Source organism: Miscanthus floridulus, chromosome 4, assembly GCF_019320115.1.
Source record: "Miscanthus floridulus cultivar M001 chromosome 4, ASM1932011v1, whole genome shotgun sequence".
In the NCBI taxonomy this organism is placed as follows: Eukaryota; Viridiplantae; Streptophyta; class Magnoliopsida; order Poales; family Poaceae; genus Miscanthus; species Miscanthus floridulus.
The window spans coordinates 39927555-39999643 of NC_089583.1; the positions used below are offsets into that span (position 1 = coordinate 39927555).

The window sequence follows — 72089 nt, forward strand, 5'->3', positions numbered from 1 at the left end:
GTATTAATTTATGAAAGTCTCGCTACAATGTAGACAATCCCAACTACCATTAAAAAACTAAAGCTAAAATGCACTTCAGTAGCATAAGGATTTCACTGACCAATCCCAACTAAAATAGATAGATCATGCGTTTGTTCAACATCTATGGGCTTCTTCCACAGGATCACTACCTCATCAGCCGCCGTAGCTGCCTATGCAAAAGAGTTTTGCACGTGTTCAACATACTCTTCCTCCCAGTACTAGCCTGAACATCCAGTGCCATCCCATTGAAATTAAAACAAAAAAATAGAACTTTAATCACAATCATCATGAAAATAAGTATAAATTAACCATAATCATCAAATGCGACAAAATAACTCGCATTGCGATCCGGACACTTGTAGAAGATACGGCCCTTGTTGGGACACTCCTTCCTCACCCGGTACTCCATCACAATCTTCTCCTCACACTTACCGCATGCAATGAGAGGGAGGTCCGGCCTCAGTCGCTTTGGAACCCAATGAGAGGCCGAGGACCCAGAAGTAGTTGTCATCTACTCTCTATACTCATTTTTAATATAATACAAATTTCTCATTTTATAAAAAAATAAAATTAAAAAACTCTAAAATTCTCTATATCTCTAAACCATGAAGTGTGCGCTATGCATGCTAGAAATGAAAGCTGAATACTAGTTTTGAATAACTACTTTAACCTTCCTTCATCCAAATATGCAAACTTTAAAGTGATTTTGAGCTTAAATGGCTTACAAATAAAAAAATCCACCATAAAAAACCACATATATCTAGTCCACAAAATGAGATATGCTACTGATGAAACATGAGAGTATAAAGTTGGTAACCTTTAGAACCGAAGAATCGATGGAGGAATCAAAGAAATCTTGTGATTACCGGCGATGAGGAAGAAGAGAGGCCGGCGATGAAGCAAGAACACTAAGGTCAAAGGGGCTCGGGCTCGGGGAGGAAGAAAGGGTATATAGGAGAGGGCCTTTAGTCCTGGTTGGAGACACCAACCGAGACTAAAGGTCCCTTTCTAGTCCTGGTCGGAGCCTCCAGCCAGGAGTAGACTTTTACTCCTGGTTGGAGGGACCAACCGGGAGTAAAAGTTAACCTTTAGTCCCGGTTGGTAGCTCCAACCGGGACTAAAGGTCCCCTATAGCAAAAGCCTGCTGCAGTAGCCGTTGGGCAGGGACCTTTAGTCCCGGTTGGAGCTACAAACTAGGGACTAAAGGTCTCTCTAGTCCCTGGGTGTGAAAAATACCAGGACTAAAGCCAAATTTTGAAGTGGATCAAAAGTCGTTTCTCTACTAGTGTATCTGTCAATGGTGTGACAAAGAGATCAATCATTGATTTTTTTTCAGGGAATAAAGGCCTACCAATCAAAATCTTTGCAAAAATGCAACCAATGCTCTACATATAAAATTATAGCAGGCAGCGATACCCAGCTCAAATTGCATATATTATATTGTTTAAAACTGAAAATTGGATACATTAGAGAATAGAGGATGTATAGGCGCTGCAAAAACTGAGATTGCACATATTACATTGTTTAAAACTAAAAACTTGATAAAAGATTTAAAACTGAAACTTGAAAATTCAGACTGCAAGATGACCAGGAGATAAATAGCACAACACTAAGAAAATAATGACGGTCTGAAGTTTCATGGACACAGATAAGAAAAACAGAGAATGTTTAATTCTGCACATTCAACATTGTAACTGATTTTTTAACTCAACATTGTAACTGAATTGAAGCCACATACTTGATAATAATGCATTGCTTCTTATGTGTTCAGTTTTGAAACAAAATCAACATGTGCTATATTGCAAACTGACTGTAAGCTTATATGTTTCTATCCAAAACCAACACAGATTGGGGTTGAAAATCTATAACTTCCAGCTAAGAAGGAAATCAAGAAAATTAGCACACAAGTGGACGAGCAGAACTTGAACATATGTATACTTTGCATAAGTACACCTTAATAAATTTCACATGGTTACCAATAATAACTCAGTAGACTAAACATTTCATAATCCTAAGCTTAGGTTAGCATCTAATACCTTCAATTTTGACACACACTGCTTTTAGTATGGACACTGGACCATAGATAAACATAGAAATTTTATTATGATTATAAGAAAGGAGCATGACCAGTTTATCTCTTGGCCATTTCTAAGAGCAAATTCATATGGGCCACCGCTGTCATAGCTAGAATAAAAAACCGATCCATCAGTGAGTGACCCCTGCAGCATATCAAGCCTTTTAGCTAAATGAGAGAGAAGATAAAAGAGGAAAGCGATGCTACAGGTGAAGTATCAAGTAGTGCTTTAATCAGACATGAAAAGTCAAACAAGATACTGAATCTACAAAGATCGTAATGCCAAGCAGCTAGCACACTTTTTCTGCATAGCTATCTTAATTGATTTCGAGTTAAGGCATATCTGTATATATGTAGCACCCATGAGAAAAACCCTTTCAAGCTACATCACTGAAAAATCAATGTGTAAAATACAGTAAGGCTAAAAATATATAGATCATATACAACCACCTGGCCAATGAAGTCCAAAAAGAAGATCAGGACCTAAGAAATAATGTTAAATGAAAGAAAATTCAAGTATCCATGGTCTGTTTCAACAAATTAACATTCAGGAATTGTAGACAGGTATATATATCCATTCAGTTGACCTAAGTTAAAAGAATAATTTTCTATACGCCCTTGTTCCAGATCCCTAAAATGCCACTGACAAATGCATGCTCATATCATGCTCTACCCCCTTAATCAACTGATTATTGTCATGTAAGCTGGGTCAGTTTGATAAATACTACTAAAAATTGCCGGTGACACTTACAGAGCAAGAACAACACACAATAATATTTGCCCCGTTATGAATTCCATTTCAGTTAACTACAGTAGAACTTTCAAAAATTAAACACACAAAATTGTGCATGCTTACAGTAGCACCACTGCACATTACAGAGGCAAAATTCAGTACAACAAATTGGAAGTGACATGTGAGCATCCTTTAAAATAGATATACTTATGTAATAGTATCATGTCAATACAATGTCAATGCATAGACTGCTGGATACAAAAATCATTAGAGCTCAAAGAATACTTCTGAATGAATATTCACCATCACAAACTGAGCCTAAAAATAATCTAATTTGCTAGGGACTGAACCACATGCATGTCAAAGCTAAATTTCCAGTGACTAAACAATGCGCATACAAGTAAATTCTTCAGGACGCCCCATTCGTTCCTAAGCTGAAAGCAAGGGTAGTACTGATTTTTTGACTGGACAATGCGCATAGAAGTAAATTCTTCAGGAAGCCCCATTCATTCCTAAGCTAAGAGCAGGGGCAATACAAGTAAATTCTTGGTGCAGTGGCAGTGTGCCACCAAGGATAGCCAATGGGGACATGAAGTGGTTGTCCACTAAGCGATCTAAACTTGATAGTTTGATTTTGGAGAAAAAGGGTTAACTTCTATCTAACATATTATTATCTATAAAATATTTGTCCAATGGAACTTACAGAAATGTCATGGACAGAGTGCTGGTTTTGGTGGCTTTGCCGCTGCTATGTCCAAGCTTCCAGTTTGGGTAATGAATGCTGTTCCTGCAAATCACAAAAAAAAGAATGTTGTTCCTGCAAATACAATAGAAAATAGTGAAATGTCATCTATAGTGTGGTTTGATTGGAACATACACTTAATGGCAATGTTAATGAAACCTTTTTTTTCTAGAAATAAATTGATACTTCGTAACTATACAGTCAGATATACAAAATAACTCTACATGTTGCTTCTTAATATAGTTTCAGGTGCCTTCTCTACTTATCTACGAACATAACATCTGATACATGGTAATGGAATCTTCAGCATGCATTGCAGTAGCCACCGAGAAAGATTTGGGATCCAAGGAACACGTCAGTGAACTGACACCAGGGGACGAGACTAGGGATCCACGGGACAGAAGGGATCCCGGCTCCGTGGTGAGCGATCCGCGAGAAGGAGAGAAGGAACGCAGAGATCTCGGCGAGGGAGCGGGGTTACCTAATCTGGATAGCGAATTTATAAATACTTACAAATCGGTGACATTGAGGTCGTCCTTAATTAATTTCCAAAGCGTTGTATCAAAATTAGATATGTCAGCGAGCTTAACTGTAATTGAGATGCATTAATGTTAGCCATTTGCACTAAATAGAGAAGAATCAGATAAGGGCATGAGAGTTCCTAAAATAACGACTAAGTAAAACTGGGACAGGAAAACTGATTCTTCAAATAGCTAGCAATTAGTCATCCATACAGTGAGAGAGCAAGACTTTGTTTCGAAGCCTAAATGACATAACGCAAGAGCTCAGTCCAACCAACCATACCAAGTGACACGAATGAGCTAAGTTTAGTGATGGATTTGGGTAACAATGAAAAAATATACAGGAGACTGACACATACGATTTGATATTTCCATACAAAAACAGTAGGGTTAGATGATAGAGATGAAGCAAACAGCTACAATGCAAAATCAATGTAAACTTGGTAACATGTTTGTCAATCTGTGGCGCTTTTGTTTCTTCTACATACCCCTCACCAGCCTTATGTGGAATCGACACATCTAGACAAACCCTGCTGAACTAAACATATCCACAATCTCGTTCTCTGTAACCTGCAATTCACATACACAAAATTGGCTTATTTGCTCTGGAGAAAGAAAAACAAATTGGAACAGTGACCACTTAACCAAGCACTCTCTATACTATATATATCTAAACTCAGAAACTCTGTAGCTTCTCATGTTGCACCTCTGAAACGAATTTTCGGAAACTATTAAAATTAATGCCCTGTATATTTAGAAAGTATTTTTGGATTTTAGATTGTTGTTACCACTGACATTACAAAATGTAGAAGGAATAACCAGAATACAAAGCAAAATTTTCCAAAGGTGCAATAATGTGAATGTCTGAACATTGAACCAAATCAAACAAGAGTTGAATGACTGTCATTGACTATCCCTTTTTGCTAACTGAAGCTGAGAACTTGTTCAATGACTATTGTCGTGTGCATAATTCTGAACACGGATCATCAACCAAAACCAAATTAAATTGCACAAATTTGTACAAACAAAATCCCTATTATTTGCTATGATGGTAAGAACACGGCACTGCAGTCCACGATATTTTTTTCTCCAAGTAATTGTATGTGAGTTCATTAGAGTACATCTCTCTACTGAGATGGGTTTCATGTTGGCAAAAAAAGAAATAAAATAACGTTCAGATTCAGATATTTATCCACTCATGACTATTGCACAGCTCCAGTCAGCCTCTGGTTGGCCTAGAACAAAGATCACAGCTTTTCCATGCCTAGCTATGGGATGCAAGAACACTAACCCTGATGAAGACGTGTATTTTCCATGTCACAGAGAGACCCGTTAATGCTATTGACCTCTCTCCTACACATGATACAATATGTTCCTCTTCACAAACTCATTTATACACGTCTTTTCTATCCACTTTCCCTTGCCACATGGCAAATGTGAAAAGCATAAAGTGCATGTCAGCCTGTGTAATATTGACACATTGTCATGTGCTTTGTTTCCATTCTGCGTGAAGTAGCATGGGGTCTATCTAGATGCCCAGGTTTTGTCCGCACTGCTGAGCTAATTGTTTATTTAGGTGAGTTCTCTTGGCCTTTTATCAGGATGCAACTGTGTGCCTAAACATTTAGTCTAGACTTGCAAAGTTGCAAGTATGTCACCTTCATTAGTTTATTTCATATAAAAATATCTGAGAGCTGGTAGTAGATTTTGCTAAAAAACATGTATAATCACCAAGCCTCTTCATCCTAATAGCTATAACTCAATAACCTATTCTTTTTATCTTTTTTCAGGATGCAACTATGTCTATGCATTTAGTTGAGATTTGCTTTGGATAGCAGGTCCATCTCGAAATACTTTCCTTTTTTTATAGAAGAGTATGGATGATGCTCCGATTGCTAAACTTATTGATTGTAAATAACCTTTTAAATTATCAAAGGCACCAGATAAGGAATGATACTTTTTCCTTTTAGTATCCATGTACTTTCCTGTCATTTAAACACTAGGCATTAGGCTTCTGCTTTGTGATTGTTGAGGCCGACTATTGCAAAGAAATGATAGCATAGGGTCTTTCCTGTCAAGTTCGTTGCACGGTGGTTATGCTATACTGCTATTTCTTATACAGTCGAAGGAGTACTTGGTGGACACAACAATATTTTTAGTTGTATAATTTGTCAATTACTTATGCCTAATGTTTCATATCAATAAGGCAATTTTGCTTGTGCAGAGTGTAAAAACTATAAGGCATGTGATTGAAGGAGACAAGTAACAAAATAAATGGCAGCAGGAAGGGGTTGGCACACCTGGTGGCAGCAGCGAGCGATGGTGTAGGAGGCGTTGAAGAAGCTAGGGTCCACTGCGATGGAGTCCTCGGAGCAGTTGCAGATCGCGAGGGCATGCAGGATGTGTGAGGCCTCATCCACCTGCTTCCTCTAGTTCTTGTTGCTTCCTCTTCTGCGAGCAGGATGTGCTTCCTCTAGTTTTGCTCAACAGGATGCGGCGTCGTGGCTAGAACAAATAATCACAAACTTCTTTGTAACAGATAAGATCATAAATACCCGACCAAAGCTTCAGGAACAGCAACTTCTACCCTCATCAGGTGCTTTATTCAGTCCAAGCATGAGTCATATGTTGAAAAAGTCATAGGATGTTTCAATTGCACAGTATACAAAATTTCTACATTCCAGATAGAAATGCTGACACTTTTTAAGGAGGGGTATTTGGATGAGCTTCTCATTCATTAAACAACATCTTTGACAAAGCAGTATGCTGCTACTTTGCTAGTCATGTCACAAGCGTTGCAAGCTAGTTAGGAGGTATATAGAATATAGACGAAATCAGAAATCTGCAGCCTCGATTTCCTATGGTTAACCCTCAGGTTCAGTCGCAAAACATCCAGGAAAGATGGAGATGGAGACATAGGAGGGAGACAAAGTGGTGAGGGGATTCAAGTACCTGGTGGTTACGCTCTAGCGACCCAGATCCGAGAGAAGCTTGACCTTGCGCCTCAGATCCATGGTCGCCGACTTCCGACGAGGTGAACGGGGCAGAAGCAGATGGGGCACAACACGGGGATGAAGGATGCTGCGCCAATGCGGGGAGGGAGGAGCCATGCCGCGGGGCGCGCTGCAGGGAGGGATGGAGCGCGGGGTGCCTGGAGGGGTGGAGCTCGTTGCGGAGGCGAACCGGAGAGGGCGGGCACGGCCACCTACGGGCGGGAGAGGGCGCAGGGCGGGGGCGTGCGGCGGCGGCGCGGCCACCTGTGGGCTGGCACTGGCGGCGTCGGCACGGCCACCTACGGGCGGGCGCGGGCGGCGTCGCAGCCAGCTTCAGGCGGGCACAGGGGGCGTCGGCGCGGCCAGCTGCGTGAGGGCGACGATTGGGGGTCGGCGCAGGCGGGCGGATAAATCGCGGGATCGAGGCTGAATCACGGGAGTGCTTTCCTTTTAGCTATTTCAGCGAGGCCACGGGGGAACGCAGCAGGCAGGATGACGGACCACGTGAGAATGTCGCACCAAAACGATTTCCACTTTTTAGTCTTTTTAGTTGTGAGAGATTAGGCATTAGGTATAGGTATATAATAGATATAGATACAGATATAGGCTGGTTTATTGTTGGCAGATAAGTCTAGTATGGTGGGAAAAGTTAAACAAACTAATAAACAATATATATTGAGAAGATACATATAATTCCTAATAACATGGTAATAATAATGCACGTACCACTCCCTTTTTATTATATCTTTTATAAGATTCCTATATAATAGAATAAAAAGATAAATTTCCCCATTTTTTATATGTAAGTTAGACCATATGCCCTTTTCATGTCTTTCATATGTTTCCATGACCACACCATACATTCGGTACCATACATTTAGTACCCAAATATTTTTTGTTCAGGTGCATTTTTATAATTAAATATCTTTAGTTATTTTATACTACTTAAATAGCTGTAGATGCATTTAATATCAGTACATCAAACAAATATCCATCCTGTAGTAATAGTAATTTATGGCATGTTTGGTTGGGTGCCTAACCCCCAACCAGGCTCTAGGAAGCCAACTTTGAGTTGTTTGGTTGCCTGTAAATAGATCTAAGCTAGGCCCAACAAAGCCACTTTGGAGGCCCCAGCCTGGCTCCCGAAAAACAAGATTGAGATTTGTTTTTTCGCTGGCTAGGCTTGGCCAAGCCCTCACATGCATTCTCATCACCGCCCATCACCTCCCTGCTCGTGGTCTCGCGCCGCTCCTCCGCTCGTGGTCTTGCGCCCTACTCCTCCGCTGTCCGCTCCCCTTCTCTGGCCGCCACGCTTGTGAATCCAGGGCCGTCGGACTTCACGCTCTGCTCCTCCCTTCGTCTGCTTCCCTACGGCGGTGCCGGCGGGTTGGCCGAAGAGTAGCTGTAGGCACTCCTGTCAGCCGCCGTTGCGAGCAACAAGCCGGTGCAGCAGCAGTACCACTGCGCAGCAGGCATGGCCAGCACCACAAGATCGACCTGACCTGCAATGGCAGCGGCGGCGTGGTGGCGTCGCGGAAGGGCGGCAGGGACGACCTCAAGCCACAGTACCAAGGCGTGCACGGCGGACGCGCTGTTGGCCGTGGTGGTGTCCACCAGCGGGCGCCCGTTGTCCACGGTGGACGCGCTGTTGGCGGCGGAGCTGTGCCAGCAAGGTGGGGAGGTGGACGCGCTAGTGCTCGCCGGGTGCGAGTGCCTCCGCGTGGGGCTAGAGTGGGCGACGACAGCGGTAGTGCGAGGTGCCGGCGCGCGTCGCCGCGGCGGGCGCCTCACTTGTGCTGCAGGAGAAGGAGCGTGAGCTGGAGGCGGCCATGGCGGAAATGTGTCAACGGGGTAAACTTACCAGTCTTAGGATATGGTGATTCTATGCAAGCCAAAGCAAACAACCAAACAAAACGAAACTTAGCCAGGCTTCAGCAATCGTTCCAACCAAACAAGTGGTTGTTGGCTTGTGCCAACCTGGCTAAGTCTAGCCTGGCTCAAAAAGCTAGCCAGGCTTGGAATTGAACATGAACCAAACATGTCAAATAGTGAGTATCAAATAATTGAAGCGCCAACCAATGTTAAGTATGCAAAACCATATTTGGGGAATTACAGAAGGATGTATGCTTTGGAATAGTTGATGATGATCATCGTCAACTAAAGATTTGGACGCTGAATGAATCATGCGGACAGATGGAGTGGGTTCTGAAGTATGAAGTTGAGGTTGGGTACTATGCTCATTATGTAGCATCACTCCCTTATGATCACAATGCTAGGCAGCCAGATGGATCTTGGACTGTAGAAAAAGATAAGACTAGTATCCAGGAGAGTTGCGAGTGGGACTCAGACAATGATGATACATTCACTGTTAATCACCTTGAAGGCCAAGAATCACTCCCTTATGATCACAATGCTAGGCAGCCGGATGGATCTTTGACTGTAGAAGAAGATAAGACTAGTACGCAGGAGAGTTGCGAGTGGGACTCTGACAATGATGATACATTCACTGTTAATCACCTTGAAGGCCAAGAATACTGTTACCAGGGTCTTGACATTATTGGGTTCCATCCTTTCAATGAAGTTGTATATTATGGCTCGGTGGTTTGGAGTGGTTGCCTATCATGTGAATGCCTCCAAAATTCAATACTTGGGCTTCTCTCGCCCAAAATGTTACTATCGTAACCATACAAATGGTATATATGAATCATTCCTTTACACTCCATGCTCCTCTGATGAAGATTAGTGGTTTAAGTGCAATGTGGACAGTTGAGCAAATGATCTAGCAATTATAACGGTGTGCTAATGCTTTCATCATAGGTCAATTATGTTCACCGTGAGTCCTATTCACCATATTGTATGCCCGTTTGTGTTTCACTAGTCAAGATTTTCTTTGTTTATTTGGATGTTCTATGTCCCATCATCATTTTTATTATGTCAAGTATTTGCTGAACCTGAATCTGCAACTATGTAGTTGACATGATTTTTCTTTCAAATGTTCTCTACACACACTAGAATGTTCAACTATATATGTTACCTTGCACTACGACAGGGAGGCACTGCAGGGGCGGTTACCCAGCTGTTGCTACAAATCAATGATTTATAGGGATGGGGCGGTTGGCCAAATCGGTTTGTAGGGGTGGCTAAGTATTTGTAGGGACAGCTGAAAAACGAGCCGCCCTGATAAATCTGTTTTTCAGAAATCACAAATCTAGGTAAAAAATAGCAATTTTTTAATCTGAGTCAAAAAATAGCAAAAGAAAAATCACAAATCCTACATTTTGGCAATGTTCACTTGCAGCCTTCTGACGTTTTTGTAGAGTTTTAGCGTTAGCTACAAGTCCCTTTCTTCATGGAAATCATCATACTTCTCTATTGAAAGTGTTTGGATAGTTCACAATGATCTACTAATCTTCAGAAATGGGTAGCGTATTCAGGATCTAGCTAAAGGTGTTTTCGTCAAAGAATTTGCCATGGCTATTCATAGAGCAAAGGCAAAATACTTCCCGTAGATAGGACTATATGGCTACAAGATTTGCTGTAATTTTGTCATTTTTTTTTTGCTCCTGTAACCTATGTCTGTCTTAATAAATTTTATCAGGAGGGACGTGCCCGCTCTTGTTCATCTAAAAAAAATTGATCCGAGAACCATTTGTAAACCAACCAAGACAGCTCAAGGGTCAAAATTAAACAGTTTTATAGTTAAGGTGATAAAGTTAAACAAAGGCAAGAGTCGAGGGGTCAAAAATAGACTTAATAAAATACTTTAGTTTCTTTTATATATTTACAAAAAAATTATATATTTAATTTAATTTACTTATTGATAAATATTTATATATACTAAAATATTTATCTACACTTTTATTGGATTTTTATATGTTATTATTTAGAAAAAAACTATTGGCACATAAATCTACATGTTATTTTTTAAAATCAAGTAGATATCTGAATACAAATCCAAATTTGAGATATGTACTAACCTTAAATTACCGGCATCAAATGGATTCGTCAAAAATTCAGATGCCTTCATGAAGAATTCTATGAGGAACTCTAAAATGGATAAAGAACAAGCATGAGAATCAATGACAATATAACTAATAAAACATGCTATAAATTCAAAGGATTGTTAGTTACCCAGCTTAAACCAAGATCTCGTTAATCCTTCAAAAACCAATCCCCTCCATGAATAATTTGGTGAAAATGGCTACAACAATGGAGAGAGAGATGGGGAAAAAGACGCCCCCTTGGATGGGTGTGCTCGGGTTGGACGGGAGGAGTGGTTTGGGGTTTTCTGGGTCAAACAAAAAAGTAACAGTGATATTGTTATGTCGATACTAGGCCAAACCACGACCTGACATTTCAATACCACTGCAAGTTCTTGTCTTCGACCGGCAATGTTATGTCACTACTAGTGCTAGTGCATGGTTTGAGCTGACAGTGATGCTAGTTCGTACTAGTATGTTGCAAGCTACATATTGAAATGCCCGTTTAAGAATCAATATGGATATCTGTATCCTTATCTGATTTTTAATATGGATGTTAAATGGATGTATTTGAATCCATTTTTATGATTCTCTTTATCCTATTCAGATCCGTATTCAATAATGATATGCATCGTCTAAACTATTTAAAAGTTATCTATATGGTTAACTATATTTATGGCTAATCATAAAGGCTAAGTTTAATTTAGGATTAAATTCATTTTTGGCCCTTGAAGTCTTGCCAAAGTTAGACGGTTTTGTAGTTGGCATCAAAATTAAAAAAGGTAGATTTGAGGGACCAAAAATGGACTTAACCGTATAAATTAATGTTGACAATAACATGCAATGCACTATTAAATCATATCGAATTAAATTACAACTTTGATATATTTTTCCCGCTGCAAAGCACGAAAATATTTGCTCATAAATATATCATAAGTTTAATTTTATAACTATCCTTGTATTGGTAGAGTTAAATATCAAGTTTTGTGATTTTATAATCTCAGTTTTGATCCATGTTTTTAATAAAAATAAGTTTTGTTTCTAATCAAAATTACCTCAACAACTTGGTGGTGAAAAAGTCAATGGTTCAAAGGTCCATAATATTGTATTTATTATTTACTTTTAATGTTTATGAGAAAAAACAATAAATCATAGGAGCAGAGAAAACAAACTAAGCCGGAACGCTCATTGGACCGAGTGGAGAAAAAAAGAAACAATGTCACAACTCACAGCAAAAAAGAAACAGGGTCAGAAAAAAAGCATGATCGTCCAGGAAAAAGAAATTGGATCACCTAGACACGTATGGAACGGAGCTGGACACGGAAACAGAAACAGAAACAAAGTAGAAAAACAATGTGGGAGGGGATGGAAACATGAAAAAAAATTCAATAAGGATGGTCCCATAAAATAATCATAGGCACCATCGTGGATTTGCGACACATGTCTATGCGCATGCATTCAATGTATAAGAAAATCATAGATTTTTTCTAACCATTCCTCTTAAATTAAAGCAATAGCCCCATGTGTTGGATGCATATGTATAGACATGTGTCACAAATCTATGGTGGATACGATGCTTAACGATAGCTCCATGAGAACTGTCCTCACTATTTTTTTCAAGAAACAGAAATGGAGGTGAAAAAGAATGCAGGCTCTTTAAGGTAGCGTTTGTTTCAGAGCTATGGACATGGACATCCCAACTGGGATATCCCACCTAAGGGTGGTGTTTGGTTCAGGCACAAGCATGGTCAAGGACATCCCATCAGGGAATATGCTCCTAAGATTCGGGGCGACCTTGCCCTTGAAAAACGAGCGGACGGGGACACCCCACCTAGGACAGCATCGCGCGCGTGTAGAAGGGCGAGGAAGAAGAAGAAGGCAGCAACAACCGATGGTGTGGGGCGGTGTACGATGGGCGGTCTGCGACCCTGACAGCCGTGTCCGACAGCGCAAGGCGGCCTGCGACCCAGATGGTCGCGTCTGGCAGCGCGGGCCTACATGCGACAGCGGCGGTGACGCGAGGGTCCGAGCATGGGCTCCGTCGGGACCAAAGGAGGAGGCGCGCGACCGGCCTTGTCGGGGAAGGAGCCGCAGTGCCTGAGCCTCTGTTGGGCGGTGGATAGGGACGAGGAGGTAAAGGAGAGAGGAAGAAAAAGATAAAGATAAAAAAAACTAATAAATAGGCCCCACTTGTCAGTGGCTAATCCCACTTTTGATGTCTCTAGATAAAAAAATGGGTTGGTCCCATCCTTCCTCAACCAAATAGAAAATGAAGTCGTCTCATCCCATAAACCAGGAACCATCCCACTCCACCTTGTTTCTCGACCAAATGCTACCTAAACCAGAGTTGCTAGAGCCCAGATGTCCGATCTGGGCGCTTAGCGTCGATCGGTGCAAATTCCCGCTGAAACATTAGTATGCGACTAAAAATTCCCACACCTCAACATACTTATTTGTACACCCCGTCCGCACGCCTAACACGCCTGCCCCAACGCCAGATCCGCCCCCATCCCCATCCATTCGCCCCACCCCCACAAGCACATCCCCGCCCCCGTCGTGCCCCCGATCGCCGGCCCCCCGCGCACCATGTCTGTCGGCCACCGGCTCACCACACCCCATTCCCCGGCGCCCCCCTGACTCTCCGAACAGCATGAAACACATGCAACATGAAATACTTGAATGCAACATACGTTTAAAACAGATGAAACATCTGGAACATATACTTGCAACATATGTGTGAAATATATATGCAAATCCAGGTAGAACACTTGCAACTTGCAACATGAAAATACTTGCTACAACAGAAGACTGAAACAGATAAAATATTTTGGAACATATTGTTGCAACATGTGTGAAAATATATGCAACATCCAAATCAAAACGCTTGCAACATACATATGGAAACAGATAAAATATTTTTACCAAATGCTTGCAACATGCCTCTAAAACACTTGCAACATATGCAACATCTGCTTTTGCAACATCCATGTGAAACAATCGCAACATATATCTGAAATGTCTGAAACACTTGAAACATGCATATGCAACATAGGGGAGGAGAAGGCTGGGCCGGTCGATTTCGATCATCGGGGTCGAAGACGGCGGCGAGCGGCTATATGCGAGCACCACCACCACCCAGCGCCACTAGTACCGGGCTTGGCTTGACGACGACGGTGGGGGTGGGGGGCGAGGAGCGCCATGGGCTCCGGGGTGGCGTGAGGTCGATGGCCGGGGTGAGAGAGGACATCGCCGGGGGTGGGGAGAGCGCCATGGTAGGGTGGAGGAGAGCTGCCCACTACCTTGCAATACCGCCGCACCACCTTCATGGATCTCGCCGAGGTGGCGGAGAGGCAGTGGCGAATGTAGGATTTTAGATTAGGGTATGCCATAAAAATATTTTATATACAAATCGGTAAAATCATTTGACAATTTAGTAACAATTATAAATTTTGCAATGTAATTCGGCATATATACAGTAAATAACACGATAAGTTTTAAATTTTGAAGATTAAGTTGAAAAACATCCACATATTACAATATGAATAGTTCAAGCATCTTACTGATAGTTCCAAATATATGCATAAAAGAGAGTAAAAGACTTACAATACTACTTATCTGACTTTTTTTTAACTTATGCTTATGTATTGATTATATCACATTCATCCAACCAATTGTTAAAAAGCGATGCAATATCTTCATCTCTCTTCTTTTTTTTAGAATTACATCGTACGACGCAACGTACGCAATAATTATTAACAACACAATACCAAACAATTAAAAAATTACAAGTGCACGGATTGAATCCTCAATCCTCATATGTGATGACACAAACACTCACATGATACTAAATTGTTGATCAATCTTGCTAATCTGTGGACGATGAACACCAGCTAAGGATTTTTTAGAAAGAACCAAAGATTATTGATGCAGGTGCAATATGCAAACGACAAATCTATTCATAGTTTAATCTGACCTGGACCCCATGGCCACATGCATCCCCCTCCAGGCTCAGCGGCGCGCCGCAGCTGCAACCGCTAATCGACCTAGCTGCTACGCTTGGCCTTGGGGGCCGAGGCTGAGGCTTGGCGTATGGGTTTTGCCCATCTTTCTATATCGAGGCGTGGGTGACCGTGTGCGAGGCAGGCAGGTGAATTTCACTCGTGCGGGCGGCGGCGCCGTAGCGGTTTCATGCCTGCGTACACTTCCTATTACGACGCACGACAGGATCGCAAGGTATGTCGTGGCATATATATACGGCATACCCTGTAGATCCGCCACTAGGGAGAGGGACACTAGATCTGCTGCATTGAGGGCTCCCGGTGGGTGAGGACGCCGGATGGGGAGGGCGCGCCGGGGTGGGCAAGCGAGAGAGAGAGCACGAGAGAGAGGAACTCGTTAGACAAGCGCCAGGTGCGGAGCGAGACGAGGTGTTTATTTTGTTTATTTATTTATATATTAGGCAAGCGGCGCGTGCGACGGTGAGGTACTTCCGAAGAAGAGTGCTGTGTCGAACGTACTGTTTGTAGTGTTACGGTACATAAAAACAGCAGCCGTAACCTTGACCACCCATCCAATCCAAGTGGCATCACCGTGGGGCGGCCCACTTGGGACTTGGGCGCAACAACTTGCCGCTGCGTTCTTTGGGCTTTCGCTTCCCTTTCGTCCGTCGCTCCGGTCTCCTCGGTGCCAATTGTGGACGCCGAGACGGAACCCGCATCCGATCATTCCCCGCCCGTCAACCCATCCCTCGCGCCCAGCCCACTGCGCCTGCGCTCACTGCCACCGGGCCCCATCTCCCCGCCTACGCCAACCGGCCCACGCTGCGTCCTATGGACCCGGCCCACCCACTGCCCCGCCCCCAAGTTGACAGAATCATTTCCCATCTGCGCAACAAATCGCTCGCCTACACGTTCCCTCATCTACCCCCTCCCACGGCAGCCGCGGGCCCGGTCGAGATGGGCCCCGCGTGTCGGTGAAGCTCGACGCTCGCGTGCGGAGTGAGCGCGGCGGTTCACCACGCGAAAGGCCGCCTCCAGTTCTCCTCCCCCTCGCCTCACATCTCATCCCCCCTCTCGCTCGACGGCTCGAGCTCTGTTGGAGGCAAGCAGGAGGGCAGGCCAAGCCAGGCCAGGCGAGGGGGTTCGGTTCACGAGCTCTTCCTCTTTCTCGACACCGCCGATCCCGCCACGCGCTGCCCGCAGCGGAGGTGAGGCCAGCCCTCTCCCGCCCTCGGTTTAATCCCAGCTGATTCGACCTCTCTTTCGCCTCTGCGCTCAGTTAGGGTCATGATTCGATCCTATTTCGTTTGGGTTCCGTTTCGCTTGGGGTCCTTGTGGTTCGATTGGCGCGGAAGGCAAATTCTGTATTGAGGTTAGTGAGTTGGCGCGCCTTAAGGACCTAATGATTGCCTTAGGTTCAGATTGGTGGATGAACTCGTACAAAGTGCGAAATTATCCTAGATATGTCAGCTAGGCTCGTGGGCGAGTGGAATTTATTATCCCAGGTATGTCAGCTAGGCTCGTGGGCGAGTTGAATTTGGGTTGTTCTCGGTTTGGTGGTGCTTTGGCTAGCGATTTATTCGTTGATTTCTTATATCTAATGTCTTTAAGATCCTTTGTCCAGGGAGAATTTACACGGAGTGCGTTTATTCCTGATAGTAGAGACACTTACAGGCTAGTTGTAGTGCCATGATCAGAGAATCAAAATTGTTGTCGAGTTAACAGCTTATTTCACCATATAAAAGGTCTGGCTCTGTTGCCATGTTCTTCCTGCTACCGTGGAAGGACCTCGAACTGCTGTCTTTCTGCAGCTGAGATCGATTCAGACTGTGTGATGTGTTCACTCATTTTTATTCGATAGGTCTGTTGCCCAAATGGCCCTGTAGTCCAATTAAAATCGGCTATGTAGTCTGACTCATTGGTTAAGAAAAGGCTGACTTCCGGTTTAGTGTGTACTTTCTACGAAAACGCTTCATAGTTGGATTAATGAAATTGGATTCATCTGTTTCTTGGCAAGTATATCATTCAATTTATGTTGTCAAAGATTTCTCGTTGTGACAAACGTGAATGCCTTTTCTCTAATTGCAGACACAATAATCCTAATCAAGATAGAAAGGGCATTGAACACTGGAGGAACATTTTGTTGGTGGTAACTGAGGTTTGTGCTTGTTTGTAGATGGAGAGATTAAGCACCAACCAGCTCTACAAATCTGGAGTTCCTGTAACCATACCAACATCTCTGCCTTCTATACCAGCCTCTCTGGATGAGAGCTTCCCGAGGCTTCCAGATGCACAGAGTGTTTTGATAGAGAGAGAATTGAGGAGCACTCCACTACCACCTCACCAGACCACTATTGCTCCTATCCGTGGTCAGTTTCACTCCAATACTGGATCTGTTGGACCTCTGTGCTCACCTCCGTCTGTAAGGTTCTCTTCGCATTCAAATCCTGATCAATACTCGATCCACAATCCATACAATTCTCAAGCACCAAGCACTGCAACTTCTTCAACGCTGAATTATGGGTCACAATATGGAGGCTTTGAACCTTCCATAACCGATTTCCCAAGAGACGTTGAACCAACCTGGTGCCCTGATCCAATTGAGAGCATTCTTGGATACTCTGGTGATGTCCCTGCTGGGAATAATGTGACTGGGACCACTTCTATTGGCGCTTCAGATGATCTTACTAAGCAAACTGAATGGTGGACAGAGTTTATGAATGAGGATTGGAAGGACATGGTTGATATCCCAACTTCCACCGAAACTCAACAGGTACGCTAGTTAATTCTGTCATTTTGGTGGGTGGACTTTTTGTCCTCCTGTTTGTGCTAGTATTCCCTAACTGTACGGTTGGTCCATTCTGGGTCCTTGTCAGCTAGTTGATGACGAATCCACAAATCTGTGATCATATTGTTGATGCCCTACAGGCTACAAGTCCCATTTTTTTTTCCAAAACAAATGTTTTGTAAGTTTATTTTTTGTTATATCTTGTTTATATCTATATTATACATCAAATCTACACTTGGAAATCTTAAAAAGTTCAACTTTTCACTGTTCATTACACATCCAGGATAGTAGTGACCACTGTATGTTGTATACTTTACATCATACATCTCATTCTTTTTCGAAGTGACCTGTGGGTCAAAAAGTTTCTGCATTTTTTACTACTCCATTCCAAATTATAGATCGTTTTGGCTTTTCTAATAGATACACAACTTTTATTATGTATCTAGACATATCTTATATATCTATGTGCATAGCAAAAGCTAGTACCTAGAAAAAGCCAAAACGAAAAATGACCTATAATTTGGGACAGAGGGTGGTACTTTACTAGACCAAGACTAAAAATTATCCACTTTGGATCCTCAGACCCAGCTGTTGTTTGACATAGACTGTATTCTAACGCTAGACTATGCCAGTATGCATTGCAAGATGAAAGGATGTGTCAGGAGCTACCTGATATTTTTCTTCATTGCAATAAATGAGCATGATGACTAAGCTGCGTGTAGGGTGTTCAGTGTTGCCTCAAGTGACTCCAGTCAGATTTGACTTGGCTCGCGATGCACTATCGGCTTTAGCTTGACTCTGTAGTCTGTACAAGTTCACATGTAGGAGTTTCACATGAGGAAAGATTTAGCAGGGTCCAGGAGGTTTGCTGTGTTTGCAAATGGCAAGACCAAATACCGCAAAGTTGCTTGCTCTTAGTTGCCTTGGGGATCATTTTTAATGAAGCAACATATATAATTTAGGAACTTGCCAAATCACTTGTTTGAGTTCAGCAATTTTATGAAATGGGTTTTGAAGTTGAAAATCAGGCATGCATTTGCTCATCTTTTGCAACATTCAATTTCAGCTATGGTAGTAATCAATCTTGTATTGGCTAGGTCACTTTTCTTTGTTATAATTTTTACTGCACTGTACTCTTTGTTTATAGTCTTTATGCATTAATTTATGCTTCACATAGGTTGGGCAACCTGTGCAACCATCCATCTCAGTTCACCAATCAGCAACCCAACAAACAGTTTCGTCTCAATCTGTTGAACCGTTGGCAGTTGTGGCACCCTCACCCACTGCTGGCTCCAATACTGCCAAGGCACGCATGAGATGGACTCCTGAGCTTCACGAGCGCTTTGTGGACGCTGTCAATCAACTTGGTGGCAGTGAAAGTGCGTACTGATTGCAGATATATTTCTCTCATGATTGAATATATTCATTTTGACATTTTCCTTAAATTGTTTCAGAAGCAACTCCTAAGGGTGTCCTGAAGCTAATGAAGGCAGACAATTTGACCATTTATCATGTAAAAAGTCATCTTCAGGTCTGATATCTAGCCCTATTGTTGGATGTCATTGAAAATAGTTGCAAACTATTCTCTATCTGATTTTTATTGAACACTGTGTTTCAGAAATACAGAACAGCTCGATACAGACCAGAGTTATCTGAAGGTCTGGCATGTTCCACTTCTATATGTTCTGTTTCTTTGTATTCATTGCTGCAATTTCTTCAGTTGTTTTATTAAGTTTGGTGATTTGATATTTTCAGGCTCTTCTGAAAAGAAAGTGGCATCTAAAGAAGATATACCATCTATTGACTTGAAAGGGTAAGTCTGCACATAGGATTTTGTTTGTGTTGATGTTTTGATTTCAATATACAATGTAAAAGTGTTCGAGAAAAAAATATACAATGAGAAAGCAGGATATAGCTTTCATTTCTAATATTATGAGAGAGCCAAGCAACAGGTGCTTGCAGGTCGCATGAGTACCTCTAAAAGGGTCTGGCACTCCCCTCTCATGACACAAAGCCAGGGTGTTGTCTTCTCCTTGTGGTCCAGTTTTTGATCATCAAGTTTTTGCATGAAATGCCTGATCTGGAAATTTGTTTACAGTAGATACTATTATGATCATATTTTCAGCAAAAAACATGAATGATGGCGTAAATTTTTTTTTTTGCAAGAATAGAAGCGCATGAAGTTCACCAATCAATTATCAAACAGATATGACAGTTTATTTGTGCATCAATCTGGTTAAACACAACTATTTTCAACGCTTCTTTTTTTTACTGAATGTGCCGTCACAGCATAGATTCATGGATTCAGCATTGCCTACGTATTTTGATGAATTTGAGATTCCTTCTCCTTTGTGAGTAGTTTTATATCCAATTTCAAATATTTTTTTCCTTTTAACAGTGTTTTATTGGTTTTATTACTTTTTAATCAAGGAACAGCTTGCCATGTTAGCCAAACTGTATAGGTATCCACAAATTACTTTGTTATGTGGTCCTGAGCTTTGGTTCTTTTGTTGCACCACAAGAGTTGCATCTGAACAAATGCAGTTACTTTAGTCTTTGTTTAGTGCCTGGTTTCAGAGCATCATTTTTATACTGCTGCAGGAGTTTTGATCTCACTGAAGCACTTCGGCTCCAGTTGGAACTTCAAAAGCGGCTTCATGAACAGCTTGAGGTACTATTACACTTTGCTCTGCTTTCGATTCGATGTCTGAAAGTGCAAGGGTCTAAAATCAGTTTAACTTAGAGGTGTTGGTAAAATATTTTATTGTACCATATTTTCCTTTGCATCTTGAGCTTGTAACTCCAGGAGATTTTGAATTTTATTTTTATATGCGACACTGTTTTCCTTTGCATCTTGTGCTACAGGTTCAATTTGCATTATTTTGGAGCTTGTATTTTTATTTGTAATGTGATCTCCAAATAAAATAATTGCCCATTTAGTATATTAGTACGGCCAATTCTTAAGAGTGCATGTACTAAGATATTATAGTGACTCTTACCTCTATCAGAGTATGTCTTTTTTTTCTTGGCAGAATGACTATAATGATAGTTGCTTCATTGGTTGATGAACCGTAAGCACTAGAGCCAATAGGCTTCATATTTTTGTTGTTTAAAAAATATGCTAGGTTTACCAAAACTGATTTATAGAGCCCCTGCTGCTAACCACTTCAGATTCAAATTTGAGCTAGCCAACAATCTGAACTGTAAATGCTTGTTCCCGAAAATTGCCTGGTAACAGCATACTGTATCTTACTGAAGTTCATCATTGTGGCTGTTCCATGGAATTCAGATACAAAGAAGTTTGCAGTTAAGAATTGAGGAACAAGGGAAGTGTCTTCAGATGATGCTAGAGCAGCAGTGTATACCGGGGACAGAAAAGGTGCAGAATGCTAAAACCACTTCCGATTCTGAGATTCCAGAATCTTCTACAGTCAAGGATGTCCCAGAAAACAGTCAAAATGGACCAACCAAGCAAACAGGTATGCATATCTATATAACTATGAAAGGCTTTAGCTTGTGGTGATGCCGGTTGTGATATGATGAGGCACACAGATCACTGATGTTTCTTGCCTTTTGTTTCAGAATCAACTGACAGCCAATGAAGTTGCAAGCATGAAATGGGTTTCATGATCTGATTGGTTGTTTTCAGGCTTAGTTGTTTTTGTCCTTTCGTGGGAACAGATGAATGCTATTGTTAACTTCTTTGCAAAGCATGGCCAGGTGCATGTAACTAGGAGTTAGTTGTATAGTACCCACCATCACGGTATCACTGAATCCCCGTGTTATGTGGATGATGTAGTCTTCAGAAGACAGCGCAAGCACAATGTCAGGGGTTTGACTTTTTTTTTCTTCTTCTCTTTGTTAGGTATCAAGTAGCATCTGCTAGGCATTTGATTATGGGCTAATTCAAGTATTTACAATAATGTTTAGCACCTGTTTAGAACATGTCATGGTACCAAATATGATGAAAGGATGTATTGCCTTTATACGAGAGAATGAGACATTTGAACTGCTTCGGTTCGGTCTCAGATCTATACCATCTCTCTTCGGCAGAGAATTTTGTTTTACCTTATGAAGCCGGAACGTTACGATGAACTGTGCAATGGCCGCAATGAGATGAGCATCACATACACGCGATGGGACCAAGCAAACCCACAATTCAAACTAGCGAGAACTTGTGTTGCTCAATTACGTGCTGTCCTCGAGTGCAATGAGCGAGCGAAAGTTTTCTATCCTTTCCTATAGCTAGGGGGTGTTTAGATACCTCCTTCTAATTCTGTCACATCAGATGTTTGATACTAATTTAGAGTATTAAATATAGATTAATTATAAAACTAATTGCATAGATGGAGACTAATTTGCGAGATGAATCTATTAAATCTAATTAGTCCATGATTTGATAACGTGGTGCTACAGTAACCATGTGCTAATGATGGATTCGGCTTAATAAATTCATCTCACAAATTAGTCTCTATCTGTGCAATTAGTTTTATACTTAGCTCATGTTTAGTCCTTCTATAATTAGTATCCGAATATCCGATGTGACAGAGACTAAACTTTAATCCGTAAATCTAAACACCCTTAGGTGTTCCTTAGGTCCCATCTCCTGCTCTCGGCAAACTTGGTGGTTATTGTCATGACTAGAAGGTTAAAAAAACACAGGGTACCATGAACCTTGTACTCATCATTGGCTATTGTGAAAGTAAGAAAAAAAAAAACCACGGTACTTACCATTCAATAATGCATTTAAAATTTCACAACTAAATCATCTACCAAGTCCTCCATATCATAATACATAACTTATTGTAACACCCCTGGTGTTACGAGCTCGTTTAACACTAAGATTTAGACCTAAGAAAAATTTCCGGAACGAGTCTCTCGGATTTTAAACTTTAAAATATTTGAGCTTATGTTTAAAATACCATTTTTGGACAAACCACATTGGGCAAAGTAATTAAATAGCGCTTAAATATTTTGTCTCTATGGGTTAGTGTAAAGTATAAGCTTTTACGTGAAATAATTATTGGTGGAAGTTAATCGGATCGGACGACGCATAAACACACAATGTGATAAGACAGAAGCACAGTATTTATTTAATTTTCTTGACTTCACTTGATTGGGTCTCATGAGACGTACTGTCGTACTAGTCGTGCCTGCACTAGTGTAGTACGTGTCCCTATATGATATATAACTGCACTGCACTCATGTCATTATCACCCCATCTCCCATCTATCCACCTGGCTCATCATTTCTGGTAGTAAAATTTTGCAAGCTGCGGCTTTGACTTGCAGCGTCAACAACCATCACATCTTCTCATGGTTCTTGGCACTAGTACTAGCTCTCCTGCTTGCAGAGACCTTGGCACATCGCTCCAATGCACTCTGGGCAAACAGAAGTAACAGCTAAAGCGGTGCTTTACCTTCACTGTGCAGGGGTGTCAGAAGCACGTGGTCCTGCTTTCGACTCAACTCGTGTCAATTTCGCTGACGTGACCATACCGAGCAGACTAGGCCACTCCGTGTCGCTGCCGCTGCCTACCTTGCTTCTTGAGGACGGCGAGTTGCTGCTCTCGCTCTGCTTTTTCTTTGCCACCGACCGCATGCACTAGCGCTCACTCCTCTTCCCTCCCCGCGCCTCCGCGTGTGCACCGACGCCTAAGCTCTGTTTTCCTTCCTCGCTCTCTCGCGCGCGCAAAGCTTCCTTGGTCCCGCGCTGGACCGCACGCCATCGGTGCTCCCCACTCCCTTTGCTCCCTCTGCTTGTCTCGCGCTGACGCCGCCATTTCTTTTTCCCGTGCCACAGTCGCCGGCGCCCCCTTGCTCTTCCTCTCCCTTGCTCTCCCTCCCGTGCGCCCGGGTGTCCGCAGCGCTGTCCCTCCCGCAGCACCTCGCCTTGCAACTCCACGCCGCCGTGGCCGCTTCCACCGCCGCCACCACGCGCGCGAGCGCACGCAAGCCGCAGCATGCCATGGCCGCGACCTGCACGCCACCACCGGGCGCGTCACGCCCGCCCGCCGTGCCCCATAGCCGCCGAGCCGAGCTGCCACTACCGCTTCGCCTCCTCCGTCGTGCGCCCGAGCCGCAACCCCGCTGCGTGGCCCTCTGCCGCATCTGCGCCTCGCCGGTCTGTCCGCGCTGGGCTGCCTGCTCTGCCGCCGCCGCAGGGCTCCGTCTCCACGCTACCCCGTACCGCGTCCTCGTCCGCGCCGAGCCTCTCCACCAAGCACCCTGGCACGACCTGCTGCTCGCCGCGGGCGCCATCCCACAGGGCCTCACCGCCGTTACCGCCTCCCTACCAAATCCGACGTGCCCGCCTTCATGGCCCAAGCGTGCAGGCTTCTGGGGGTCAGATCGGCCCTTGCCGCGGCCAGCCCGAGGCCATGCGGGTCCCCGTGCGGTTCGTCGTCGGGTGGTCCACCGCCGCCGTGTCTTCCCTGGCCCTGTCGCGCCATTGCCGCCGCCGCCGGCCGGTGGCTCTGCTGTGCTCGGTGTTTGGAGCAGGAGGAATGGGTGAGAATCCAAGGAGTTTTATACAGGGTCCATATTGCAAAATACGTGACTCGTTTGAATAGTGAGCTAGATCGTAGATTGATTAGTCAAAAATCAGGGGACTTTTCTACAAAAACACACGCCGAGACTGGGCCACGTAGCGTGGGCTGGCCTATTGGGCCGCTCGCCCGACGCCTCTATGGCCGTGGCCTGCTTCGCGCCGCGCCTGGGCCGCCGCACCATTTGGGTCGTGCCCGCCCGCCTGGATGCCTCGTCGCTGGGCCGGCCCTATGCCGTCCGCTGCTGGGCTTCAGCGTGGGCTGGTCTGCCATGGCCGCCTGGGCCTCGTGTAGAGTGCTATGCTACAGGAAGCCCATTGCAGTTTAAATTATATTTGTGCATTAAGTTTTAAGGAGTTGAATGAAACCCACTTGCATATATATCTTTATACTATGAGTCTTACTAGTACTACAGGATCGTGTAGAGTGCTATGCTACAGGACTCTAGTAGAAGTTGAGTGATTGTCTGTCACTCGCGAGAGATAGGAAATATATTACTATATTATCATCACTTGGGAAAATATAAATGGTGAAAAGGAAAATGGTGACCGGGCAGGGATATGGTTTGGGTATTGGTGGGTGTAAGAGGTTGTGTCGCCGTGGACGCGGGGCATGGCTTGGTTACACTGCTTTCCTTGTCTGTGTCGATTAAGCACCGACCGTTGCATATGACTCTAGGCAAGTCACAGACTTATTATCCCGAGCACATACTTGGGTATGGGCGCTTGGAAGACTTGTTGCTCTCTTGTCGTGGGTTCCGGCTGAAAGGTCCTAATGGCTAGAGGGGGGGGTGAATAGCCTAATAAAATTTCAACAACAACACTAACAAAATAGTTAGACAATTATGAGGCAAAGCAAGTGTTGTGCTAGCCTACTCAAAATGCAAGCCACCTACCACAATTCTAGTTTAGATAGTGTCGATTCACACAAGAGCTATGACACTACCCTATGTTAGTGTGCTCTCAAAGGCTAATTAAAGAGCCACACCAACCAACCAAGCAAGCTCTCACAACTAGCTACACTAAAGAGCTTGTCAACTAGTTTGCGGTAAAGTAAAGAGAGTGATCAAGAGGGTTATACCGCCGTGTAGATGAAAGAACCAATCAATCACAAGGATGAATAACAATGAGGACCAATCACCTCGGAATCAATGATGAACACAATGATTTTTATCGAGGTTCACTTGCTTGCCGACAAGCTAATCCTCGTTGTGGCGATTCACTCACTTGGAGGTTCACGCGCTAATTGGCTTCACACGCCAAACCCTCAATAGGGTGCCGCACAACCAACACAAGATGAGGATCACACAAGCCACGAGCAATCCACTAGAGTACCTTTTGGTTCTCCGCCGGGGAAAGGTCAAGAACCCCTCACAATCACCACGATCGGAGCCAGAGACAATCACCACCCTCCACTCAACGATCCTCGCTGCTCCAAGCCATCTAGGTGGCGGCAACCACCAAGAGTAACAAGCAAAATCTGCAGCGAAACACGAACACCAAGTGCCTCTTGATGCAAACACTCAAGCAATGCACTTGGATTCACTCCCAATCTCACAAAGATGATGAATCAATGATGGAGATGAGTGGGAGGGATTTGGCTAAGCTCACTAGGTTGCTATATCAATGAAAATGGCCAAAGGTGTGAGCTTTAACCGGCCATGGGGCTTAAATAGAAGCCCCCACGAAATAGAGCCGTTGGCTCAAAAATTTGGCTGACTACGCATCGACCGGACGCTCCGGTCACAATGCACCGGACACAGCACCGGACGCTCCGGCCGTGAATACCGGATGCGTCCGGTAGCTCCCAGACTACCACGTGTCTAGTTCAAACCAACCTAGCCATTGCAGCCCATTCAGCCGATGACCGAACGCTCATACGGGACATACAAACACAATCGATCGGACGCGGGGCCACCGAGTCCGGTCGAGTCCAGTAAGCCACCAGGGCCGACTGGACGCGTCTGTTAGAAACTGACCGGACGCTGAGCCTCAGCGTCCAATGGAGTACAGTAAGCATCCACTCTCGACCGGACATGTTCGATCACACCGAACCGGACGCTGCCAGCGTCTGATCAACTGAACTGCCGAACACTATGTTTGCTCCGGTCGCTGAGTTCGTCGCCAAATGCCGAACGTGTCCGGTCACCATGCCAGACGCGTCCGGTCACTCTGTAACCAGCGTGACTAGCTCCTTTTCAACTCTATCTTCTTCACCCTTGCTCAAATGTGCCAACCACCAAGTGTATCACCTTGTGCACATATGTTGGCATATTTTCACAAACATTTTCAAGGGTGTTAGCACTCCACTAGATCCTAAATGCATATGCAATGAGTTAGAGCATCTAGTGGCACTTTGATAACCGCATTCCGATACGAGTTTCACCCCTCTTAATAGTATAGCTATCAATCTTAAATGTGATCACACTCTCTAAGTGTCTTGATCGCTAAAACAAAATAGCTCCTATGGTTTATACCTTTGCCTTAGCTTTTTGTTTTTCTCTTTCTTCTTTCCAAGTCCAAGCACTTGATCATCATCATGCTATGATCTTAATTTGCTTCATCACTTGGAGTGTGCTACCTATCTCATGATCACTTGATAAACTAGGTTAGCACTTAGGGTTTTATCAATTCACCAAAACCAAACTAGATCTTTCAATCTCCCCCTTTTTGGTAATTGATGACAACCCTTTCACAAAGATATGAATTGAAATTCAATTGAATCCATGTTGCTTGCCCAAGCATATTTACCATGTGTAAAAGGATATGAACAAGTTTCATGAACCCCAAATGGTAGCAATTGCTCCCCCTACATATATGCTAAGAGTTTGGATTGTAGCTTGCACATATGCTTAGATAGGAAATATAGGAGTCAATGTCTACTACATGATGCTAAGGTATAAAAGATGGACCTTTGAAGCGTGATACCAATCAGAGTGCACCAATATACCATCCTTAGCACCATGGTTAGCTCAATACCACTTAGAAATATATGGAAATGAAATCACTAGATATCCTATGCATGCTAGTTTTCATTTCATCATTCAAACCGACAACTAGCATACACCACACAAGCATAGATATTGAATTTTAAAACTTGTGCCATGCAAGCAAACATATGAAATGCACATTCAAATGCACCATATAAGTTCATGAGCTTGCTCCCCCTACTTGTGTGCTTAAAAGTTTTTAGTTGATCCCTTTTCTTTGTCATATCTCTCCCCCTATGTCATATATATCAAGATATCTTTATGTTTCTCTCCCTTTATGATATTTCTCACCTTTTTTTTACTATCTTTACTACTATCTTTGTTTCTCTCCCCCTTTGTCATCAATGACCACAAAGGTTCAAAATATAGATAGTATTACTTATAGGGTCGAGATTATCAATGTCAATCAATGAGATGAGGATCAAAGTTCCGAATTTGGTTCAAACTAGAATATATGCCAAAGATATTTAACACGGTTTGATCCAAGGACAAGCTTCTTCACACCTCCAAATGAGGGTTATCTTGTACCATGTTCAGTTAAACACTTAGAGTTCATTTTCTAGATTAAACACTAGGTTTACAAGCCCACAAACATGGCATATGCTATCACTAGATCAAGTCAAACATAGAAGCAATAGTGATATCATATAAACATCAAATTCATTTGATTTTCATGAATGAGCCTAATAAAATGGAGAGATGTCTAGATGCACTAAACATGTCCTTAGCAAGGATGTATGCCATGCCAATCAACTTTTACCTTGGATTGCTCAAAGGAGAGGCATGTCATATAAGTGGGGGGTGCATCAACACATATTTGAGAAATCCAATATGTTCAACTCATTCCTTAGCTTGCAAAACCTTTTCTCGTCCAATGGCTTGGTGAATATATCAGCAAGTTGATCTTCGGTGCCTACACTCTCAATGCAAATGTCCCCTTTTTGTTGGTGATCTCTTATGAAATGGTGGCGGACAACTATGTGCTTAGTTCTTGCATGTTGAACCGGATTGTTTGTCAACTTGATTGCACTCTCATTGTCACATAGCAATGGCACTTTCTTGAACTTGATTCCAAAGTCACTCAAAGTGGCCTTCATCCAAAGTAATTGTGCACAACAACTACCAGTGGATATGTATTCGGCTTCGGAGGTTGATAATGCAACACTATTTTGCTTCTTTGATGACTATGAAACAAGTGATCTTCCCAACAATTGACATGTGCCCGAGGCACTCTTCCTTTCAACCTTGCATCCCGCATAATCCGAGTTGGAGTAACCAACTAGTTCAAACTTTGCTCCTTTGGGATACCACAAACCAACATTTGGTGTATGCTTCAAGTACCTCAATATTCTCTTTGTAGCCTTCAAATGACTTTCTCTTGGTGAGGCTTGAAATCTTGCACACATGCATACACTAAACATGACATCCGGCCTTGATGCGGTGAAAGGTCCTAATGGCTAGAGGGGGGTGAATAGCCTAATAAAAATTTCTACAACAACACTTAACCAAATGGTTAGACAATTATGAGACGAAGCGAGTGTTGCGCTAGCCTACTCAAAATGCAAGCCACCTACCACAATTCTAGTTTAGATAGTGTCAATTCACACAAGATCAATGACACTACCCTATGTTAGTGTGCTCTCAAAGGCTAACTAAAGAGCCACACCAACCAAGCATGCAAGCTCTCACAACTAGCTACACTAAAGAGCTTGTCAACTAGTTTGTGGTAAAGTAAAGAGAGTGATCAAGAGGGTTATACCGCCGTGTAGATGAATGAACCAATCAATCACGAAGATGAATAACAATGATGACCAATCACCTCGGAATCAATGATGAAGACAATGATTTTTACCGAGGTTCACTTGCTTGCCGGCAAGCTACTCCTCGTTGTGGCGATTCACTCACTTGGAGGTTCACGCGCTAATTGGCTTCACACGCCAAACCCTCAATAGGGTGCCGCACAACCAACACAAGATGAGGATCACACAAGCCACGAGCAATTCACTAAAGTACCTTTTGGCGCTCCGCTAGGGAAAGGTCAAGAACCCCTCACAATCACCACGATCGGAGCCGGAGACAATCACCACCTCCGCTCGACGATCCTCGCTGCTCCAAGCCGTCTAGGTGGCGGCAACCACCAAGAGTAACAAGCGAAATCCACAGCGAACCACGATCACTAAGTGCCTCTAGATGCAATCACTCAAGCAATGCACTTGGATCACTCCCAATCTCACTATGATGATGAATCAATGATGTAGATGAGTGGGAGGGCTTTGGCTTAGCTCACAAGGTTGCTATGTCAATGAAAATGGCCAAAGATATGAGCCACAGCTGGCCATGGGGCTATTAATAGAGCCCCAATCAAATAGGGCCGTTATACCCCTTCACTGGGCAAAACGCGCTCTGACAGGACGCTCCGGTCATACTGACCGGACGCTGGCCCTCAGCGTCCGGTCGCCCGATGGACGCCACGCATCATCAACTTCAAACGCTGTACGTCAGATTCCAACGGCTATGAAGCTGACCGGACGCTCCAGTCAAAACTGACCGGACGCTGAAGCCCCAGCGTCCGGTCGTTTCCAGTAAGCTCCCCGAGGCATGTTTTTCCGACCGGACGCGTCCGGTCCACCTTGATCGGACGCAGCCAGCGTCCGGTGCTCAACCCTAGCCTACTGTGCCGTCTGACAGCTCGACCGGACGCAGCCTTTCAGCGTCCGGTCGCTGAGTGACCCAGCGTCCGGTCAGTAGACCGATGCCAGCATCATTTCGACCAACTCCATTTCAACTCTAACTTCTTCACCCTTGCTCCAATGTGCCAACCACCAAGAATTTTGCATCCGGCGCAATAGAAAATAGACATTTCATTTTTCCAAAAGCGCCGAATCCCGCCGAGCAAGCTCGGCGGGAGGGGGAGAGGGACCCAAACCCATCTCAACCCTACAAACACCTTGTGCACATGTGTTAGCATATTTTCACAAATATTTTCAAGGGTGTTAGCACTCCACTAGATCCTAAATGCATATGCAATGAGTTAGAGCATCTAGTGGCACTTTGATAACCGCATTCCGATACGAGTTTCACCCCTCTTAATAGTACGGCTATCAAACCTAAATGTGATCACACTCTCTAAGTGTCTTGATCACCAAAACAAAATAGCTCCTATGGTTTATACCTTTGCCTTGAGCTTTTTGTTTTTCTCTTTCTTCTTCTTCAAGTTTAAGCCCTTGATCATCTCCATGCTATCACCATTGTCATGTTATGATCTTCATTTGCTTCTCTACTTGAAGTGTGCTACCTATCTCATGATCACTTGATGAACTAGGTTAGCACTTAGGGTTTCATCAATTCACCAAAACCAAACTAGAGCTTTCATGCGGTCACATAGAGTAGGCTTCCAATCATAGACTAATACAATTTTTGATCCACCATATTGCCACTTACATCACTATCCAAGTTGCCATTTGTTCCCATTGGTGTGCTAATGACTTTGCTATCAATCATGCCAAACTTCTTGATCATGTCCTTGATGTACTTGCCTTGACTCACAAATGTTCCGTTCTTCAATTGCTTGATTTGAAGACTAAGGAAGTAACTCAACTCTCCAATCATAGACTTCTCAAACTCATTAGCCATCATCTTTCCAAACTCATCACAAAAATCTTGATTGGTTGATCCAAATATGATGTCATTAACATAAATTTGCAATACAAATAGATCTTTTCCAATCTTCTTGATGAAAAGAGTGGTGTCAACTTTGCCCATCATGAACCTTTTAGAGAGGAGGAAGTCCCTCAATCTCTCATACCATGCTCTAGGTGCTTGCTTCAAGCCATACAATGCCTTCTTCAACTTGTATACATGGTTGGGCTTCTTATTATCTTTAAAACTGGGAGGTTGCTCTACATATACTTCTTCATTGATGTAGCTATTTAGAAATGCACTCTTAACATCTATTTGATAGAGCTTGATGTTGTGGGAACAAGCATAGGCTAGCAAGATTCTAATTGCTTCCAATCTAGCAACCGGGGCATATGTTTCTCCAAAGTCAAGACCTTCAACTTGAGTATAGCCTTGTGCTACCAATCTTGCTTTGTTCCTTACTACTATCCCATCTTGATCTTGCTTGTTTCTAAAGACCCATTTAGTTCCAATCACATTGTGTCCCTTTGGTCTTTCTACCATCTCCCATACTTGATTTCTTGTGAAGTTATTCAACTCTTCATGCATAGCATTTACCCAATCAACATCCTTCAATGCTTCATCTATCTTCTTTGGTTCAATGGATGACACAAATGAGAAGTGTTCACAAAATGATGCCAATCTTGATCTTGTTTGTACATCTCTTGAAATATCACCAATTATAGTGTCCAATGGATGATCTCTTGCAATATTTGTTGGTTGGAGTATTAGAACTTAATTGCTTGCACTTGCTTGATCATTGAGTTGAGATGATGTACTAGCCACTTGATCTTGTTCATTGTCATGAGATCCACTTGCACTAACTTGATTTGTATCATCTTGCATATTTGAGTTAGAGAGCACTTGCAATTGATCATCTTCATCATCATTCACTTGTCTAGGCCTCAATTCACCAACATCCATGTTCTTCATGGCATTTGAAAGTTGAATGCCTCTAACATCTTCTAAGTTCTCATTCTCTACTTGTGAACCCTTGGTTTCATCAAGTTCAACATCATGAACTTCCTCAAGAGTGCCACTATCCAAATTCCAAACTCTATATACTTTGCTTGTGGTGGAATAGCTAAGTAGGAATCCTTCATCACATTTCTTGTCAAACTTGCCCAATCTTGTGCCTTTCTTCAAGATATAGCATTTGCAACCAAAGACTCAAAATATGCAGTATTGGGCTTTCTACCATTCAAGAGCTCATATGGTGTCTTTTCTTTCAATCGGTGACAATAGAGGCGGTTGCTACAATAGCAAGCCATGTTGATAGCTTCGGCCCAAAAGGATTGACTCACATTGTACTCACTAAGCATAGACCTTGCCATATCAATAAGTGTTCTATTCTTCCTCTCAACAAGGCCATTTGATTGAGGAGTGTACTTGGCCGAGAATTGATGTCTAATTCCAAATTCATCATATAACTCATCAATTTTAGTGTTCTTGAACTCACTACCATTGTCACTTCTAACTCTCTTGATGGTTGTTTCAAATTCATTGTGAATGCCTTTGACAAATGATTTGAATGTTGTAAATACATCACTTTTGTCCACTAGAAAGAATACCTATGTGTATGTAGTGTAATCATCCACTATCACAAGGCCATATTTATTTCCACCAATGCTAGTGTATTGTGTCGGCCCAAACAAGTCTATGTGCAATAACTTAAATGCTTTACTAGTGCTCATCATGCTTTTCTTAGGATGGGTGTTTCCAACTTGTTTTCCGGCTTGACAAGAGCTACAAAGCTTATCCTTTTCAAACACAACGTCCTTCAAGCCTCTAACCAAGTCATGCTTAACCAATCTATTCAATTGTTTCATTCCAACATGACCAAGCCTTCTATGTCATAACCAACCCATGCTAGACTTAGTGAACAAGCATGTAGACAATCTAGCTTCACTAGCATTGAAATCAACCAAGTATAGATTCTCATATCTAAAGCCTTTGAAGATCAAATTAGAGCCATCTACACTTATGATTTCTATATCATCTATCCCAAATATGCATTTGAATCCAAGATCACACAATTGAGCCACGGATAGCAAATTGAAATTCAAGCTCTCTACTAGCAACACATTGGATTTGCTCATGTCATTGGATATTGCAATCTTACCAAGCCATTTGACCTTGCCTTTGCCATTGTCACCAAATGTGATACTATCATAACCATCATTGCCATTGGTGTTGATTGAGTTGAACATTCTTGCATCACCGATCATGTGTTGAGTGCACCCACTATCAAGAACCCAATGCCTTCCTCCGGCTTTGTAATTGACCTACAAAAGAAGATCAATTCTTTTTAGGTACCCAAACTTGCTTGGGTCCTTGAAGGTTAGTCACTAAGCTCTTTGGTACCCAAATGGCTTTCTTCTTTGAGCCCATCCATGGTTTACCAATGAACTTAGCATTCACACCATTTGTACCCTTAGTAAGCATATAGCATGAATCAAGCTTAAGGGAGGATACATTAGCATTTTTGCTCTTATTTTTGCACTCTTGCTCTTTATGACCAACTTGCTTGCAACTAGTGCAAAACCGATCATTGTTCTTCACAAAACTAGTCTTGTGAGGAGCAAAGGTTGCCTTGCCGTTCTTGGGGGGTATAGCCCAATTCCTCTTTGTAGAGAGAAGCTCTTTGGCTACCCAAGCATATAAGCAAGCGGTCCTCACCACCATAGGCCTTAGCCAAAGTGTGAGTGAGCTTAGTGACCTCCTTCTTGAGGTTCTCATTCTCAACCATTAGTGAGGCATCACAAGTGAGACCATCACTACTAGATGAGATGGAAGTAGATGTACTACAAGAATGGTTAGTAGGAGCAACAACGATAGGCATAGATAGTGATTCATCAATTATATCACAAGTTAAACCTACATTGCAAGTTTCAACATGCTTCTTTTTATTTTGCTCATCAAGCAAAGATGAATGAGCCTTTTCAAGCTTTTTGTGAGCTTTTCCAAGCTTCTCATTGGCTTCCTCTAGCCTCTCATGAGATGCATTGAGCTCATCAAAGGCTTGCTTAAGGGCTATAAGTTCCTTACGTAAGCTTTTGCATTCCCTTCTCTTGATGTCAAAGTGTTCTTTAGCATCTTCTAGCATGTCAATTAATTCATCCTTAGTTGGTTCATCATCATCACTATCACTATCATTTTCATTTTCATGTTCATTATCCTCAACATGTTCTTCATCACTTTCATCATCACAAGATTGTACCTTAGTGGCCTTAGCCATGAAGCATGATGAAGATTCGAAGAGAGAAGGCTTCTCATTGATAGCAATGCTTGCAAGAACCTTCTTCTTGGTGGTCTTGTTATTATCACTATCATCATCATCATCACTTGAGGAAGCATCACTATCCCAAGTGACTACATATGAACCACCCTTCTTCTTCTTGAATGCCATCTTATCCTTCTTCTCTTTCTTTTCCTTCTTGTCCTTCTTGTTCTTCTTGTTGTCATCATCATTGTCGCTATTGTATGGGCATTGAGCAACAAGATGATCTTTGCTTCCACACTTGAAGCACCTTCTTGACTCTTCTTTGTTCTTAAATGAATACTTCTTCCTTCTAGCACGGTAGCCCTTCTTCACCATGAACTTGCCAAATCTCTTGACAAAGAGAGCCATCTTCTCATCATCATCATCATCCCAAGATTCATCTTCTTCACTTGATGTCTCTTGCTTAGCTTTGCCCTTTGATGATGTGGCTTTGAATGCCATGCTCTTCTTCTTGTCATCCTTCTTGTCTTCTTTCTTCTCCTTCTTTTCTTCCTTCTCATCATCATCTCTATAAGTATCATCGGTCATTATATCTCCCAATACTTGGTTTGGTGTCATGGTGTCCAAACCGCTTCTTACTAGAATGGTGACCAATGTGCCAAATCTTGAAGGTAAGCACCTCAAGAACTTATGAGAGAAGTCCTTATCCTTCACCTCTTCTCCAAGTGCTTTGAGATCATTGACAAGCACTTGAAGCCTATGGAACATCTCCGGCACACTCTCATCCTCCTTCATCTTGAAGCTTGCAAACTTTTCTTTGAGGATGTATGCCTTAGCACCCTTTACGGCTTGAGTGCCCTCAAATGATTCTTCCAACTTCTTCCAAGCTTCATGTGCCATCTTAATATTCTTGATTTGCTCAATTGTTCTTTCATCAATTGCACCATGAATGACACTTAGAGCAATATCATTGTTTTGGAGAAGCACTTCTTCGGCCACGGTGGGATTCTCCGGATCTTCAATCTCAATTTTGGTTTCTACCACCTTCCACACTCTTCTATTGATTGACTTGATATGTGTGGTCATCTTTGACTTCCAATATGGATAATTTGTGCCATCAAATTGAGGTGGCTTCTTGGTGTTGTTGATTTGAGCCATTTTTACACCGAAGGTTGTTAAGCCTCAAATCACGGTGACCTCGGCTCTGATACCACTTGAAAGGTCCTAATGGCTAGAGGGGGGTGAATAGCCTAATAAAATTTCTACAACAACACTTGATAAAATAGTTAGACAATTATGAGGCAAAGCAAGTGTTGCGCTAGCCTACTCAAAATGCAAGCCACCTACCACAATTCTAGTTTAGATAGTGTCGATTCACACAAGAGCTATGACACTACCCTATGTTAGTGTGCTCTCAAAGGCTAACTAAAGAGCCACACCAACCAAGCAAGCAAGCTCTCACAACTAGCTACACTAAAGAGCTTGTCAACTAGTTTGCGGTAAAGTAAAGAGAGTGATCAAGAGGGTTATACCGCCGTGTAGACGAAAGAACCAATCAATCACAAGGATGAATAACAATGAGGACCAATCACCTCGAAATCAATGATGAACACAATGATTTTTACCGAGGTTCACTTGCTTGCCGGCAAGCTAGTCCTCGTTGTGGCGATTCACTCACTTGGAGGTTCATGCGCTAATTGGCTTCACACGCCAAACCCTCAATAGGGTGCCGCACAACCAACATAAGATGAGGATCACACAAGCCACGAGCAATCCACTAGAGTACCTTTTGGCTCTCCACCGAGGAAAGGTCAAGAACCCCTCACAATCACCACGATCGGAGCCCCTCCGCTCAACGATCCTCGCTGCTCCAAGCTGTCTAGGTGGCGGCAACCACCAAGAGTAACAAGCGAAATCTGCAGCGAAATACGAACACCAAGTGCCTCTAGATGCAAACACTCAAGCAATGTACTTGGATTCACTCCCAATCTCACAAAGATGATGAATCAATGATGGAGATGAGTGGGAGGGCTTTGGCTAAGCTCAATAGGTTGCTATATCAATGAAAATGGCCAAAGGTGTGAGCTTCAACTGGCCATGGGGCTTAAATAGAAGCGCCCACAAAATAGAGCCGTTAGCTCAAAAATTTGGTTGACTACGCATCGACTGGATGCTCCGGTCACAATGTACCGGACACTCCATGAATACCAGATGCGTCCGGTCAGCCTACCGGACGTGTCCGGTAGCTCCCAGACTGCCACGTGTCCAGTTCAAACCAACCTAGCCATTGCATCCCATTCAGCCGACGACCGAACGCTCATACCAGACGCACAAACACAATAAACCGGACGTAGGGCCACCGAGTTCGGTCGAGTCTAGTAAGCCACCAGGGCTGACTGGACGCGTCTGTTAGAAACTGACCGGACGCTGAGCCTCAGCGTCTGGTGGAGTACAGTAAGCATCCATGCTCGACCGGACGCTGCCAGCGTCCAATCAACTGAACTGCCGAACACTATGTTTGCTCCGGTCACTGAGTTCGTCGCCAAATACCGGACGTGTCCGGTCACTCTGTAACAAGTGCGACTAGCTCCTTTTCAACTCTATCTTCTTCACCCTTGCTCAAATGTGCCAACCACCAAGTGTATCACCTTGTGCACATATGTTAGCATATTTTCACAAACATTTTCAAGGGTGTTAGCACTCCACTAGATCCTAAATGCATATGCAATGAGTTAGAGCATCTAGTGGCACTTTGATAACCGCATTCCGATACGAGTTTCACCCCTCTTAATAGTACGGCTATCAATCCTAAATGTGATCACACTCTCTAAGTGTCTTGATCACTAAAACAAAATAGCTCCTATGGTTTATACCTTTGCCTTGAGCTTTTTGTTTCTCTTTCTTCTTTCCAAGTCTAAGCACTTGATCATCATCATGCTATGATCTTTATTTGCTTCATCACTTGGAGTGTGCTACCTATCTCATGATCACTTGATAAACTAGGTTAGCACTTAGGGTTTCATCAATTCACCAAAATCAAACTAGAGCTTTCACCGGCTCTTTCCGGACCGACTATTAGGGTTTTTTTTGTGGAGGAGGTCCTTGCACCGCACTGAGTCTGGGACTCAGGGGTGAGGGCTTGGAGTCCTAGTTTGGATGGGGACCTAGGACCCCAGTACAGGAGGGTGATAGGTTGGTCCTGCTTGTGCCTTGGGTACAAGCGGGGCGTGTGTTTTCGGGGTACCCAGCTGGGGGCATTGATTCGCGAATCGTCGGGCAATCCGGTACGGCTTGTCGACGGTTTAGCATCGTAGTAAGAACTGAAAGATGAAAGATTGAAAAAAGAAATCTGATTGCTTACCACCTGCTTGAAAGTAGCACATGTGCTTACATAGAATGGTTAGTTAATGAACCAATACAGCTATTAATAAAAATCAAATATAAGGACGCACGCTTAGTAATGCTTCCTGCAAATATAATAAACCCACAAGCCAGATAGTCTTGCATATCCTTGGAGTCTTTTCTTTTCTCCTGTTGGATAAGTCTTGTTGAGTACAATTGAGTACTTAGAGTTTTATTTACCCCTATTGCAGGTGACAGATGGATGGTAAAGCTGACCTTTGTGTGTGGATTCCTCTGGTGGGCTCAGAGAGGATTTCCTTTACGCTGCGATCATAGTCTTTATTTATAACTCTCACAAAATGTCTTTATAAATGAAAGTTTTATAATCTATTGTCGTAGTGTACATATTAATGATTCATCATGTCATGAATAGATAATTATTTCTGGTGTAATTCTGATCACATGTTTATATTCCACTGTTCAATTAAATTGTTCAAAAACTCTGATAAGATGATTACATTCCGTTGTTATACAATAACTATTATACTCTAATGTTGTATTAAAAGTGATGTAAGAAATGATTAAGAATGATGTAAGCTTTATTCTCTCATTTGTGATCCTGATGGAAAAAATATGAATTTTTGGGTTCTCTCCTGGAGTGTGCCCGACGGAACCGAGTAATTTAGTGTTATCCTTTGGGTGCTTAGTGTCTAATGGAAGACAAGCACTCCTGGGAGGCATTAGATTAGACGGTTCTGCCACACTTATCTTCGTTATGAACAATTTACACAAAATACATGCACATTCAGTTTGAATATGAAAGTGTGTATACTTGCTAGTTGGTAGTCATTCACAAGATTCATGTACTCCACTCATCATTTGGTCATTTGTCTCAAATTCATCACAAAAATAAAAAAGCTAACATACATAACTAGAGCATTATCAATAGTGAAATTGATGCACTATCTAAATCTTAAATAGTTTATGAATCAAACATATACAATTTCATGCAGTAACAATCATTATGAAACATAACTAACTAATCAAACAGAAGCTAGATAATTATCAAACAACGCGATAATTCATCATCCATAATTAGTTCATCATCAACGAGAGTAAACTTTAAAAAGTTTGACTTATAATAAGCCCCCTTTGAAAGCATGCCAGATTTGTTTTTTTTTTGTTTGTTCTGTGTTTTTCATGTAGAAATGAACTAATTCCTGTAAAATACATATACAATTCTCGTGTTCCAAATAAGCTCTTAAACTTGATTAATCTAGGTACAAACTCCCTCTGTCATTTTTAAGTATTGTCTAAATTTTTGTGGCAGTCAAACTATCTCCAAATAAGTGTATTTAAAAAAAATATAATCACTAATCTCATGATATTTACTCCATCCGTTCCAAATTATAGTTCGTTTGACTTTTTTTAACCTAAGTTTGACCACTCGTCTTATTCAAAAAATTTGTGCCAACATAGTCAAATTTAAGTCATTCTTGAAGAACTTTTTATTAATAAAGCAAGCCGCAATAAAAGAAGTGATATTTTGCATAAATTTTTTAATAAGACGAGTGGTCAAATTTGAGATAAAAAAATCAAACAAACTATAATTTGGAATAGATTTAGTACTATGCATCATATATGTTAATAATCTCTTGAAGTATTTGACGCAGAGAGTAGGACCGAGGGAGTACCATATGGACACTGATGCCGTAGGTGTTCTTGCGTTCCTAGCTTCTACCGCATTAGAGCGTCTCCAAGAGTATCTATAAGTTTTTCTAATCTTTTTTTTTTGCCGGAATAGAAAAAACCCCTTCCAACCACTCTCAATCTATCCTCCAAAACTTTTGGCACTCGGAAAACCTCCCAACCCGCATAAAGTTGCGCGCTGTTCCGCTTGTGCGTATCCGTCTTCCTCCGCGCGGTCTCCTTCTTGGCGCCGTCATTTTGGCGCGGTTTTTCCCTTGGCGTCATATCGTGCCGCCGTCCAGAGAAGGAGTTCTTCGCTGTCGGCGTCGTTTGGAGGAGGTAATCCATCGATCCACCCATTAAATAAATGCATTCCGATTTCCGACTTCCGACTTCCAAGCGGTGCTCAGTCTTGCACTTGCAACTATCGCACAATGACACAATGCTAGAGTTACAGAAGCATTCTACTCCTGGAGCCCGATCAGTCCGTGTCCTATCGCGTTCTGAACTACTCGGATTCCGACTCCGAGTGACCATTGCTGGTCGGCTCCACAGCGGCCTATAATAAGGAAGCACTTGCCAGTTGCCACCACGACAACATACACCGCTGCTGCTGCAGCAGCAGTATGCCAGTATCGATCTCTCGTTCGCATCGCAGGCCACAGCACGGCGGCCATGGGCACGGGCTCAGCTTCATCAGCGTCGTCGACCGCTAAGCTCTTCTCCTTTCGTAGCGTAGCCATGGCGTCGGTGGCGGCACTTATCTTCCTCGCGTTGCTCGTCGTTGCCGGCGGAACAATCGCGGCACTTGGTCACAAGGACGGCACGTCGTTAGCACGGGGCGTCTTTGGAAGCCATCAGTCAACGAGGCCGCTTCGGCGCAAAATACTTCGTATCGGGGCTGTTCATCAACTGACGGAAGAAGCCACCAGCAGGCACTACGGCACAGAGAGGCGCCGGCCGGCCGGCACCGGCAGCGAGCCGTTGCCGAGAGGCATCGTCCATGACACCACGACCCGGGAGATGGAGCCGTCGCTGGCACTACTATACAAACGAATATGCGCAGCGTTGCACTTTTACACTCTGTGGCGGACACCTATTTTTGCCCGTTGCGGTACGATTTACCGCGGCGGGCATTTTTTATTTACCGCAGCGGGCACTTTTGCCCGCCATGGTAAATCGATTTACCGTGGCGGACATATTAAGATGCCCGCCACGGTAAATACCCTATTTACCGTGGCGGACATCGTAAGGTGTCCGCCACGGTAAATCGATTTACCGTGGCGGACATATTAAGATGCCCGCCACGGTAAATGCCATCTCCAATATAAACCGAGGCCATCGCACCATCGTCGCCGCCTCCCCCACTCTCTCTCTGTCAGCTCTCCGCCTCCCCCACTCTCCCTCTGCCTCCCACTACTCTCCCTCGATGCAGGCAGCGGCGCGCGGTGCAGCTCTCCTCCATAGTGCCGCCCCCTACAGCGGCGCGCGTGGGACGACGGCGACGGCTGCGCCCTCCTCCTCCCCCACGGATCCTCCATGAACGACGACGGCGCGGGGCTAGGGTTTCAAATCCAGTGAGTTCATCTCCCTCTTCCTCTCCATCTCCCTCTTCCTCTCTCCATCTCCCTCACTCCTCCCTCTTCCTCTCTCTAGATCCGGCGACGGTGACCTCTTCCTCCACGGATCCGGCGGCGGCGGCGACCTCCTCCCCCACGGATCTGGCGGCTGCACCCTCCTCCTCCATGGATCTGGCGGTGGAGCGACCGGATCCGATGGTGGATCTCCACCACGGCCACGACGCCGGGATCCACCACGGCCACGACGTTGGGACCTCCACCACGGCGGGCGAGGACGCGTCGGCGCGGCGGGATCCGCGAGGAGGCGTCGGCGTGGTCCCCTGCGAGCGACTGGCGAGGTGGTGGCGGCCGTGGGAAGCCCGGATCCGTCGCCGGTGGGCTCGCCAGTGGGCTCGAGAACGGGCTCACCGACGGGCTCCTAGTTTTTTTGTTTTTTAAAAATGATTAACCGCAGCGGGCATCCTAACGTGCCCGCCGTGGTAAAAGTATATTTACCGCGGCGGGCACGTTACACCGCCCGCCGCGGTAAATCGATTAACCGCGGCGGGCAAGGCTGCCCGCCGCGGTTAAGCCACGATTTACCGTGGCCTCTAGGCCGCGGCGGACGGCTTTGCCCGCCGTGGAAAACCGAAAATGCCCGCCTCCAGTAAAGTTTGTGTAGTAGTGTGGCGCGGGGACCCCGAACGACGACAACGGAAGCCGCCAAAGCCGAAGAGCCTCCTGGCAGTTTCAGCCGGGATCAAGAACAAGGCGGTTGTGGACAAGCTGGTGTCCAAGTTCCCCGCGGCCGACTTCACCGTGACGCTGTTCCACTACGACGGCGCGGTGGAGCAGTGGGGCGACCTGGAGTGGTGGAGCAGTGGGCCGACGACAGACGGCGTGCACCGGCGCGTGCGAGGGAAAGCCCGCTGCGACGGCGACAGCACCGGCCCGCCGTGCGTGGGGTGGGTGGAGGTGATGGTGCCCGTGTTCTCGCGCGCGGCGTGGCGGTGCAGAACGACCTCATCCACGGCTGGGGGCTCGACTACAGGCTCGGATACTGCGCGCAGGGCGACCGCGCTCTCAATGTTGGCGTCGTCGACAGCGAGTACGTGCTCCACCGCGGCGTCCCCATGCTGCTCAGTGACGGCGGCATGGCGCGCGGCGGTGAGGTTGCGATCATTCAAGGAGATGCAGGTATTCAACAGGAGATGGGAGGTGGCTGCTGCGGAGGACGATTCCTATTTCCTGGACTGATCCTTATACGTAAGGCAGCAGAGCCTCGGACGGCCAAGTGAAGTCGCCAAGATGACCGGGCGCGCTTCACCAGCGACGCATGCAGGGAGCATGTTTTTAGGGGCTTCACTAGTGAAGCTATTTTTTTTTTCTTTAGCTCTACGAACAGTTTTACCGGTGGAGCTGAAACGATTTTGGTAAACCGTTTGGCAAAATCGCTTTCCTGTGAGAGCATGTTTTTACGGGCCTGGAGGAGGAGCCGGGAGAAGCCACTTTTTTTTTTTTGGCCCCATCCCACCCCAAATAACTGTGAGAGCATGTTTTTAGGGGCTTCATAAGTGAAGCTATTTTACTTTACCCCGTTTGATAGAAAACGGCTCCTGAAGTCGGTGGAGAAGTCCTGTCAAACAGGACCTTCCTGGACTGATCCTTATACGTACGGCAGCAGGGCCTCGGACGGCCAAGTGAAGTCGTCAAGATGACCGGGGCGCGCTTCACCAGCGAAGCATGCAGGGAGCATTGGAGTCTCGCGTGGGGACCACGTTGACCTCGAGGAGGGTGAGCTGCTAGATCGGTTCAGCGTGCATCTGACGAGCGACAGAGTTCACTGGCAGGCGCGAGGGTGCATCTCAGGCGCAGAAAATCGAGTGAGCGGAAGCCATGGAACGCTCGAGTAAGACATAGATTTACTGTAAAATTAAACTAATTCTTATGAAATTCTACACGATTCCTATAAAGATTGTATGCTCCAAACATGTCTTTATTGAGATTATAATTATTTTGTGGAGTGGCTATATATAACTTGGTAACATCAATTCTAAGAGGTACTCTCTTGATTCCAAATTATAAGTTATTTTAACTTTTTTAATATATAAATTTTGCTATGTATATAGACATACATTATATTTAAATACGTAGTAAAAATGGATGCAAAAAAAAAAGTCAACTTATAATTTGAAACGGAGAAATTAGTTTTCAAAAGCAATAAATTTTAATGTGGACCTAATTCTCCTAATGTGTAGTTTCCTGTAGCAGTTTAATGCATGTATTAAAAATGGAGAACAATCAGTTGTGGCAAGTATCCATGTTGCCACATTTCAATCATATTGACAGCAGCTCCAAGCACGTTAGAAACAAAGAACTTCGACGCTTGACTTCAACGTGGACATCCCAGCAGTAGCGTGCCGGATGCCATTCTGTCAGACCCTACTGCAGCTGAAGCTGAAGCGCATATCGCGCTCGTCCTTGAGCTAGTACAGCTTTTGGCAAAAGGTTCTAGCAATTACTGACGAGAACAAAACAAAGGCCTTACAACTTTCCGATGGATGGGCCCATCGAAGCATGCCAGGACCCTGCAGCGGAGCTTCGAGTGGCAGTCTTAGCTCAGTGATGAGAACGAAATGAAGAAGACACGGAGGAGGAGTGAAGTGGTTGCAAGGGATCAGGGGAGAGAAGGAAGGAGTATCGCCAACACCGGTTCGCCCGTTTCTTAATGCACCGGTACTCAGGAGGACTCAGCCCCTCCCCCTCCTAGTTGCCCCTCCGCTGTATCTCACAAATGTCTCCCTCTTTGGTCTTCTCACCTCTCATACTGTTGGCTTCATTTGGTGTTTTCATATCTGTACTTGTATAGTGTGTTGATCTGTTGGTGACTTAGTTGTTGTTTTTGTCTTTCCGCGGGCTTTGGGTTGGACCGGCTTGTTGTTTTGGCCGTGCTTCTCGGGTTAGCCCAACATATCCTGCCGGCCGTTGGTCAGGCACGATGCCTAGGTTGGCATGGCCCCATGGCACGTCATGCCATAGCGAACCGTGCTTTGGCATGGTCGTTTATATCTAGGAAATTGTTTGTCCTTTTTGTTTTCTTTCTACAACAAATCTGCTTTCACGTTAGCAAATTACTAAGTTGACGGATAACTAATAGAGATAGAAACTACAATAAATATATATACCATTGTGACCGCCGTAATGGAAACCATTTCATAAGCAATCGGCTTCTTTACAATTAGGACTACTCTTATACTAAATCTAGAATATTGATCTGTCAGAAAATAACTATTGACTCTCTAGTCTATACAACGGCTTCTCTATACAATTAGTTTAAATATAAAAGATGAATAAATGCAAAGCAATCGCAGAACTGCTTACCCCTATCGGAAGCCCAAATTCTGTTTACGTACATCAGGCCTTGGCGTTGAACTTCTTCCAGGCCTTGTAGTCCTTGCTCCCTAGCATCTGCTCCACCTCCTCGAACTGCAGCCCCTTGGTCTCCGGCACCAGAAGGAATATGAGCAGGAACGCCATCGCCGACACGCCGCAGAAGAGCAGGAACGTGCCCGCCGTGCCCAGCGCCTGCGTCAGGCTGAGGAACGTCTGCGTCACCAGCAGGTTGGACGTCCAGTTGGCCACCGCCGCGATGCCGCCGCAGACGCCCCGGAACCGGAGCGGGTACACCTCGGAGTTGATGAGCCACGGCACGCTGCCCATGCCCGGGGAGTAGGTCATGATGTACGCGCCCAGCGCCACCAGCGCCAGCCACCCGAAGGAGCTCGGGCAGCCCCGCGTGTACCACTCGCGCCGCCCCGCCCGGCACGCGCGCCGCGACGCGTCCGACGTCCTGAGGCAGGCGCCGGGCAGGAGCTTGTCGGTGTCCGCGCAGAAGCCGCATTCGGAGGGAGCCTTGATGCACTGGGTGCAGGTCCACTCCACCCCGGCCACGGTGGCGAGGTCCAACTCCGGGCACGTGCCGTTGGCGCCGAACAGCGCCGTCCCGGCCAGGCTGACGTCCGGCGAGTGGCTGTCCACCGCGAAGAAGACGCCGCTCAGCATGCCGAGGCACGCCACGACGCCCGCGAGGCTGAGCAGCATCAGCCGCCGCCGTCCCGCCTTGTCCACGAAGAACATGCTCACCACGGACCCGGCGGCATTGAGGCCCGAGGTGACGAGCGACAGCGCCAGCGCCGTGCTGTTGGACGCGAACCCGGCGAGCTGCACGATGGTCGGGCTGTAGTACATGACGGTGTTGATGCCGACGAACTGCTGCGCCACCTGGCAGAGCACGCCCGCGGTGAGCCCGCGCCGGACCACCACGCTGCCGAACGCCTTCCTCAGCGTACCGGCGAGCCCGGCGCCGCCGAGGGACCGCTCCTGGGCCATGTCGGCCTCCACCGACGCCCGCAGCGCCTCGATCTCCTCCTCGACCTCCTCCGGCGGGTACACCTTGCGCATGATCTCCTCGGCCTCCCTTTTCCGGTCCTTCCTGTACAGCCACCGCGGCGACTCCGGCAGCGCCAGCATGAGCACGAACTGGAGGAGCGCCGGCACGCCGGCCACTCCGAGCATCCATCGCCACGTCCCGTTCACCTTGGTGAAGGCCAGGTTGATGAGGTAGGAGAGGAACTGCCCCGCCGTGATGAGCAGGCCGTTGGTGCTAACCAGCGCGCCTCGGATCCTCGCCGGCGAGGCCTCGGAGATGTAGAGCGGCGACGTCATGGAGGCCATCCCGACGCCAAGGCCGACCAGGACCCTGCCCACGATAATCACCGGGGGCGCCGGCGCGAAAGCCATGACGATAGAGCCGGTCAGGAAGAGAATGTCGGCGATGAGGATCGACGGCCGCCGCCCGAACCGGTCATTCATCCAGCCGCCCGCGCCGGCGCCAACAATTGCCCCCGCCACCGCCATGCTCACAATCGTCTCCTGTTGCCATGGAGATGGAGGAGCATCCCAGTCCCACGGTTAGTTTCTTCTTGCTTTGCATTGATTTATTCGTGGCTCGGGAGTCGCGAGCAAATAGCAAGAACAGAAACAAGTACGTACCTGCAGCACGGTGCTTTTCTCGACCTGCTCGAAATCGTCTCGGATGTACAGGAGAGCTCCTGATATGACGCCTGCGTAGAGATTAGATTAGAACCGCAGGATTATAAGCATTAGAGGCACGTGACATTGTGGTAAACTCAAAAAAAAAATTCTTTATATCCTTCTTAATTTATAGGGAAGTGCCGGGTCCGAACACCCCATTGACATGGACCGTGACGGTACAAATAGACAAACTATCCGGGATGCCTCCTCCGATCGGCTATTTGATAAAAAAAAATGTTCGGCTGTCTTCTTCACGGTCTTTAGAAATGTCATTCCCCAATCCCACACGCCGTCGAATTCCAATTCCGCGCTCCACCGTGACAGCGCTCTCACGGTGCTCTCGACTGTGGTTGGCCGGCCGCCATCCTCCATCTCCACCTCACCTGAGCGTCGCCAGCCGCCTTCCTTCCTCTCCACCGCAGTTCACCGACCATCGTGCAGCTTCAGTTCGTCGTGCCCGCCTGACTGCTTCTGTCCCTCTCCGACGGCACCTCGAGCCTAGAGCGGCGACTAATCAGCCTCCGCCTCTCTTTCTCTCCACAAAGCTCGGTCCGCATCCTCCATCGTCGACGGCATCCAGCGATGCGAATGAGATCGGGCAGGGGCAGCGCCGCCCGCCTCTGCTAGCGCTGGTGGTGCCGTCGTGCGCCTCAGGTCAGTCCCCACCGAGCTAAGGGCACCCACGAAACGTGACTTGTGTTGGTGGTGCTCGCGCACTATCGCTCGGTGCCGGCTCCCACTCCGAGGCTGGAATCAACCGGCCCTGGCCTCTCCCTCCCCCTCTATGTTGCAAATGTATATTTCAAGTGTTTCAAATGTTATCAGATGTATGTTGCAAGTGTCTCATATGGATATTATAAAAGTAGATCGGGATGTTGCATATGTTGCAAGTGTTTTAGAGGCATGTTGCAAGTGTTTCAGAGGCAAGTTGCAAGCGTTTGTTCAAAATGATTCATCTGTTTCAGACATATGTTGCAAGTATTTTTTTATCTAGATGTTGCACATGTTTCACACATATGTTGCAACAGTATATTCGAAATGTTTTAACTGTTTTATTCTTATGTTGCAATAAGTGTTTTCATGTTGCAAATTGCAAGTGTTTTATCTGGATGTTGCATATGTTTCACACTTATGTTGCAAATGTATGATCCAAATGTTTCATCTGCGTCAGACTTATGTTGCATTCAAATGTTTTGTGTTTCAGAGTATGTTTAGAGAGTCATGGGGGCACGGCCCAGGCGCTGGGGAAGGAGCCCGACGAGCCAGGGGCCGACAGATGGGGTGCACGGCGCGTCTGGCCTCCTACGGACAGGGTGTGCTCATCCTCATCTTGGCTCCCGGGTCTCGTCCGCACGGAGAGAGGAGGGGTCAAGGGGAAGGAGTTGTGGGCGCAGCCGGGGTGCAGTGCAGAGCGGGGCGAGGTGGACGGGAGCCGGGTACGCGTGCGGGGCGGGGCGGGGAAGGCGTGGGAAAGAAGTGGGGCGGGGCAGGCGTGGGCGGGCAGGCTAGAGCAACAGCATGCGCGCGGCGTCCGGACATGCTCATTTGCTCCGGACGTCCGGGCGCTAGTAATTCCCTAATTTATAGGGATAGAGATTTATTCTCCACTCACACGGTGAGTTTTAAGGCAAATTTTGTACATCATACCTTATGTTAAAAAATGCATAATGGATTTTTCATTAATATTTTTGATAGCGTGATTAAAAAAGCACATTAATTTTTTGACATGATTTATGATGTGTGCCGTCACATCAAAATTTTAGCTTAAAACTCAACTCATATATGGAGAAATAAAGGAGAAATAAAGAAGAAACAAGGGTTAGATCGGATCAACTGAAAATTTTATGGGGAGTAAATTAAACTAGAAATTAGTTTAGTGGGTTATCTAGGCACAAATCTCGCATAAACTAATTGGACTTCCAATGTTTTGTCGCATCTCATCTTCTATCTTGCCTAGCCTTCCCCCATATGTGAAGGCAAATCGGACTGATTGCAGTGATACTCTAAGAGTGTCTGCCAAAAATAGGTGAATTAGGGTTATTTGAGCAGCAGAAGATCTAGGCCCTATGATGCTAATTAGACGGATTTTGAGGCTAAATGTCTTTCATTAGAGAACTATAGCATGGGTCTACTATAATGAAGTATAAGTGAAATTAGCTATGAAAGTTTAGCATTGCAAAATCAGAGCAAATCGAATCATGCGTTATATTTTGAAAAGAAGGGACAATGGACTAAGAAGGGTAGTCTGACGGACCAGTATCATAGCCAAAGAGGAGGCCACCGATGCCGGCGGAGAAGGCGAGGCGAAGTATGAAGGGCTGCTTTGACGTCAGGTAGAGCAAGTCCCTGAACTCGGTGCTCTCTGCTTTGTGGATGCCACCTTCCATGCTGTGCGGCGCAGATTAGAAAACCTGAAAATTGTGGCAAGAGACATGAAGAACGGAGAGTAGTTTCTAAATACAATCGTATTTTCTTTCAAATATATATTTTCCAAATGTTCCGATATATCGACAAAGCCAGACAAAATGCAGAAAATGTTGTTTCCCTCGGTTTCCTTGTACACACACAAAGAATGTTAGCTACAGATTTAAACTAATTTGTCATGTTTATTTGAACTCATTGATGCCTTAACAATTAGCTACAGAAAATATAGTTTAAACTAATTTGTCATCATGTTGCAGCGTCAAATTAAAGACCTAATTCTCTCGATCGCTTACCTGTGATGTGAAGCAGGAAGGCTTTTCTTTTCTGCTGGAATTCACCTTGATCGCCAGCTTCTGCAATATTCTCCTGACGGCGACAGCACGATGGACCGGCGACTGATTGGCTGTTGCCGCCGTGGGTGCCCCCAGATGCGAATTCGCAGCTCCGTTGGGTCGTCGAGAATGGACCGGGAATGGAGTTCAACGCGAGAGCTAGCGAGAGGCATCAGGAACCAGCGTTGTCACCGGTCTCCTGCACAAGTAGCTCAGCTTTTACGAGCGCTATCGGTCTACCAGGCGCGTGTCGTGCTTGCCAAATTTAGGACGACATGGATCCTATTTCCGGGCCGGGCATTGTGCATATACGTGGAGAGCTACTCATGTCTGCGAGGTCTGGACGTGCACACGGGCTAAGGTAGAGGAGCCATGGGTGGGGGTGAAACAAGGTAACGTATAGATTGCACACTATAGATATCAATGGCGACAAAACCCTTTGGGTTGGAAATCATAGCATACGACAGAGATGAAAGCAATGCCATATACTCATATATCGAGGCTAAGAGTATGTTTGGGAGAGCTCCACGAGCTCCAGATTTAACAAAAACAGCTTCACTCTATGAAAAGTTACCCAAACATTCTAGCTCCACCTGATCTAGATTCACCAAAACGATAAATCTGAGGCTAGATTCACCATTTTGGTGGAGCTCCTCCTCCACCAAACTCAAGTTGGCGGAGTTGGAAAAAAATAACCATCACAGCCACTGGTTACATCCATTCCACCTACCGGTTCATTTCTTTTCTTTACCTTATTCCCCTCCACGCCTTCTCGTCATGCGCCGTCGCCATGGCTGCCCCCGCCCCCGCCAGCTAGCCAAGGATGACGAAGCATCAGGACTGGGCCAAACAATCTCCGGCGCCCTTGACGGTTTCACGCCACGCAGGACGAGGCTGTGACCGTTGGCTAGAGGAAGAAGAAGACCGAAAGAAGCTTTCTTGAGACATTGACACGTGGGGCTTATCCCAAGGGCAAATCTAGCCATTCCAACCAGAAACACCCTTGTGCGGATCTAGGGCTAGTTGTGTAGCCGAACGGTTTCACGGTGGATCTCAAATCCACTAGTGGAGTTGCTCCATGATTCACTTTTTTAGTGGTCCCAAACAGGCCCTAAGAACCCTTGACGGCGAGGAGGCGGTGATAGAAGGAAAAGCTAGGATCCCGTCTAAGGTTCATGTCTAGTAGAATGAAGGGGAGGAAGTAATGGTAGATGATTAACTCGAGATCCCTTCACTTTACGTCCTGTAGGGACTTGCTAAAATTTAGCTTCTTTTCAGGCAACTGTTATTGCATATATTTTCTGTTATAAATTGCAGGTTTAGTTCATTGTAATTTTTGTAGGTATAATATACAATTTTTGGATCCAAGAATAAAAGCTCGCTAGACGACAAAACCACAAACCCAACAAAATCTTCTATGTGTTGGCATAGAGACAATAACAATTGACAATTATTTCTATAGTCACACAAGGACAAAAAAACTAATATGTCATGACACAAAGACAATTAACAAATCACCCACAAGAATAGGAGATCATGGACAAATCACAAAGAAAACAGGTTGTGTTCAATATTCTTATCTCAGCCATGTCGTGAGCTTGCAAGTAGGAAATTTTGAGTATGTATGTTCTTGAGTTCTTCTGTCGTCTCGAACTCTTGGAGATTTCAGGCATTTGAAGAATAGGATATGTTGAAAGCCCTAATTTGGTTTTGGCTAATTGATGAAAAATATTTGGACTAACCCTTTGTCTAAGTGATGGATGAGCTAGGGCGGTCCAAGGCCAAGTGATGGAGTTAGAAGATAATGGTCATGATGATGGTGATGGCCAAGATGATGATCAAGGCTTCAAACTTGGAAAAGAAGAAAGAGAAAAACAAAATCCATGAGATCAAGGCAAAGGTATTGATAGAATTTTGTTTTTGCCAATCAAGACACCATAGAGGGTGTGATATTGGGTTTAGGATAGATAGTCGTACTATTAAGAGGGGTGATCTTATAGTTAATGCGGTTATCTAAGTGCCACTACGTGATTTAACTCATGCATTTGCATTAGGACCTAGTGAGTGCTATCATCCCTTGGAAAACATGTTTGTGAAATGCTAACTTATGTACACAAGTGTTGGAAACTTGGTTAATTTATCACATTTGCACAAGGGATGAAAAAGAGAAGAGATAGGGGTCACTGGGTGTGACCTGACACTGACCCTAGGCGCGGGCTGAGAGATGACTGCAACAGGATGCTGCCTCAGGGCAGCGACCAGACGCGCCTCTTACACTGTTCATCGTCTGACACACTCAAAGTAGAGAGTGACCGGACGCGCTCGTGTTGACCGGACGCTGGGTCATCAGGCGAGTCTGGTCAAGTTTTGGCTACTCTCGGTCTTGGAGAAATAATTCCTCAGACTCTAGGAAAGTCTGGTCGGCGTGATCGGACGCATCCGGTTAGGTTTGAGCAGCTCTGGGAGCTCTCTGTTTGCGACCGGACGCAGGGCATAGGCGAGTCCAATCAGTGACCAGACATTGACAGCAGAAGCACGCGCAGTGCGAGCCGTTGGGCGGCAATGGCTATTTTCAAACTGGCTGAAACATGTGGCGCTCGGAGAGGTCACTGCTGCAGAGTCCGGTCAGTGCGTAGAAATCAGGATGAGAGGGCAATAGCTATGTGACTTGAACATTTTGATCATTGATACATCCTTGTGAGCTAAGCCAAACACGTCCCACTCATCTCCTTCATATATTCATCATATTTGTGAGACTAGTGCATTTGCTTAGAGTTTGAGCATCTAGTGGCACTAGTAATCATGTGAGCTGCGGGATTGCTTGTTACTCTTGGTGGTTGCCACCACCTTAGATGGCTTGGAACAGTGGTGGAGCTCTGGCACGAGTTGGTAATTGTTCGTGGCCACTCTCGGTGATTTTTGTGAGGGGTTCTTGACCTTTTTCCCAACGGAGAGCCAAAAGGTACTCTAGTGGATTACTTGTGTCATTAAGTACCCTCATTTGTGTAGGTTCTTGCGGCGCCCTTGTGTAGGGCTACGCTTGTGACGCCTATTAGTCGTGAACCACCAAGTGAATGGTCGAGACAACGGGGACTACCAGTGCCGGCAAGCACGTGAACCTCGGGAGAAAAATCATGTGTCAATTGTCTCTTGGATTTCACTTGGTATTCACTATATTGATTTATTGTCGCTTGCCACGTGAGGTATACTCTCCTACCTCTCGTGCATTACTTCATTACTTATCTTGTTGTAGTGTTAGTTAGCTAGTTAGTAGAGTAGCTTAGCTAGTGTCTTAGTAACTTTAGTTGTTAGCTAGCTCAACTAGTATAGTTGTAGTGACTTAGACCTTGTGTGTGCCATAGAGAACATAGTGAACTAGAATTGGGGTATAGGTGGCTTGCAACACATAGCAGAGCTAGAGCAAAAAGCTTCACTTTTTAGTTTTCTAACTATTTGCTCTATGATTTGTAGAAAATTTAATTAGGCTATTCACCCCCTCTAACCATTTGGACCTTTCATATGTGTAGTTCAAAACTTATAGATCATCTAGTAGTGTTTCATAAGGAGGCCATAAATGAACAATCTAAGATAGTTGTATGTATATTCCTAATAACTCATAGATATATGTTATGCCTTTGTGTGCTAGCCTCCTCAATTACTTTCCTTTTTCTAACTATTGCACCTCCATCATCACCTTCACCGATGCTAAGGGTTCGTGTTAAATTAATTAATGAGTACATTAAACCATACCTACCCATTAGATATATATCTAAAACTAATTTCCTCATGTCTTTCACATGGGCATAGGTAGAACAATATGGAGTATCTAGGATGCACAACACTTTGTAACATGTTTAACAATGTATTTATTCTGCAAGCAACATTTTCTAAATAATAACGCAACCAGCAATTTGTGACATTAACAACTCAATATAAGCTAGCAATAGAGGTATATAGTGAGACCAAAGCAATTTAGTTTCCAACTACAAAATGTCCACTAAAAATATCTAGTAGTATCATATTCACTTTCTCTTATGTTCATGAAACAACAAAAACATGGTCAACTTCTGGCGCATTTCTTCTATGTTCTAGACATAAACAACAAACAACATGCCCATCCTAACCCTAGCTCCCCCTCCCCCCCCCCTCCCCGGCCACCTCCTTGTTGGCACCATTTGGCTTCTATCCCTTCTAGATGGTTAAATTTTTTGATATGTCATCAAAATATCAAGAGAGTATATGCACAACCATTTTATAGTTCACAAATCAAAAAATGGAAAAGTCAAGAACTATGTACACATGAGAGATGCCAAATGGTCCCTTCAAGCTTAATTGTCCTCTTGTTTGCAACTTCAATTGATCATTCTGAACCATTCTTAATTAAAACAATAACCTTACACTCTTAGACAAAGAAAAGGCAGTTATTTAGTTGAAACATATCTTCCAAATTTGAGGCTTTGCATTGTTTGAAAGAATCAAGAAAAAATAGATGGAAGGAAATATAAGTTGGAGACTTGGGGTCTCTTGTAAGCCACGTGTGACTAGAAGTCATGATGTAGCAATATGGTGTCTAGTGAGGAAAGGGACTTTGGCAGCAATTATGCATCCTCTAGGCTCCAGCGAATGCCTATATGGATTGAAGCATAGGGACGTTAGCTAGTAGAAGCACAACATCAAGCAGAAACATATGAGGTCGAACATAAACAAATATTCCTTTGGATCTGTGCCTAGCAACTTATATTGGATTACATGGGCCAGAATGCTTGACCTTTTGGATCCTTGGCCCCTAGGATGCATGAATATGGCACCAGTTACACCCCATGACCCATTTTTGTTTCTGTCTCTATCCTCTCACCTATATAAACATCTCAATTCCCCAAACCCTAAATTATTTTCCAAGTCCCCGCCGCCACCATCTCGTCGTCCACTATCCATTTACCTTCTTCCTTTCGACCACATCGACGACAAATCGCACCCACCGTCGCCTACTTTCCCTGTTTGTCCAGGTTATCCCTTTTAGCATTGTGCTACCCATCTTGATTTGAATTGTTGCACTTATATCTTGAATCACCTAGGTACCATCGAGAATCTTATTATTTTAGAGCAAGGGGAAAGTGAATCCCCTATACCTAATTCTATTTCCCCCCCCCCAAAAAAATAGTCCTGTTGGATCTTGATTCCTCAAACCAGTGTGAAAGTTAGAGAGTTTACATGCATAGTTTTTTACAATTTTGTATTGATACGTTGCATAATCATACAATTCATGCTCATTACCGTCGAGGCCATTCACACCTGTGTCCTCTCTCCGATGTGGCGTGATCTTTGGACACGACTCCCAAAGCTTAGTTTTCACGACAATGAAACTAGCACCCTTAATTGGGGCTTCGCCAATCTTGTTGATGCCGCCCTGACGCGGGCCTATGGTGTCCTCAATTTCTTTGAAATTCGCATTGCCAATGCGGCTAACCTGGATGTGCCACGCTTGGGCTCTTGGGCCCGTGCTGTGGCCCCACGGGTTACCGGCCAGTTCAAGCTTACTGTAGCAGTGCTAGATGCTCAGCAGCACACAGTTATTGACCTTCCATGCTTCCCGAGGGCTAGGTATATCTTCTTGTGCCTTACAACCAACACTGAACTTAGGCTTCCGATGCCAAGCACAGGCAACTTCGCCTTCCTAAACGCCTTGGACCTATTCAATCTTCGCTTTGGTGATGGCGGAGCTTCCATGGGTGACCTCATCTCTTCGAGCTGCCCCCAGCTGCAATATCTGCGACTGTTTAATGTCATAGGCGTCACAGAGCTCAACATTCAGTCCAAACAACTCTTGAAGCTGCATCTATTTGTACTCCAGGACCTAGAGCGGTTGCACGTTGTAGCCATGAAACTCCTTGTGTTCGTAGTGTCATGTTGCTATATGCGAAAGGGCAGGAAAGATCTGGCTGGCACAGAGTTGACAGTCGTTGCTCCGATGCTAAAGGAGGTCACTTGGGAGGGGTTTTGTCCCGAGGAGATGCGATTTGATGCAAACAAGCACCTAGACATGCTGAGTGTCTGCGAGTTCAGGCCCAATATAATGTGGCTTAGTCATCACACCAACTATGCGAGGATAATGGAGCATTTCAGTCACTCTGACTGCCTCAAACTCTTCCTTATCTTCCCAGTGGTAAGTAGAGTACATACTTATATGCCTTTTGCATTTTTTTTCTACAAGCACCACAGCTGTGCATTACTTGATTTACATGTTTGAGTGCATTTCTCGTGGGAAGATTGTATTGTCTCGTTGTTCGTTTTTTTGGGTCTGTGAGGAGATGGGTTATTCAAGGAAATCCGCACATATATACTCTTAAACTTAGTAATCTATTTGTTAGGTGCCAAAAACCATGTTTGCATGTGTCATGATAGCACATGCCACTACCGGAGGCGGCTTCTTTGCCGAGTGCCTGAGGCACTCGACAAAGGCCGATATATACTCGGCAAAGCCTTTGCCGAGTGTTACACTCAGCAAAGGGCTGCTCGGTAAACAGTTTATCGGCAAAGACCTCTTTGCCGAGTGCACTTTATCGGGCACTCGGACAAAGGCTTTGCCGAGTGCCAATCCGACACTCGGCAAAGAAAAGTGGCTGTGACGGCGAGCGCCACAGTGACGGCGGCTTTGCCGAGTGTCAAGGTCAAACAATCGACAAAGGTACCCGCTTTGCCGAGCGCTGTTGACTTAGACACTTGGCAAAGGTGGCCACTTTGCCGAGTGCCGCCGACAAGACACTCGGCAAACATGCCACCTTTGCCGAGTGCCTGGCCCATCGTACTCGGCAAATCTATGATGTTTGCCGAGTGCAATAGCCATTGCACTCGGCAAAGCATGTTCCCAGGTAGTTTCCAGGTAGTCACTTTGCCGAGTGTCATGGTCATTGCACTCGGCAAAGTGACTGAAAACAGTCTTTTTTATTTGTTTTTTACATCCCATCCAAATAAACAGAAGATATATATAACAAACATCACCAACATCACATATATATCATCAACAGCACATATATATCATCAACACCACATATATATCACAAACGTCACATGTCTCACAATATATCACAAATAAGTTCACAAGCAATCCAAGTGCTCCATCATCATCAACCATAATTGCAAATAGAAGTATCATTAATAACCACAAGTATCATCACTGATTTGGTGAAGGATTCGCTGAAGCATGAGGATCGTTCGATGCCGCTGATTGATTCTACACAAAGAAGAAGAGATTGCATGTGTGAGACAAGATAAATATATAACATATGTGAATAAAACTTTCATATTCCACTAGATTTGACCGTAAGCATGAACATACAAACTAAAACATTTATACTCACAGGAGTAGAATAGTGAGGAGTTGGAGATGGAGGTGGAGCGAATAGCGAAGGTGGCGGAACTACACCCGTAGCGGCGCCAAGACTTTGCATGTACTGAAGAATCTCCTCCATCCTCCGTTGCTCGGCCTCCCGCTCGGCCTCCACCCTCTCCATCTTCGCCTACATCTGCTCCCGTATCCTCCTCTCTTGTTCCAGCTGGGCCTATAATATATTCACCCCAATGTTACAATAATGCAAAGGAAAGGTATGAAAAAACCAATGAACGACGAATAAACCAGAAATAACCTCGAGTGCCTCCACCCGGTGGTGTGAAGTGTCCTGCCGAGGTCGTATGGCCGGGCTCCTGCTCAGTGTTGCTTGCTCGAATCTAGGAGAGACTAGGGAGTAGCGGCCGAGTCAATTGCGCCGTCGCCAATCTAGTACCGCCCATGCTTCTTGCCTCCACCCACCCTCATGACTGACTTCTCCATCAAGGTCCTCGGTGCTCGGATCGTACTAGTGGCCCATGGACCTCCCTTGCCATCGATGTGTACTCACTAAGGCGGTTGTGGACGGTCGCATTGTTGTACTGCCTCGGGCCCGTCCTGTGGGTTATAGTCGACGTCGGACGTCACCTTGCCCTTGTGGGCCCTAGCAAATGCCTTGAAGATGGAGCAAGGCTGGCCACCATGTGACATCGACTGCAAGAAAAACAGCAAGATGATTACAAATCATGTAGAATTGAGCGTTAGAATAAATAAATAAATTTGCGTACCCATGTTTCTGCGTATCCGCTAAGGCTGCGGCTGCCTTGATGGTGTGCTACACCTTGGCATCATCAAACGCCGCTCCTGGCACAAGTTGTGCGTCTCCTCCCACTCGCGTGAGCACCACTTGTCCACCATATGCTCCCAGCACTGGGGATGCTCGGCGCACCAATAAGGAATCATCTACAGGCCATCAAGTACATGACATATCAGAAGATGAAATTAAGCCTACTTAATCTCAAAAGGAATAAATATTAATGTTCTAGTATTTACCTGCAGGTACTGGTCCCGGGTCAGCGTCATGCTCCTTGCGTCCCTTTTGGTGACCTTCGTTCCAAGGACGGTCCCATGGTAAGTGTAAGGAAAATGGACCCTTGGCCCATTTACTTTGGATTTTGGTGTTTGATGACCAACACAACCAAATTGGACTAATGAATTTGCAAGTGTTTATTTTGTAGTTCAATAGGGTGCAAGACATACTTGGACGAAGGCGACATGATGATCCGATGATCAACACCTTAAGAAAGACCTTAGGAGCATAGGAAAAGACCCAAGACATCAAGCAAAGTCCAAGCATGAAGATAGGAACCAAGCCGTACGCAAGATCATGAAGAAACGAGCTCACAGAGGCGACTGGACACTGGACCGGATGCTGGAAGCACGACCGGACGCTGGACCGGTGGCTCGGCAGACAGGTGACCGGACGCAAGGACCGGACGCTGGTGGCAACCGATCGGACGCAGGGCATCAGTGTCCGATCGAGTACAGAGAGGTTCTAGGTGCGCGAAACTATGACCGAACGCGTCCGGTGGCAGGCGACCGGACGCTAGCAGCGTCCAATCGGTGGTTCGTGGCTGCAACGGTCAAGACGACCGGACGTGTCTGGTCAGGACGATTTAGCGTCCGGTCAGTAGCAGATTTGCGGGAGTTCAACCCCAACGGCTACTTTCTCAGTGGGGCTTATAAATACAACCCCCAACCGGCCATTTGAGATGTGTGGAGCTGAGAAAACATACCAAGGGTGTTGATACACCATTTTAGTGATCTCCACTTGCATAGTGCTTAGTGTTTTATTAGGTGATTAGCATAAGTGCTTTGCGAAGTGCTTAGGTTGATTAGACCACCGCTTATGCGCTTGCTCTAGGTGTTTGCCTAGTGTTTAGTGAGGTTTATACACCTCTTGCCACCCCGTGCTTGCGAGCACAAGTGTTGTACATCAGAGGGGCTTGAAGTCTTGCGAGATCACACCAACCGCGTTTGTGGTGTGGCCGCCACCGTGTACTAGAGGGAACAAGGCCCGTGGCAGTTTCGGCTGGAAGCTTGATAGTGAAGACGATAGGGAGCATCCGGGAGAGGCTTGCCGAGAGGCACATCGGAGACCCACTTGCGTGTGGGGAAGGCCCGAGGCTATCCACGGAGTTACCTGACCGGGAGCTTGGCCCTTGTGAGGGATTCCTTGCGAGGGGCTCCAACGAGGACTAGGGGGAAGCTTGCGCGCTTCTCGATACCTCGGTAAAAATACCGGAGTCATCGACGAGAGTTTGCATATATCTACCTTGCTCTTTAGCTTCCGCATTTACATTGATTACTTTATTAAGTTTGCGGTAGAGATAGCAATACACTAGCAAAACCTTAGTTGCACATCTAGATAGTTTATCTTTTGCATAGGTTTTTGCTAAGGTAAGAAAAAGAGGCCATATTTGGAGTTAGGGTTGTAAGTTGCCTAATTCACCCCCCCCCCTCTTAGGCGTCATGGTCCCTTCAATTGGTATCAGAGCTAGGTTGGCTCATATTTGGACCTTTGGCTTAACCGCCGTTGAGCCGACGTTATTGTAGAGTGGTTGGGATGGATACCGCTAGGCCTCCTCAATTTGATGGCACTAACTTCCTCTACTATAAGGCTAGAATGGCTTGCCACCTTGAGGTGGTTGATTTAGGTGTATGGAGAGTCACTCGTGATGGGATGAAACCCATTAAGAATCCCAAAAAGCCCATAAAGAGTGACGAAAAAGAAATGCATTTTAATGCTAGAGCTAAGAATTGCTTATTTGAATCATTTAGCATGGATGTGTTTAACCAAGTGTTCACCTTAAATATGGCACATGAAATTTGGTTAAAACTCCAAGAGCTCCATGACGGCACAAGTAATGTCCGTGAGCAAACACATTGTCTAGCTAAGCAAAACTATGATTCCTTTGCTATGAATGATGATGAGCTTGTTCGTGATATATATTCTCGATTGAATCTAATTATCAATGAGCTCCATTCAATAGGATTATTAAAGCTAGATGATGCGGACATCGTGAGGAAGATCATCTTCATTCTACCACAAAAGAAATATGCAAGCATCATCACCATTCTTTACAACATGGAGAACTTGAGCACCATGACCCCGGGCATTGTCATTGGCAAGCTAGTGGCATTTGAAGTGTCACATAAGATGGGTCAAGGAGAAGCATCTTCATCAAGCAAAGGCAAAGCTCTCGCTTGTAGCGAGAAGAAAAAGATGAAGGGCAAGAAAGTTGAGTCAAGCTCAAGCTCAAGCTCCTCAAGTGAAGAAGAAGAAGATGAGGATGATGATGATGATGAACAAGAATCAAGTGATGATGATCAATCTTCCTCCTCCACCTCCGACCTTGATGAAGAATCAATCAAACTTATCAAAAAGGTGGAGAAGATGATCGTAAGGCTCAATGTCAAGGGTGTGCCCATCCAAATTCAAGACCTCGTTTTCACTAATCAAAGAAACGAGCAAAGAAAGAGGGGATGCTATGGATGCGGCGAGTTGGGGCACTTTGTGGAAGTTTGTCCAAACAAGCCCACACCCAAGGCAAAGAAGAAGGCGTGCAAGAACAAAGCCCTCACATCAATAAAGTCATGGGATGATTCTTCAAGTGAAGAAGATCATCACAAGAGGCGAGGGCGCAAGCACTCATCATCAAGCTCTTCTCGTGTGTGCCTTATGGCACGAGGTAATGAAAGCTCATCCTCTAGTGAGAGCGATAGTGATGATGATTTGCCTTCTTATAATACAATTGTGCAACAAAATCTTAAATATGCTAAAGTTTGCACTAGTCAACAAAAGAAGCTCAAAATTTTAAAAGAAGAGCTAGGTAGTTCACAAGAAGCATACAAAAATTTGCTTGAACAATATGAAAACTTTGCAAATCTCAATGTTGAACTATCTACTAAAATTGAGCAACTTGAGGCTAGTGCAACAACAAATGCATGCACAATCAATGATGAGCAACTTTTAAAGAAAAATGAAAAATTAAAAGAAAAGTTAGTTAGCTCACAAGAAGCATATAATAGTTTGCTTGCTAAAATGGAAACCATGTGCAAACATTGTGATGAGCTAACTAATAAAGTTGCTAATCTTGAAGCCGTTAGCACAAACCCCACCAAGGCATCTAAAAAGAAAAGTTCTATCTTTAACATGTCTAAAAAGGATGCCTCTACTTCTTGTAATGATTTATGTTTAGACTCACCTTTGTGCAACCAAGTTTGTGTTGAGAAAGTTATTGTAGATACATGCACACAAGAGGTTGCAAAGGAGAATGAGCAACTCAAGCAAGAAGTAGCTCGCCTCACCAAGGACTTGACTCAAGTAAAAGGCAAGGCGAAGCAAACCCAACTTCATCAAGATAACACCAGTCAAGGGAGTGAAGAAGCTTGATGAAGGACAAACCGTGGTTTGTTACGTGTGCCACAAGGAAGGTCATAAGTCCTATGAGTGCAAGGTGAAGAATGGGGGAGGAGCAAAGAAGAAGAAAAAAAAGCAAACAAGCAAGCTCTCCAACACCTACACCAACAAGGTGGACAAGAAGGCCTCCACACCTTATCTCTTGAAGAAGAAGAAAAATGACAAGGTGGTGGCCATCAAGGTGAACAAGCAAGCCAACAAAGGGGTCAAACGCTTTTGGGTGCCAAAGGAAATCATTTCCAACATGAAGAGCACCAAGAAGGTTTGTATTCCGAAAGGGAAGTAAGAAGTCCATCGGAAATTGGGGAATTTGGAGACTTGGCAAAGTTTGGGTGCATTTATGGGGTGCATCATGATGGACAAAGTCATTGCCAAGTAGGTTAGTGAATACTATGGACCCAAATTCCTCTTCCCATGTTAGGTAACTAGATGTCATTACTTTCAATTAGTATTCATTTCAATTGGTTTTGTTTCTCAATAGATATATTCTTAAAGCATCTAGTTATCTTTCATGCCTAATGTTTGCATTTACATGCTTAAATATTTTGTCATGCATTCAATAGGTATATCATATGGTAGGCTTGCTTGGTTTCATTATCAACCCTTGGAGCAAACCTACATGGTTTAAAATTGTTTAGGAGCACGACACATAGCTTGTTTTATAATTAATTATTTAATATGTGCCAAAGTCCAAATTGTAGATAATCTCTCCCAAATATCATCTTTCAAGTGGTATTTTGATACTTAAATCAATGTGCATAAATTTGACAAGTATTCAACACTTGTGTGCACAAATTTAGGGGGAGCTTTATCTACAACTTGGATGCTTTAGGACTAACACTTGTTCAAATGGTATCAATTTTTTCAAACCTATCACATGTGTAGTAGTCTCATTGTAAGGAAATTGGAGTCCTCGGAGTTAAGCATCATTCTTCAATTGGCATCATCATGTTGATTTCATTTCATATTTATATGCTTTCTCCATGCATTATATAGATTAAACTCTCTTGTATAATAAATTGCTAATTATGCATATGCTTTGCTTTCTACCATATGTATGCATATATTTAGGGGGAGCTTAGTCTATATAATGTGAGAGTCAAATTTTGTGATCCATTTTACTCTATACACAAAGGATCACGAAATTTTACCCTCCCTTGTGCTACTAATGTCTTCCTTTTCGGTGTTTGATGCCAAAGGGGGAGAATTTGAAGGACCAAAGGCAAGCATCAAGTTGATGTCTACAAGTGGTAATGGTCCAAGAAAGGGAGGAAAGTGAATTATGGATTAGTCTAAGTAATGGGAGAATTTTTTTAGAAAGATAGGCTTTAATCCATAATATCACAATGGGGACATTTGCAAGGGCAAGACATGCTTTTAAGTAAAGTTTTAATTGGTATCTGTCAATTAGTATCATATAACCTTGCCCTTTGCATTACAACCTAGCAAGTAGGTAGTTTTTAACTTCCAAATTCTAATTATTTGCTTGCTTTGGTCGTGTTGGCATCAATCACCAAAAAGGGGGAGATTGTAAGGAAAATGGACCCTTGGCCCATTTACTTTGGATTTTGGTGTTTGATGACCAACACAACCAAATTGGACTAATGAATTTGCAAGTGTTTATTTTGTAGTTTAATAGGGTGCAAGACATACTTGGACGAAGGCGACGTGATGATCCGATGATCAACACCTTAAGAAAGACCTTAGGAGCACAGGAAAAGACCCAAGACATCAAGCAAAGTCCAAGCATGAAGATAGAAACCAAGCCGTATGCAAGATCGCGAAGAAACGAGCTCGCAGATGCGACTGGACACTGGACCGGACGCTGGAAGCGTGACTGGACGCTGGACCGGTGGCTCGGCAGACAGGCACCGGACGCAAGGACCGGACGCTGGCGGCAACCGATCGGACGTAGGGCATCAGCGTCTGATCGAGTATAGAGAGGTTCTAGGCACGCGAAACTGCGACCAGATGCGTCCGGTGGTAGGCGACCAGACGCTAGCAGCGTCCGATCGGTGGTTCGCGGCTGCAACGGTCGGGACGACCGGACGCGTCCGGTCAGGACGATTCAGCGTCCGGTCGGTAGCAGATTTGCGGGAGTTCAACCCCAACGGCTACTTTCTTAGTGGGGCTTATAAATGCAACCCCCAACCGGCCATTTGAGATGTGTGGAGCTGAGGAAACATACCAAGGGTGTTGATACACCATTTTAGTGATCTCCACTTGTATAGTGCTTAGTGTTTTATTAGGTGATTAGCATAAGTGCTTTGCGAAGTGCTTAGGTTGATTAGACCACCGCTTATGCGCTTGCTCTAGGTGTTTGCCTAGTGTTTAGTGAGGTTTATACACCTCTTGCCACCCCGTGCTTGAGAGCACAAGTGTTGTACATTGGAGGGGCTTGAAGTCTTGCGAGATCACACCAACCGTATTTGTGGTGTGGCCTGCCACCGTGTACTAGAGGGAACAAGGCCCTCGGCTGTTTCGGCCAGAAGCTTGATAGTGAAGACGGCGGGGAGCATCCGGGAGAGGCTTGCTGAGAGGCACATCGGAGACCCACTTGCGCGTGGGGAAGGCCCGAGGCTATCCACGGAGTTACCCGACCGGGAGCTTAGCCCTTGTGAGGTATTCCTTACGAGGGGCTCCAACGAGGACTAGGGGGAAACTTGCACGCTTCTCGATACCTCGGTAAAAATACCGAAGTCATCGATGAGAGTTTGCATATCTCTACCTTGCTCTTTAGCTTCCACATTTACATTGATTACTTTATTAAGTTTGCGGTAGAGATAGCAATACACTAGCAAAACCTTAGTTGCACATCTAGATAGTTTATCTTTTGCATAGGTTTTTGCTAAGGTAAGAAAAAGAGGCCATATTTGGAGTTAGGGTTGTAAGTTGCCTAATTCACCCCCCCCCCTCTTAGGCGTCACGGTCCCTTCAGTAAGTTACAATGGCATGGATGCGTGCCTCATAATACATGTCCACGACGAGTTTTTTGCAGTATTTGGTAGCCACCACATCCGCCCTAGCCTCTTGTCTATCCTGGCATCTGAAGAAATCCTACATACAAACATGATATATCTATTTATTATTTCAAGAATGTCCAATGAATGCGATGTATTAAGCAATGTAGTGCGAGGAGGACTTACCCATAGCTCTTGCTTCACCCGCTCTGCCTTGTTGTTGAATACCCTGCGGGCCCAATCTGCAGCATCGGGGGCGGCGGCGTAGTGGTCAAACGAGTAGGCCAGCCCCATCACTCCGGCGTACTCAACCAGGCCAGGGAAGTGCTCCTTGCACAGAAGACCGAGGATGCCACTGACTTGGCGTGTGTGAGCACCTCCACTCGCCACAATCGTCCAGTTCTTGCCCAAGTGATTAAGAAAAATTATTAGTTTCTATTTTGATTTTTCAACATATCATATAAAGTAGTGATAACATCTAAAGTTACTTACTTTTCCCCCTCAGGTCGAATCAGCGGGCGTCTCTCACGAGGTATCGGTCACTGAGGGAGGCTCGTGGGACCTCGTAAGTAGACGATCGACGAACTAGAGGAAGTGGAACCCCCTGCTATCGCCTCCTCCTCCTCCTCGTCCTCCTGCGCGTCCTCCTATGCCTCCTCGGCGTCCTCCTAGGGCACCTGCTCCTCCTCCTCATGCGATGGGGCGATAGGCGATGGCTCCCTCCTACGGCTGCTCCTCCTCCTACTCTCCCCTAGGTGTAGCGGTGCTTGTCCTTCGGTACAAGGACGTTAGCTTCCTCATCCCACTGCCCACCATCTTTGTTCAATCACCTACAATTAAAAAGAGTAAACCAATAAGCACAGATAAACAAGAAGTACTTAGAAAGAGATAAGCAAGGATGAGGGATTACAAATTTAGGATCTGTATCCCATTACTAATATATTCCATAAGCTATATTAATTTATGACAAACATCAATCCATGCATCCATAATCCATCCATGCTAAACCTCAGATTTGCAACTATGCACCATAACCAGCGTCCACGAAGGCACCCTAACCAGGACATCTTAATCTATTCATGCATCCACATCCATCAGGCAGAGACTGGCATAGGGGCTCACCACTGTAGAATGGCGACCGAGATGGTCCGGATGCGAAGGCGCCGTTGCTTCGATGGCCTCCTTCTCTTCCTCCTTCTTCCTCCTCTCCTCTCTTTCTCCTCCTCCTCCGACGGCGCGGCGCAGGGGGCGGCCCGACGCGACGTGGGGGGTGGCGCTGGCACGGGCGCACAGGCGGTGCTACGCTGGCTCGGGCGCGTAGGCGCGTGCATGTGTGCGGTGATAACTTGTCAAGATGTCAAGATATCATATGTGGAGGCTGTGATAAAAAATTGAGGAGGTTTCGCGCAAGTTTATCACATACGATGCTTACCACCTCGCCGCCCTCTTCACGAAATCATAAAACTTTTTCGAAGATTCTTCAATTTGCAAGCATCGTACGTGACAACTTGCGTGAAACCTTCATAATTTTTTATCACAGCCTCCACATATGATATCATGACATCTTGACAAGTTTCTTGATTTTCGGACTTCGTTTGCTTTTTATAGAATTTAAAAACAACTCGACCGCAAGTTCATGGTCATATTTCATGAACAAAATGTTCGAAATTGGTGGTCTGTTCCTGGATACGGCCTCACATTATACTAAATAACATGAATATCATTTTTCCATTCTTTTTTTCATTATTCGAATGACTAGCACTTATAATTTGAATTATCCAAGAAAATTCAATTAAATGAAATAAATTAAAGAAATATAGAAAAAGTCCGAGAAATGTGCCACATTAGGAACATGGAGTACCAGGTATTGTATGAGGACTACAGAAAAAGTTTGGAGGTCAAAAGTGAAAGAATATGGTTTGTTGAGTGTCAAAAAATGACACTCGGCAAAGGAGCCTCTTTGCCGAGTGTCAGGATAAGACACTCGGCAAAGGATTAACGGCGCCTGCTGGCCGTTAACGGAGGCGGCCCTTTGCCACGTGTCTTATCCTGACACTCGGCAAACCACCTCTTTGTCGAGTGTTATTATTTGCCGAGCGCCGAGCACTCGGCAAATCACCTCTTTGCTGAGTGTTATTGTTTGCCTGAGTACTCGGCACTTGGCAAAACACCTCTTTGCCTTGTAACAACCCAAAAATCCACACACTGAAAATACCAACTACAAAATTTTTCTTAAAAACTTTCATGTGATGATGAGTGTCATGTATAGTAACCCAACCTAAGAAATGCATTAGGTCTAACCCCAACCCAAGTTAACACATGAGCATGGCATGTCATTAGTTAATTGCGTTTATTTAAATTCTAACAAATAAGTGTTGCATACATTGAATGTGATTTGGATTTCCATTTGAGTTATGATATGCTTAACAACTCCAATAAATTAGGTGCACCAATTTGGAATTCAAATTTTAGAACCAAATTCGAATTCAAACAAAAGAGATGAAATGATAAACAAAATAGAAAAAGAAGAGAAAGGATGCAGGCCTCGCAAACCGCCTTGGCCTGCTCGGCCCGCGCCAGCCAGCTAGCCCAATCGGCTTGCCAATCCTTTTCCATCTTCCCAGCGCGCGCGCGGCCCACGAGCCGGCCCTAGCGCGTCGCCCGCGCACCCGTCTGCCTCGCTCGCAGCCACTGGCCGCCAGACCCCACATGTCAGCTACACCCCCTGTCTACAGTGTCGTCTTCCTCACCTACGCCTCAACCGCCTACATGACCGACACCCGACAGCGGTGGCAGGGGTGGGCTAGGGGGTCATGCCCGGGGCATGACCCTGTCCCCCTTGCGCCATGTCCACGCAACCTCGCACCACCATCTGATGCGATGCATCCACCTCCACCGCACGATGCCATCCGCCCTAGGAGGCATGGCGCTCGGCTATAAAGCCAGCCCGCACGCCGCTTAGACCCGGCGCCCTAGCTTCTCCCTCAGCCTCCGCCACCGCTTGGTGGCCCAGCAGCCACACCACATCGAGAGTAGAGGGCCGAGAAGGAGATCGTGAGAGGAGGATTGGAGCCCCCGCACGCTGCCGAAGTCGCCGGAGCCGAGGGCGACGCCATCGTCATCATCACGATCGCGGGTCAGCACTGCACGACACTGCTTCTAGAGCTACACGACCGCAACTCGACACTGCACCGCCATCCTTTCTTCCACAGCACCCATGATGAGCCTCGATTCATTCCCTACTCGCCACTGGACCTTGCTACTCCATCCATGGCGCTCCAAACCATGAGCGCGTAGGCCAAGGCCATCCCCGGCCTCTAGGCACACCAGCACAGCACACTCACGTTGACCATGACCATCCCCGAGCCCTTGGACGCTGTAGGCCTCTCCAGGTTCCCCGGACACCGCAGCCGAGCACGCATGCCACGCTCGCAACGCCGCCGCCATGACGCAGCCACCAGTCCGAGCACCAGACCACAGGTCCGAGCACCCGACCACTGGTCCGAGCACCAGACCATAGGTCCGAGCACCCGACCACTGGTCCGAGCACCAGACCATTGGTCTGAGCACCCGACCACCAGTCCGAGCACCAGACCACAGGTCCGAGCACCCGACCACCGGTTCGAGCACCGACCGCCGTGGCCAGTACCGCCGGGAGCACCTGGCGCCTCCTTGACTCGACCGTTCTGTTCGCTGAAGCCACGGGTAACTCACACGCATGCCGTGACCACCCCGCAAGAGCCCATAGCGACCCGCGCGCCTCGCCATCGTCACCATGTCGCCGTGGCCGCCAGGAAGACCCTATCGGCCACCTAGAAACCGGAAGTCCTGCCCTGAGCTCTAGACGCCCTCGCCGCGTCCACATGGATCCATAGGAGCCTACACGCCCCACTGTGACGCCCTCTGAGGCCATAGCCACCACACCGATGCCGCCGACATGATCGGAAGGCAATCCACCGTGGCCAAAGCCACCAGAGGCCCTGGAGGCCCCCTCGACCTACCCAACATGTTCACTAGAGCATTGTGATGCCCATGCGCACCACAGAGCCGGCCAATGCCGCTGCACCCTGCGCCATTCCCGCACGCCGGTTGTGCTCGAGCCACCGTTCGCCGTGACCAGTGACTTAGGATGCACCATCTGTCACCCTGACTCCACCATTGCAGTCGCCATGGCATGGGGAGGCTTTTCCCCACCTCAATTGGATGCCTGAGCCATTGCGGGAGCTCACCGGTGAGCACGTCGCCGGTGGGAGCGCGCCGTGGAAGAAACAAAGGAGAAGGGGCAAGGTGAGCAGCGTAGCCCTGCACCCGGTGCACATGAGACGAGCCGAGGAGAAATGACGATGGGCTCGGTCCTCCATGGACCCTCCCTTAGGACCATGGACCAGGAGCGTTGGTCCACTATGAGCCACATGGTGTGAGCCGTGTTATGGATGAAGCCCAATAAGAGCCCACGGCCGTGACGTGGCTGCGCCACAGCACGCCACGTGTTCAGCCCGGCCTAGCCCACACCGGCCCGACCCGAGCCCACCAAGGCCCGTTTGAGACCCGGCACGTATTGATCGTTGACCAATCAATGTTGACCGTTGACCTGGCCCCACATGTCAGCAGCACAGACACGCTGGATCCACACGTCAGATGCTGACATCATGATGACGTCACGAGGGACCCACATGTCTGCGACCCAAGAACCCCTGGACCCACCTGTCAGCTCGGAATCAAGATGATGACATCATGCTGACGTCAGCATGCCACGTTGACCAGTGACACCGTGACACGTGTCAGCTCAGGATTAATTAAGCCTTTATTCAATTCCAGAAAGGATTTAAACTTCAGGAATTCAAAACTAATTCATACGACCTCGGAAAAATATGAGACCAGGACCAAAATTCATCTAAAATCAAGCTCTACGCAATGAACTCATGTTTGAGTGCATTTGACTCTTTTGAATTTTCATTGCTTCTTTGTGCTACTCTATAGACGTCGCTAACGCGACTATAATGCAAACATTGCAGACTCGGAGGAGAACCTGACAGACGAGGACCGTGAGTACCGTGAGGAGTACGGAGACAACTACACTGAAGGTGCCACATCCCACCCAATCTCGTAGCACCTATTACGCATGGCTAATATAGAACTGCTATTGCTTTACTTTACTGTTGTAATCATACTATGATAGGACTTGCATGGTAGTATGCTTGCTTGAAAGCCTTTACCTTGGCGCAACCTTACCCCTGCATACCCTGCTATTAGGCTAGACACACACTTACTGCTATACATTTCATTACTCATACTTCTACTATGCTTATACTACGTGCGTGGTGGATACTGGTATTATCTGGACCATGGGGAGAGTGCTGCGTGTGTGACTTGGGTGTGTGGAGGGTGAGGGTTGTGTCGACCAAGTTGGAGTATATGATGAGCCTGGGGCAAGTCTTGCTATGGGATGCTACCTGGGCACCCCTAGAAATGGATACCTGTGGTGGGTAAATGGTATATGAGGTGGACCTGGGTGTGAACCTATGATGGGTGGAGCCTAGGATGGAGGTGTTGTGGTGGCACGGTAAATGGAAACCCTGATGGAGACATTCTAGCTTGGTCATCCCTAAGGACTTACTAGTACTCAGATTCACCGGGAAGCCTTATGTACCACTCGCACTATATGGTGCGGGACGGCTGGACTACTTGGTAGGATATTGCCACTACTGCTAGGTTGATAGCGGACAGTGTAAGGAGGTACGGGGCGTGGAGGATTCCCCCCACACCCTTCTGAGACTTCATGGAGACCTTGTGGACCCAGCTCATGACTCACAGTTTCAGCCACCCCAGACTTGACTTGGGGTGAACCAGGGCTGAATGGTAGAGTGGCATTATCCTAGGCTAGCAAGCGGCCGGAATCAGCCCAGTTGACGACGGTCAGCGAGGAAGGCGGATCTTGTGGTTATGTAAAACCTCTGCAGAGTGTATGGTTGATCGATCGATACATGTGACGACTCGTCGGCTATGGACCTTTCCTGGGTTTCGCTTAAACTAGATAGTGAGATGAGTCCTTCTCTTTCTTCCCCCAGTGAGAGAGTGTCGGTTGTAGCCAGGGGCTATAGGCCTTGAGACAGTGCCGAGAGGGAGTTGGCCTATCGACTGAGCGATGGTATGGTACGGTGTTGATGGAGTTGGTGGTATGTCAATCCTAGGATCGAAACCTGGCTCGGAAAAGGGAATGGAGTGGAATGTGTGTGGGAATGGTGTTAAAACTTGACAAAATATTATTGTTTACTGATATGCTAATGCATAGGAAACCCCAGCCTTATAGGTTCACTTTGCTTATACCCAACTTGCATCCAATTTCCACAAAGCAATGCTCATAGGGCTGGGAGTGGCGAGTACAAATCGTACTGATAAATTTTGGCACATAGGTTCTGCTGGGGAGTATAGCTCCGAGAAGTTTGATGGATGAGGGGTTCGTGCCTACGCTCGAGTTTGGCGATCTTATCTTCAAGCTGTTCTGAATGAATGCTACTATTGATTCCGCCAATGCGGCGATGTAATAAATTATGTAATTCCGCACTATTTATACTCTGATATTATCGTTGTATGGATGTGATATTCGACTGGAATTTGGGTAATATGATCTACAATGATCTTATTACACTTCGACACTGTGGATTTCCCTTCGCAGAAAATGGGGTCGTTTCAGTTGGTATCAGAGCCATACTTGACCATAGGATGAAACCCTCAGAAATGGACGATAGAATAGGACGTGGACAACCCTTCTTTCGGTTATATACCGACCCTGCATTTACTTTTATGCAAGGCTTATCTATTTTATTGACCTGCTAACACCTGTCCCCTTGAAACATGTAGATGGCAACGAACGTTGACTGGCCGACCTCTAGGACCGCTACCTCTGGACCACGCCAAGCTTACCTTCAACCTACGTGAGCTCGGGGGTTTTGCACAGACCCTCTGCCGAGTTCTCGTCACGTTGGTGTCCCCGACGAGCTTGTCAAGGTCACCTACACCGGGAAGCCAGCTCAGGAAGGAGGAATCGAAGGACCAGTCGTCACCTCAGCCGAGTTCCCAGCTAGCACTACCTTACCTTCTGTCCCTAGCTTCCACCGAGTTGACCATAGAGGACACAATCGAGGAGGGACTGCGAGCTATCTCACACAAGGCACTTCGTAGAGTGATGAGGGACCACTTCGAGCACCTGAAGACGATAGAGTTCCATCTACTTCCCCTAGGCCCTCGACCTCAGCCTTACCCCCAGTGAGCAGAGTTTCAGCAATAGGCAGAGTTATCCTTGCCGAGGAGGATAGATGCCTTCGTGTCTCAGCTATTCACCTACTAGAGTAGGATAGGACAGTGACCTAGTTGGAGCAGAAGGAGACTGTCAGGACCAGGCCCTTTGGTGGGAGTACCAGGAGCGAGACTCGTAGGGAGCACAGGAGCAAGCTAGTCTACTGGAGACAATTGCCAAGCTATAGGATGAGCTCAACCATCGTGAGGAGGACCACAGATCCAAGGTTGCTGACTTACAGGACAAAGCAGCCGACCTAGGCAATAGGAACTACTACCTTGACAGCAAGGTCTTGGAGTTGCAGAGAGAGTTGGACGACAAGAAGGCTGAGTTCAACCGTAGGGGAGACAGAGAGAGATCCAAGGGGATTGATATGTTGAAGATCCAATCTCGGAACAAGACCCTAACTCAAGAGCTAGAGGAGTTCAGGAAGAAGGCCATTCACAACCAGGGTCACCTGATCGAGGCACTCAGGCAGGCCGAGTACCTATAGGACAAGTGTGAGAGGACATGGCAAGGCTTGGCAGAAGTCTGACAGGAAGCGCCTCAGGGAGATGAAGGGTATGTGGGATCAGCTACCCAAGGAGGTTCGCAGTAAGACGAAGCCTAGGATAGAGGAGTTTGAGTTAGCCCCGACTCACCTCAACCTAGATGCCTGCCCTACCCTACCTGGAGCCAAGCCTACTGAGGAGCTCGTCGAGGCCTTAAAGTACGTGTCCCAACTTCACAAGTCTGACGAGGAGATCGAGATCAAGAACAGTCGTATCCCAGCTACGGTGTATGAGTTAGAGTAGATGACCCTGCAGTGGTCATGAGTCATGTCAGTAGCTTCCGTAAGTTGTACCCCATGATGTACCCCTTATGAGATGTATTATGAGACATTATGCGTAGTACGATTCTCGCACGTCTTCAAGTGTAGCTACTGGAGATGATGCTATGTAATAAAACCCATGTAATGAATGTTTTGGATCTTATTGCATCTTATGGATCTTATTGCTTCTTTGTAATGAGTGTTGGATAGTGTAAATGTTTTTCTTTAAATTGTCAAAAATCATGTAACCATATTGAATTATAAGCACTTACGGCACAAGCACTAAACTCTCTATGATCCGTGTTGTAGATGCCGAACCGCCGTTCTAATTGCCTAATGAACCGTGGACGTGCGCCCACCCCTGAACCTAGTTGAACCCAATGGGGGACATGGTGGCAACAACCGTGGTCGTGGTCGTGGCCTGTGGACGCGGAGGGATACCCTTCCACCTAGGAGAATACTCCGTCGCCTGAGGAGAACATTCCAC

At 45.5% G+C, this 72089-nt stretch overlaps 2 protein-coding genes and 1 pseudogene across 3 annotated transcripts; 2 read left to right on the forward strand and 1 right to left on the reverse strand.

Annotated features, from left to right (window-relative positions):
- Window positions 1-16104: 16104 nt before the first annotated feature.
- LOC136549629 (protein PHOSPHATE STARVATION RESPONSE 2-like) lies at window positions 16105-21878 on the forward strand. 2 transcript variants are annotated; one of them, XM_066540989.1, is made up of 9 exons: window positions 16105-16270; window positions 17151-17835; window positions 19028-19229; window positions 19305-19381; window positions 19469-19508; window positions 19606-19663; window positions 20452-20521; window positions 21140-21329; window positions 21433-21878. In XM_066540989.1, exons 2-9 carry the CDS (start codon window positions 17239-17241, stop codon window positions 21450-21452), a joined length of 1254 nt encoding a protein of 417 aa, XP_066397086.1. In that variant the 5' UTR covers window positions 16105-16270; window positions 17151-17238; the 3' UTR covers window positions 21453-21878. The 2 variants fall into 2 exon arrangements, with proteins under 2 accessions (XP_066397086.1, XP_066397087.1); XM_066540990.1 differs by having other exon boundaries at window positions 17239-17835.
- Window positions 21879-41531: 19653 nt separating this feature from the next.
- On the forward strand, window positions 41532-42134 carry LOC136548413 (uncharacterized; annotated as a pseudogene).
- A 1936-nt stretch (window positions 42135-44070) lies between these two features.
- On the reverse strand, window positions 44071-48902 carry LOC136551374 (inositol transporter 4-like). Its single transcript, XM_066542938.1, has 4 exons — window positions 48689-48902; window positions 48226-48382; window positions 45930-46000; window positions 44071-45809 (listed from the first exon to the last, which is right to left on the reverse strand). Exons 2-4 carry the CDS (start codon window positions 48356-48358, stop codon window positions 44292-44294), a joined length of 1722 nt encoding a protein of 573 aa, XP_066399035.1. The 5' UTR covers window positions 48359-48382; window positions 48689-48902; the 3' UTR covers window positions 44071-44291.
- Window positions 48903-72089: the final 23187 nt, after the last annotated feature.

What these genes read in the sequence shown, in the direction of transcription:
- LOC136549629 (XM_066540989.1), top strand. Translation starts at nt 17,239, where the DNA reads ATGGAGAGATTAAGCACCAACCAGCTCTACAAATCTGGAGTTCCTGTA. An exon ending in CTTCCACCGAAACTCAACAG is followed by an intron (nt 17,836 to 19,027) that starts GTACGCTAGTTA and finishes TGCTTCACATAG; the next exon opens with GTTGGGCAACCTGTGCAACC. An exon ending in TGGACCAACCAAGCAAACAG is followed by an intron (nt 21,330 to 21,432) that starts GTATGCATATCT and finishes CTTTTGTTTCAG; the next exon opens with AATCAACTGACAGCCAATGA.
- LOC136551374 (XM_066542938.1), bottom strand. Translation starts at nt 48,358, where the DNA reads ATGGAAGGTGGCATCCACAAAGCAGAGAGCACCGAGTTCAGGGACTTG. An exon ending in CCTCTTTGGCTATGATACTG is followed by an intron (nt 46,001 to 48,225) that starts GTCCGTCAGACT and finishes ATCTCTACGCAG; the next exon opens with GCGTCATATCAGGAGCTCTC. An exon ending in AGAAAAGCACCGTGCTGCAG is followed by an intron (nt 45,810 to 45,929) that starts GTACGTACTTGT and finishes CCATGGCAACAG; the next exon opens with GAGACGATTGTGAGCATGGC.